The 70,935-nt window shown below is 40.8% G+C and overlaps 7 protein-coding genes across 8 annotated transcripts; 3 read left to right on the top strand and 4 right to left on the bottom strand.

Annotated features, from left to right (window-relative positions):
• Nucleotides 1-10,111: 10,111 nt before the first annotated feature.
• ptrh1 (peptidyl-tRNA hydrolase 1 homolog) lies at nt 10,112-13,619 on the bottom strand. Of its 2 annotated transcripts, XM_076078932.1 has the most exons (6): nt 13,197-13,619; nt 12,976-13,101; nt 12,258-12,465; nt 11,957-12,056; nt 11,139-11,184; nt 10,112-10,813 (listed from the first exon to the last, which is right to left on the bottom strand). In XM_076078932.1, exons 2-6 carry the CDS (start codon nt 13,081-13,083, stop codon nt 10,541-10,543), a joined length of 735 nt encoding a protein of 244 aa, XP_075935047.1. In that variant the 5' UTR covers nt 13,084-13,101; nt 13,197-13,619; the 3' UTR covers nt 10,112-10,540. The 2 variants fall into 2 exon arrangements, with proteins under 2 accessions (XP_075935047.1, XP_075935046.1); XM_076078931.1 differs by having other exon boundaries at nt 12,976-13,619.
• A 905-nt stretch (nt 13,620-14,524) lies between these two features.
• On the bottom strand, nt 14,525-16,666 carry LOC142934334 (natterin-3-like). Its single transcript, XM_076078881.1, has 2 exons — nt 16,552-16,666; nt 14,525-15,615 (listed from the first exon to the last, which is right to left on the bottom strand). The coding sequence occupies exons 1-2, from the start codon at nt 16,664-16,666 to the stop codon at nt 14,525-14,527; spliced, it is 1,206 nt and encodes a 401-aa protein (XP_075934996.1).
• A 5,606-nt stretch (nt 16,667-22,272) lies between these two features.
• On the bottom strand, nt 22,273-23,620 carry LOC142934329 (natterin-3-like). The gene is made up of 2 exons (XM_076078877.1): nt 23,527-23,620; nt 22,273-23,360 (listed from the first exon to the last, which is right to left on the bottom strand). Exons 1-2 carry the CDS (start codon nt 23,618-23,620, stop codon nt 22,273-22,275), a joined length of 1,182 nt encoding a protein of 393 aa, XP_075934992.1.
• Nucleotides 23,621-29,939: 6,319 nt separating this feature from the next.
• LOC142934346 (natterin-3-like) lies at nt 29,940-34,608 on the top strand. The gene is made up of 3 exons (XM_076078894.1): nt 29,940-29,945; nt 30,334-30,424; nt 33,488-34,608. Exons 1-3 carry the CDS (start codon nt 29,940-29,942, stop codon nt 34,606-34,608), a joined length of 1,218 nt encoding a protein of 405 aa, XP_075935009.1.
• A 948-nt stretch (nt 34,609-35,556) lies between these two features.
• On the bottom strand, nt 35,557-38,909 carry LOC142934345 (natterin-3-like). The gene is made up of 3 exons (XM_076078893.1): nt 38,865-38,909; nt 38,381-38,459; nt 35,557-36,647 (listed from the first exon to the last, which is right to left on the bottom strand). The coding sequence occupies exons 1-3, from the start codon at nt 38,907-38,909 to the stop codon at nt 35,557-35,559; spliced, it is 1,215 nt and encodes a 404-aa protein (XP_075935008.1).
• Nucleotides 38,910-43,269: 4,360 nt separating this feature from the next.
• Nucleotides 43,270-45,966, top strand: LOC142934337 (natterin-3-like). The gene is made up of 2 exons (XM_076078885.1): nt 43,270-43,324; nt 44,876-45,966. The coding sequence occupies exons 1-2, from the start codon at nt 43,270-43,272 to the stop codon at nt 45,964-45,966; spliced, it is 1,146 nt and encodes a 381-aa protein (XP_075935000.1).
• A 19,918-nt stretch (nt 45,967-65,884) lies between these two features.
• fam163b (family with sequence similarity 163 member B) lies at nt 65,885-67,591 on the top strand. The gene is made up of 2 exons (XM_076078884.1): nt 65,885-66,207; nt 67,142-67,591. Exons 1-2 carry the CDS (start codon nt 66,115-66,117, stop codon nt 67,589-67,591), a joined length of 543 nt encoding a protein of 180 aa, XP_075934999.1. The 5' UTR covers nt 65,885-66,114.
• Nucleotides 67,592-70,935: the final 3,344 nt, after the last annotated feature.

The following is a 70,935-nucleotide window of genomic DNA, read 5'->3' as shown; positions in this document are numbered from 1 at the left end:
CTTCTCTTTTGAGACGATTCCAGGCTGCGGAAACGTTCATAGTCTCGTGATTTCATGAGAAAAGTCAGATTCATAAAGAAGCAGACAATAAAGCGACAGAAGAAGAAGAAGAAGAAGAGGAAGAGGAAGTATGATGTCCACACGTACAAGAAAACTGAAGCTCGCCAGCAGAGGTTAAACGGCCGTAATGATCTCTGTGATCATTACACCGCTCTCTGCTAATTGTTTCCTCAACATATCTTTGTCATCAATATCGCTGCCGATACCGATCGGTTCCTCGCTGAGGCGCTCAGCTGCTGGTGCACCTGAAGAAGAGGCCCCGGTTCAGCATTCTGTTTGTAACACACCAGGACAGGTTCTACGTGAACCCTGGTACGAGCTGATGAAATCATTGGTTCTCTTTTGACAGAAACATTCACATAAAATCATATTTTTTGCTTTTGAAATATACATTTTTGAGTCTTTAAATATCAAATCTTCAAAATAAAAAAGTGTGCAATTGTTTTTTTTTTTTGTATTTCTCTTCATCACAGCAAATGATGAAGACCTCAATGTTTATGAGGCTGAAATAAAGGTTTGAGTGAATGAAAAACTTTCATTAATAAAGATTGTTATGCAATAAGACAGTGGTTCCCAACCTCTGGGTCAGGACCCTCAGAAGGAGACACAGGATACATCTGAGGGGTCGCAAGACGCAGAACAGAAAAACTGTTTCTTCACTAAATTCTGTGTTTTTTCAGACTTTCAGGACATTCCTCTGGTGAGTTACTGAATCATTTTCAACTTTCAGGCCTCTTAAAAAATAAAATGAATGAAAGAACAACGAGTGATGAGCAGATATATTACTTTGTTTAAGTCTTTTCTTTAAAATTTTTGCTGATTTGATATTTGTGCTTTTTTTGCTGCAATATAATAAAGGTTCAATTAATAAAAAATGAAGCCAAAAACCAACCACTCCAATAAGAGATATGAAGCTACAGCCACGTATTCACATTAATATTCGGTCATAATTCCTTAACTTGAAAACTGTGTGTGAAAACTCTTCTTCTCTGCATATGTCTGGACTCAGACAGAGCTGAGTGAAGGACCAGACTTCTGTCCGTATTCTTTTTGGGACAATTTCTTCTTTTGAATTATTGATTCTTTTGTTAAATGAAAACATATTTTTACATTTCCAGCTCTCCTGGTGAACTCAAAGTGATCTGATGGTCTCCTCTCTGGCCCAGTCACGATGAGGCGTTCAGTGACACTCGGTCACCAGACGACCTGTGTGTGTTCCTCTCTCCCCATCTTGGGTGGTGGTGTTTGGAGTGTTTTTAATCCACTGAGCTGCTCTGCTCCTCTGGGCTACACGCTGAGGACGGATTACAGCAGCAAATTAGCCGGAGGAGACCCCGACGCATCCGAGCCGAGGTGATGCTGCGGTGTGAAAATCAAACAGACCCCTGTCTGAAGAACTCAAGGAGGCCAAAGTCAAACTGAGGGTTCGGTTCACTCTGCTGCTGACAGCCGTCACATGTCGCCATCATTCAAACTAAGATACAATACATTTCATATCTTCAGCTAATAGTTTACCTCAAAGCTGAGACTAATTTAAATAAATAAATCTAATTCTAAGAAAACAATCACCAAGAAGTGAATTTGAATATGTGACATTATTGAAATGTTTAAACTCTTTGAAGACATTTTTAAATATTAATCAGATTGTAATTATCAGGTTTTTTTCATTTTCTAGACTGAAATTAATTTGTTCTTAAAACAAACGGAGCAGTTAATTAAAAAGAAATAAAACCAAAAAGATCTCACGTTTTCTGCATCTTTTGATTTCTGATGATTTAATGTCAGAAGTCACGTGACTGAAACTCCAAAACACACTAAACATAAATCCTGTTAGACCACTTATATAAAAAACAAATGCACAATAATTTAGTTATTTTCAAACATTTAATCTTCTTCACTATTAAATAAGATTTAAATAAAAACAATAAACCTTTCAAGACATCTGCATGCACGTGAGATCAAATGAATCAGGAAAGATGAACTTAAAAAAACACAAGGAACAAAAATAAGATGTGATGCCTCCGATGATCATTAATTCTTTATTATTCACCAACAGCAGAATCAGGACAAACGAACTCCTCTTTATTGGCTTGTAACGGCATCTTTCTCTCCATCAAAGGGATAAAAGGCTCGGAGAGAAAGAAAGGTCACGGTTTGTTAAACAAAATTAAAATGATACATTCCTGGAGAATTATGCTAATTATAATCCCCCAAAACGCCAACAAAAGGCGCCAACAAAAGCTCACCAGTGGAGCGACAATAAACCTTCTACTGCAGGAAGAAGTGCGAATAAAGAGAGAAGCTGCGGAGCTGAGCGATATTAGTTTCACTCCAACAACTCGGGAAAAACGTCCCGGCTTGTAAAATACTTAATTATCACTCTTTATTTATTTGTGTTATTTTTGGCCTGCAACGAAATGCGATGAACTCTGCTTCAGTTCATCAGTTAAAGGAGCACAAATAACCCAATGTTATAATTAAAGTTCATGTAACAAGAAGGAAGCCTGCAACATATATGAGAGAAATAAGATGATTATGTGCTTTAAAGAAACGAATAATGAATCGAATGAGCGACGTGCAGAGAATGAAGGCAGCATGTTGTCTCCGGTGAGAGGAGCAGAAGCAGACGAGCGTCCAGCAACAGATGCCCAGGCACAATTCTCGGGTTTGGATTTGAAATTTCACAAGAATTGCGTTTGGACAATCAGCAGCTAGAGCTCAGAGACACACCGCGTCTGTACAGCAGACATGACAAGACATGACTTTAAGATTAAGATATATATATATATATATATATATATATATATAACACGGTGTGTGGTAACAAGTGGATCTCCTCCGTGGCTGAAGTCACAGTTCCCACTCAAACAGCTACACCAGCAGAGGCCATATTATCCAATCACAGCTCATCAGAGCTCTCCTAATTATTAGGAAAAAAACAGCAGCCGAGAAAAAAAGCAACAACACAGAAAATAACTTTGTGGAGAAGAAGAAGAAGAAGAAGAAGAAGAAGAAGAAGAAGAAGAAGAAGAAGAAGAAGAAGAAGAAGAAGAGACATGAGGAATACCGGGAATCAAAGCGGCTTTTTGTTTTTGTCCCAAAAACTCCTCTCCGCCATATCTGCACCTGTTAAGACGCATCTCTCTCCTCCATCCTTCCTTCCCCTTGTAGTCCCCCCCCCCCCCCCTAAAAAAACCTCCAAAAAAAAGAAAAAGAAGCAACTACCATCTAGCAGCTCGTTCTAAGCACAAACCTGCAGGAAAGAAGAAGAATATGTCGGGAAATTGTGTTGCAGGTTGCGTGATGATGCACCTGCTCCTCCGCGTGTAGTTCCAGGAGCAGTGTCTGCTCCTCCAGCGGGAGGAAAAAAGAGGATGACGACGGAGGAGGAAGGGGAAGCGGGCAGGGAGGCTGGAGGCTGCTTCTCCTCCTCCTTGATCCGGGATGGTCGCAGGGGAGGACGGGGTGCGAGCGGACTGCGAGCCGCCGGCACAACCAACCACCAACCGCCGCCGCCGGTGTCCTTCTGTGGCTCCTGGTCTCCTCCTCCTCCTCCTCCTCTTCCTCCCTTCCTCCCTTACTGGCCGATTTTGGGGGGCTTTTTCTGGGGCTCCTCCAACAATAAGCCCCGGTGCGTCCGTGTCACCGACAGAGAGAGAGAGAGAGCTCGCGAGTGGAGCCGGTCCGCTCTTGGTACTGAGATTTGAATAAACACACACACACACACACACACACACACACACACACACACACACCGCGGGGGTTGATGATAAATGCCCATTGTGCCCGGGAGGAGGAGGAGAAGAAGTAATGAATCTGCACTGAGAGAGAGAGAGAGAGAGAGAGAGAGAGACAGAGAGAGAGAGAGACAGAGAGAGAGAGCAGCTGCGAGTGGAGGACCAGCAAACCTCTTAAAGACACAACGGTCTTCTTTTTCCTTCTCTCTCTCTCTTATTTTTTTAATTTTTTTTCTTAATTTCTAATTACAATGAAAACACTGTTAACCCTCCTATAAACGCTGTATTCTAACACACACACACACACACACACACACACACACACACACACACACACACACACACACACACACACACACACACACACACATTGAGTGGTACAGATGACGTGTCCTTTCTGCTGCTGTAGGACAGTTGGAGGCTTCCCTCACTGATGATGTGACGGTGAACAAACAAAAGGAACATTAAGTCCATTTAAAGTCAGACAAACGAGCAGAAGTGTGCGCGTCACGAGCAGCAGACATGAGTCTTATTTAGAGGAAAACAAAAGTTCTTTATGCTTTATTATGCTTATTGTATTGTTCTTTAAGTTATTTCAATCTTGAAAGACTGAACTTCGTTTTATAAAGAAAGGTAGGACTCAAATACAAAATATTTATATATATTTTAAGTTTAGATTTTAATTATTTAGTGGACAATATAATTCGTTACTCGACTTTTCAGAAATTAAAATACAATTTTTTTGAAGATATGATAAAGCTCCAGAACAGCTGGACCTCGAAGTGAGACTGTTTCTAACTAAATTAAAAGAAGATATTTATTTATTGAGCATGTATCAAGTTAAATCAACTAAATTTACATTTTAATTAAAATGTGTATACGATCAAAGACCTTATTTCCTTATGACATGTTTTACAATAAATGACATAATCATTAAACCTAAAGTGAAGTGACCCACAGCACCAATCGAGATCAATCAATCAGCCATATGTAATCAAATGTACATTATTTCTGTAGATAAAGTGAGGACATCAGCTTCTGCAGGACTTTACTCACTAGATCCTATTTTGAAAGTTATAAAAATAACACAATGTTGCTCCAAAATAAAAAATCTAAAATCAGTTCAGAGCAGGAAAAATAACACAATAAAAGGTGCAAATCAAACAGTTAAAGGTTGTTGAAATGTGCATTTGTTTCTCTTTTAATGAAGCTAGGCTAACAGTTCCCCCCTGCTTCCAGGGTTTGTGCTAAGCTAGGCTAATCACGATGTTAACTATAATGTTAACTGGATGTTAACTATAAAAGACAATCAAAAAATGCTTTTTATTGGTTAATTAGATGATCACAAATCCACCGGCCTGATCTATCAATGAAACACAAACCTGGTGAAGACAAAACATCATCAAAGCGATTATCCTTTATTGATTATTAATCAATACTGATAGATGCAGATGAGACAGAAAGCTGTTTGTGACAGCTGAGTTGTCAACTAAGTTATGAACTCTGTCAAGCTGTCCGCGCTACATTACCACGGAGCCCACACTGTCACTAAATGCACTTCCTAAAAAATATCTAATATTTCCGAGGGGCGGGACTGAAAGGTCAATTGTGCACGAATATAACATTGCTTGTGCTACAATAGAAGCAACTCAAAATAGGAAATCTGCCAGCAGATTAAATTGGATAATGAGAACAGCATTAAGCGGCGATAATAAGAGTAAGGGTACTCATGAGGACCAAAGATCACAAGAGCCCATCTCGGTGTGAAAGTAGGTTTAATTTGTTTGTCAAACTACTAAAATACTTCCGTCACTTTTCGTTTGAACAAAACAACATGAAAGTCTTTGACGAGAGACTTTCTCAAAGTGCTGTTTTCCCAATTTATATAATTTATCACGTCTCGCACGAATACATTTTGACTTTTCGTGTCATGTGGCCCTCAGAACGGGCTCAGTTAGGCTTAGACAACACAACTACTTAGTTAGGTTTAGGAAAGGAAACTACTGTAACACAGGCTAATACCAACCACTTAATCATGAACAAGGAAGTATTAAGACTGCAAATATGATATTATATCCAGGACACCGCTGTTTGTTCCCCGTGTAAAACGAAAACTCAACGTTGATTTGTTTGGAACATAACTTGCGTTCTTCAGTAACACCACTTCAGTAGTTATTTTAACCCAAGCGTTGATCTTTTCCTAAACCTAACTAAGTAGTTTCCTGTGAAGACGGAAGTTTATTTTGAAAAGACTGTATTCACATAACGAGCGGAACTTGACACGTGTTGCTGGATTTGCGTAGAAAAAAACGCACAAAAAATGATGAGTAACTAGTAAAGATATCATACATATCGTATGTTATCCTACATAAAGGGCTAACTACTTCCTGCATCGGAGATGGATGGAAAACGTGAGGCGTGGAGATGCTGAGCTACGTTAAAAGCTTAAATAAACACTTGTGATTTTGGGTATGAAACAATGAAACAATGATTAGAATGTGTCTGTGTTGGCTTCTCAAACTGACATCACACGGTGATAACCCAGCATGGGAATCTTTTTGCTGTACAGAACCATCAGCTTAGAGTCGAGTGTAAACAGTTAGACAAGGGTTAAAGGATAAATTACCCAGCAGGCTTTGCCTTCAGGGCGATGGCGGACCCTTCCCTCTGCCCTGCTCGGCTGTGTGCTCGGTGAGCTAACGTTTCCGTTGCTGGGAACACGTTGCACGTTTGGATGCTCATTTGCCTCTTAAAGGGCCCCGCTGCTGCCTTTTCACGGCCCTGTAAGAATAATTTAGTGCAGGAGGCCCGAGATCACTGAGCTTATGGCTGTGAAAGGGGAGAAGGGACGCGTTATTAATGCTTGCTCATCGGGAAGAGACGCATGAGAAGAAGGATCCTGGATTCACTGAAACACACCAGCTCTGCAGTGGGAAACCATGACGGCTCCAGAAAAACATAAAGAGGACAGTGTGGTGATACTGAAGGACACTACAGGTCCCTACGGGGACATTACAGTAATACAGCAGGAGATCAAAGACATTAAGGTCACTGCAAAGGGCTGTTCAGTCCTTGCAGGAATATTAAAGGGACATCATGAGCGTTTATCTGAAGACTAACGGGGATCAAAATAACATGAAGCACGCTCAGGTCACTGTTCTGGGCCGTAGAGACACATGAGTCAATGTGAGGAATATTATATACATGCATGCATTTACATATTACCTTATTTCCACCTGCAAGAGATTACAATCAGAGGACGATATAAATCATTTAAAAGGGACTGAAAGCACAATATGCTGTAAAAACAACACAAATACACTATGAGATCACAATATGCTATTAAAACCACTATTATTAATATATATAGGGACACTTTGTAGTGTTGCACTTCCATAAAGTTGAGGGACTCTGTGGGAGAGAATAACAAAAAAAAATCAAAGCAGAGAAAGCTGAGAGATCCTGACTCATTTTTATATATATATATATCATATATATATATCATATATATATATATGATATATATATCATATATATATATATCATATATATATATATGATATATATATCATATATATATATATCATATATGATATATATATCATATATATATATGATATATATATATATGATATATATATCATATATATATATATCATATATATATATGATATATATATATATGATATATATATCATGTATATATATATCATATATATACATGATATATATATATATGATATATATATCATATATATATATATCATATATATATATATGATATATATATCATATATATATATATGATATATATACATGATATATATATATATATATATATATATATCGACATCATGTGATGTGTGTTTTTGTGATGGTGTTTAAATGTTTAAGCTCTGGCCAGAATTTTAGTGTAAAACGTTAAAAGAATGAAGGTTACCGCGTAGACGTTATGTCTCCTCTGAGAGGACGAAGAAGTAGAGCTGCTGCGATGGCTCGTCACTCAAGCTAAAGGTGCGTTTTATTGGTTCAAACCCAAAGTGACAGAACCAGCCTGTTGAATGGCAGCAACAGAAGGTTTGCTGATCAGAGACCAGGTGCTGGGGTTCTGGGGTTCGTGCCGCCTGAAGGTCCGCCTCCAGGACTCCTTCCATTCTTACCTTTTCGCAATGAAAGCCAGAGACACATAATATTCAAAGTCAAGTATTTTGTATTTTCGTGTTTGTTTATTCGTCACGCCCCCAGTGTCTAAATCATAGACTGTGTATAAGAAGTGGACGTACTCATCGTGACGTCACCCGTTGGTTTGTGGACGGATGTTATGAAACCTACAGTTCAGCGATTTTGCCGTCGCCATGTTGTTTTTGTTGCAACCAATGAACAGAAGTTACCATATCTGGAATGTGGAGGAGTGACGTAGAGATGCTCATAGAGACCTGTCAATCACCGTGTAGCCCCGCCCTAAAGCATCCCCTGCTTTATGGTCTGTTTGACTCTAAATGGACCATAATGTACTAAATGAACATCATGCTGTATTGAAGAAGACTTGAAACTAGAGATTGAGACCATAAACTCATGTTTACAATGTTTACTGAGGTAATAAATCAAGAGAGAAGTAGAGTCATTTTCTCATAGACTTCTATACAACCAGAGGAGTCGCCCCCTGGTGGACACTAGAGAGAATGCAGGTTTAATTGGAGCAGAAGCCAGTAGTATGTTGTCAGTGGGGACCATGAATGTCTGAACCACATTTTGTTTCTTAGATGTTGAGATATTTCAGTCAGAGACCAAAGTGGTGAACTGACCAAGATCACGACATCGAGATCACTGGAGCAGCGCCGCCATCATGGCTCAAAAATACCGATTAGAGCTGTAAGAGTGAGAATGTGTGCCATTAGCTCTTCTTCATCATCCTCCTCAGTCATCAGTGGGCTTGTTTTGTGTTTCTGCAGAGTTAGCTCCACTGTGGGAAGACCCCCCACCAGGCCACTGTTGGCCCAGCTACGCCCGGCCATAGTGCATGGCGGTGGGCGGTGGGGGGGGTCCCATTCCTGAATAAATTTTAGGGTCCAGGTGTCCAGCCCCACTGCTGACCTCTGACCTCCTGCAGAAGAAAAGTTATTGAAAGCCGTCGGTGAAGCTTGCTGACCAGCGAGGAGGAGGGCTGGGAAAGTGGCCCGATGGAGTCTCAACGGGGTGTGTGTGTGTGTGTGTGTGTGTGTGTGCCCCCTCCTCCTCATGTCCACAAGTGTGTCCCTGCAGCCATTGTGACTCTGAGCTGCAGCGGGACAGAAGGCCTCAAACAAACCGGGTCTCAACAATGTTTGGCCTCTTTTGTTTCTCGCCTGCCTTTCTTCCTCAGCCCTCCATCGCAATCTACCGGCCCCCTTTGTATTGATCCCCCTCATTCAGCGGCCTCTTCTCCGCTGTTTTATATGCTCTTTTCTCCCCCCCCCCCCCCCCCCCCCCCCACACACACACACACACACACACACACACACACACCTCCTCCGGCATTCTCTGCTGTGTGAGAGAACGCATTGCGCCTCTTGACTGGATGCAACTCATTAAAGTCGCCTAATTGATGAAGAGTGTAATTAGTGTGACAATCGGGAAAAGGAGGCGGGGGGGGGGGGGGGGAATCAATATGGTTGGTTTTTCTTTTTAGCCAAAAGACTCACAAGATGGAAGAGAGCAGGATGTGAGGGGGCCGTGTGCTCGCCGCCACTTCTCGGTACAAAAGAGGAGAAATTGAGCTTCAAGAAAAGAGCGTTTTGTTGTTTTCCTTCCTGTTTGACTCTCGAGCTGCTTCACTTGAGTCTGTTCACTCAAAGTTCCTCCACTCTCTGTTGTTTCACGCCTCATACGACGCACTCAAATGATTTTAAAATGCTCGATGCCACGATCATGAGAGCTGCTGTTAGACGCGTTTCCTCGAGTAGAGAATCAGGCCAACGGATGTCTGGTCTCTGGCAGTAAAGAGTTGTGCGTGTGCTGATACAGATCACTGCGACTGTAGTTTGCTGCTGATGAATCCTCTGAAAGCAGCTGATCACAGATCAGTATCAGAGCATATGTCGGCCACAGAGTGAAGAACACAGGAACCAATCGTACGCTCGCACTTCCACCTTCTTTTAAACGTAAGTAGTTTCCTGTGAAGACGGAAGTTTATTTTGAAAAGACTGTATTCATGTAACGAGCTGAAACTGACTCGTGTTGCTGGACTTTCATCAGAAAACTCACGAAAAACGAGGAGTAACTTCTCTGTAAGACATCATACGACACGTAACGGTTCCATAAAAAATACATGGAAATGACATTTTTACTTCTTTATTTACAGCAAGGCTGCAGTCCTTTACATTCATGATTTCAATCACAATAAATAATAATCATAATCAGTACGAGCTTCAAAATCCACACAGTGACAAACAACCACAGAGTTAACGGACCGTTCATGAGCGATCTGATATTTAAAAAATGACAAATTAAAAGAGAAAAACTTGTTACAAAACATTTGTTTTCTGAAAGCTGTCTGCATGTTTGAGAGTCATCAATGTCAACCAACACTCAGACAAAAGAAGGAGGTAATAAACACACAGATGTGGTTGCAGCTGTGCTGCTAGAGGAGGTTGGAGCTGATTCTTTGAGGTCAAACCTGGGCTCCGGTTGAAGGATCCTTCGTGTTGATCTGCAGCAACGTCTCCGTCTCAGATCGTCTCTGTGGAGGTTCATGTTCTTGAGCTTCAGCTCTGAGCAGCAGCAGCAGCAGCTGGAGATGAAGATGAAGAGCTCTTCGTCTCCTTCCCCCTCAGCGCCGCCGCTCGCCCGCCCCCTGCTGGTGAGGCGGGGGGCTGGGAGTCCTGCAGGGCGAGCTGGGAGAGGAGGAGGTCCACGCTCTGAGCCAGAACCGAGTCCAGAACCTTCTTCTCCTCCGAGGAGAACCGGCCCAGGACGTAACGCTCCACGGACGTCTTCCCCGCCGGACGGCCGATCCCGACCCGAAGTCTGGACATCACCTGCGTCAGAGACGAGGATTTACTTAAACACGTTCTGCTGTTCAGTGTTTTTACATTTAAAAGGACTAAATCATTTCTTTGTCCTTTTGTCTTTTATTTCAGTGTTTTCAGCAGCAAACAAACGTAAAGTTTCTTGTATTCTACTGTGAATATATATATTTATTTAACTACTGTATGCATGCATGTATCTTTGCTTTATGTACTGAGCATCTTTGGCACAAAGTTCCTTGAGGACCAATAAAGTTTTTATCTTCTATCTTCAAACATCACGACGGACAGAAGAGTTTAAAGTGACTCTCACACACTGAACATCAGAATCACTCACGTCCGTCTGGAGGCAGTCGACACAGGAGCGCACTCCGTTGTGACCTCTGAGGAACCAGAACGATGACGTCACTTTTAAACGCAGCGGAGACATTTCCTTCAACTCTCTCCCACCAAATATTACAATAATCACTAGTTCTTACATTTGTGATCTTATACTTATATTCTTACAGTATGTTGTGATTATAGATACGAGCACTCATGAATATTCATAACGCTTAATTACAATAATTAGACATTTTATTTCGTTTGTGTGTTATAATTCCTATTGTTGTAATACATTATAACCTTTATATAATGTAATATAATCACTATTATGATGCATTATAATATGATTATGAGTTACTATAAGTGGTCGTGGTTTGCTTTAAGGAATAAATATCTTTAAATATATGCAAGGAAATGAATTTTAAGCAAACAAAGACCACTTATAGTAACTTATAACAACATTATAATGCATCATAACTGATTTAATGCATTATAGAAAGACTATAACTATCTGATTAATAAATATGATAACATATAAAATATGATAAATGATACACTATGCTCTTTGCAAGAAGCAAGACAATAATAACTGAAAAAATAAAAAATAAAGATAATAAAGATAATAAAGATAATAAAGATAATAAAGATAATAAAATAAAATCAATAAAATCAATAAAATCAATAAAATCAATAAAATCAATAAAATAGTTGATGACTAATCGATTATTCATTGCAGCTCTACATTATAATATTTATTTAAGTTTCCCAGACGCTTGAACCGCAGCGTGGACGACGACCTGAGACCACAGAAACAGGAAACAGGAAACCCACCGGGCACTTCCTCCGTGTTTGATGACGACCTTCCCCAGAGGTTTGTCCAGCTCGTCGTGGACCAGCACGATGTCTTCAGGCCTGATGCCGAATTTACCAGCTGGAGGACGAACGCACACTTTAGATTTTCTGTCCATCGATGAAATTGATTAAAACAAAATAATTTTCATCAGCTTTGATTAAGATTCAGAGTTCAGGATATTAATACAAAAATTAACTAAATAAACACACACACGATGACCTCACACACACACGATGACCTCACACACACACGATGACCTCACACACACGATGACCTCACCGGCCTTGGCCACCGACACCCCGTTGAGGTTCATGAGCAGCCGTGGGCGGAGCAGCACCACGGGCGACACCACGATGACCTCACCGGACACGTGCTTGTCGCAGCGCCAACGGTCGGCCACGCCGAGGCGGGCGGCGAGCGCGGCGAGCACCGCCATGCCGACGCTGTGTCTGGTACCCTCCATCCCCGGGTTACCCAGCCCCACCACCTGTGACACACACACACACACACACACACACACATTAATATATTATACAGTACAGCTACTGTTGAATTAAGTTTAATCAGATAATCAAGACATATCAAAATAAAAGTTTTAAAAACACACTAAAGGAGAAATGGATTCGTGCTGCTACGATGCCAGATGTTCCTCTAATAGAAGCAGATGTGCAGCCTCGTACTGATGGTACTGGTCCACAGACACTACAGGCCTCTCTGTGTTGGACTCTGTGGCTGCTGACACACGACAGACACTGTGTTGTGTCTCTACACACACACAGCTTCATCTATCTGGCTTCAACGGGACTCAGAGAGTTAACACACAGAGGAGGTCAAATAAGTTAGGAACAGAGGATTCAACTTATATTTAGTCTGTTTTGTGTTTTCTCAGTTTGCATCAAATCTCTCTGTGTCTCTGTCTGTCTGTCTGTCTGTCTCTGTCTGTCTCTCTGATGTGAGCTTTTCATATTATATAAATATAGATTTTATATGTACTTACCAGCCTTCTTCGTCCTTCTGTGTGTATTTCTGCTTCGCCGCACATCGCTGGTGTGAACAGCTTACTCAGCAGAACTCTGTTGATGAGTCTCGTTAAAAGTTTCCTCATTGTGACAAAGTTCAGCAGCTTCTTCAACAACAGCGACAAAACACGACAGAAACGAGTTAAAACTGAGACTTCTGTCGATCGGCTCATGAATAAAGACAGTCAGCTGTTTTCACCTGATGATGAAGCAACGTTTACTATCATTAAACCTTCATGACCATTATTTAAACACACTGATTTATGAATGGGATTCAATAGACTTGAACTTAAGATGTAGCTATGTTTATCTGTATTTTGCTGTGATCTGTATTTTCCCTAATTTAGTTATCTGAAACTCCTTTTTTTACATTGTATTTGTGTTACAACTGTGTGGAAGTAGCTTAGCTTAGCTAGCTTGCTAAGGTTAGCTTCATGTAGCTCGTTGGCTAACTCAAGACAAGCACAACACCAACGGACACACTTTAAGAAACAACCGCTGAATACGTTAAAACCGGAGAGGCTGACAACAAACTGAGAGTTTATGTTCAGTGCTAAGCTGTTCTCGGGTCTCATGTGAGGTCACATTAGCCGGTCGTCCTGTCGAGCCTCTCATGTAAGTCAACGAGAGCTACAAAGACGACTAGCGTCATGGTACTTCCTCCTCTGTTGGCCTACAGCACCCCCTAGCGGGGGGACCGAGAATTACACCATATATATATTTCTTTAGAAGCGACATAAACGTTTTGATGCTTTTAATGGTTTTAAGTGAAGCACTTTGAATTACCTTGTTGTTGAAATGTGCTATACTATATCAGGGTCTGTGTGTTCAACTACAAAGTAAAGTGTCAGTGTGGCAGCAACACCACACCTGTGATGTTCTTGGTGAAACACACCTGCAGCTAATCAGCAGTTCATCAAATCCCCTGCTGTAGATCACTTTGGGACTTTGAAAAGAACATTGCCAGAGTTTAGTCTGTTATTAGCAACTCATTTGCAATTAATTGGGCCTTGGTGGTGGTCTGGTCCAAATATGCAAATATATGTATTTACTGTCTAAGTATTACTTATCCTGTCACTGAAGTGATGTATAGTATATCAAAATAAACCACTTTTCACCCCCACTATAATAAAACACAGGTTTGCATGGTTTAATGAGAAATGTTCAGTGACTGATTCAAATAAATATTGTATATAAATAACCAATACTTTATTTAATTTTTTAAATTTAATTTATAATTTCTTTCAGTTCGATATTTCCTTACATATTCGTTACATTGATATTTTCTGGTATTTTATTTCAATGTTATTACAAAATATTGATGCCATATCTTCAGACACGTTTACTTCAAGGGATTTAAAAAATAGTTCAGCGTTGTAACTTGACAAGTAATACATTAAATAACTGAAAAAAATACTTTCAAGGAGCAAGTAGTTGAGTAAAATCTAAAAAAATACAAAGAAACACCTTTACATTCATGATTGTATTTTATTTTGAAAACAGAGTTTTATTTAACTTTTGAAGTCCTCAGTCCTGAGTTGGGGAGCAGGGGACGGCGTCCGTCACCGGCTGACACCTCTCCACCACGGCGTTGATCTCGCCGACGCTCACGCCGTCGTAGATGCCCGTGATGTACGTCCAGTGGGTGTCTCCGTTGTGGTTGGTCCTGCTCAGCCTGCCGGTGAACGGGATGTCGGCCGTCATCTTCCTGCCGTCCATCCTCACGGCGCACGAGTGGTTGGGCGGGACCAGCAGCTCCACGGAGACGGAGTGACCGATGGACTCTACCACGCTGGTCCCCTCCGAGAAGGTCACCTTCTGCTCCTTGGTGAAGTCCACGGTCCCCGGGCCGAGGATGGGCACCTTGGCCTTCATGGTGGAGACGGAGCCGTTGCGGGTCTCTCTGCCGATGTCCCAGGTCTTCCCCACCGAGCTGGTCTTCTCCAGTGTCACCGTCTTCGCCACAGCTCTGCACTCCAGGTTGGTGACTTTGGCGAGCTGCAGGGCCTCGGGAGGATGGTGGAAGAGCTCCATCTGGTCGATGCCGTACACCACGTGAGAGATGTGCTGGCTGTAGCCGTCCCTGTTGATGGCGAGAACCTGGTAGCTCTTGTACCAGTACTCATCGCCCTCCCAGGGGAGGAAGAAGGCCTCGTGTTGGCTCACCACTTTGCCGAGACCGTACTTGTTTTTGCCCACAAAGATGTCCGAGTCCCGGCAGGTTTTGACGGCGTAACCCGGGACCGACCCGTACGAGTCTTCAACCCACTCCAGGAACTCAAAGTGGTCCACGTTGACCAGCATTTCAAACTTGGAGGCCGCGTACTCCTTGTCGGCGTACGGGTACCGGCAGAAGTTCCCTTTGCTGGGCGAGTAGAAACCGGCCTCGCAGTTGACTTTGCACACGTAGTCGGTGCGTTCGGTGTAGCCGTTGAAGATGGCGACGGCGCCGTTTGGGAGTTGGCCGCTCCACGTCACCCACTTGAGGTTGGCGTGTTCACCGAACATGGGGGAGGAGTGAGAGGTCGACTCGGTTTCTGGGATCTCTCTGATTTTAGGAGGTTGGATGACTTCCCGGGAAGGGACAACATCTTCCAGCGTGGGGTTCAGCCATGGCTCTGGAAAGACGGGAAGAAGCTGGTTTTAGTATAAAACTGATTTTTTTCAGGAGACTACATTGACCAAAATCCTACAATATAAACAATTCTAAATAAAAACAGTATCTCGTCTTAATCAAAGGCTGTAATCCAAGAAACATTCATGTGCTTGAGGCGGCAAATTTTTCCTGTCCGTCTCTAGAATATCTTCTTTGAAATCTTGAGATTTTTGCGAACACCGATACCTGCTTCTTGCGGATGTCTAGCGTAGATTTTCAAGGATGCACACGACTGACAGTTTGAGAGAATGCCAGATGCACGACATGCAGATGAAAGCAGGTATATCGTGAGTCAAAATGTCATGTTTTGGTCAGCCACTGTCATAAAGTGGCCTGTGTGTTGGCATTACACCGGCCAAGGAGGTAATGTTCTCAGTTCGGGTCGTTTGTTTGACAGCAGGATTACATGTTCTCATGAACCGTGATGGAAAGGTGCAGGCTGGTCTCCTCCAGCATTCGGAGCTATTCCTACGAAAAACAATGCGTCGTAATTCGTAGATGGGTCCAACAAAAAGCGATCTTTCAGCCTGTTTGTTCCCGCGAGACGTCAACGTTGATTTCTTTGTCACGAAACTTGCATACTTTTCTTTAACTAAGTATATTTGTTGCCTAAACTTAACTGAGTTGTTTCCTGTGAGAACTGAAGATTATTTTGAAAAGTCTGCGTTCATGCAACGAAGAGAAATGATCACGTGTTGCTGGACCTTTGCAGGAACATGATTGGTAAGATGTCAGAGTCGTTGCATGAGGCTACGTTGACAGGTGAAGAACCCTTTACATTTTGGAGAGGGTCCGACTCACCGGGCGGATACACTTTGGTGAACATTGCGAGAGAGGACACTTGTTCCCTCTAGTTGTAAATATATCATGTTTCTAATTCGTGCTAATGAAGACTCACTGTTGGGTTGTTCTCTCCCGTCCTGCAGCTGGGCCACGTAGAGCAGCGGGTCAGACTGCAGCGCTGGGCTGCAAAGCTGCAGCACCACCGAGACAACAGCCACACACCACCTCATCTGGACAACAACAACAACAACAACAACAGCACAACATGTCAGCATCCTGGGGATTCAGTTTGACACAAATCTCATCAAATGTACCAAAGTAATGAAACACAGGGCGAGGGTTGAGTGGTCGCCTCCTCCTTTGGAAGCTGATCGACTAATTATTTACAACAATATTTTGTGAAAAGATTAACGAAATGGAGAAAAGTTAAAGTGTTTTGTATTCTTGAGAAACTAAGAAGAGGAGGATATAAAACCTGAGCCCAGTGTTTCTAACTCTTCTCCAATGAAAGTAGAGAACAGCATTAGCTGCAAATGTTGCTAACTCTTCAGGCCTCCAGAAGACACAAGAACTTCTACTTTCTGACCAAATGAAAGTCTGCAGCAGCTACAGTCAGAGCATTTGATTCATTGATTGCTGTTGGGATGTAATGTAATGTAATACCTACCCTAGCTTTGAGCTGTATTGTAATAACCTGCATGTTTCTCATACATTTCTGGTTTGATATTAAATTTAAAAGAGATTAAAACTGCCTAACTTTTCAGACACTAATCAGTCCACCTTCTACTTGTTGTTTTTAGCTTTCTGAATAAATCCTGCTGAGTCTCAACAGTTATTGCAATGCAACAATTAATAAAGTTACTTTACTTAGTTGTTTTGAAACTGTTTAACTTGAGGAACTGTTGAAACCTTTGAATACTTCTTAACACGGACGGCTGGCTTTTGGCACCAAAATACTTCATTAAGTTTAAGAGTTTAAGGGCAGTGCATTTTTGTGAAAATATGATTTTGTTTTTTTATGTGAACACCAATGGAGTTGAAAAAACCCTTTGAGTTTGTGTTTTAATAGCAGGTGAAAAACGTGTTGAAAAATGTGTTTTATGTCAAACAATGTAATTTATGGTTGAGAGGTATCCTCCAAATCTTTCATAAAGTTTGACTCCAGTAATAATCAAATGTTAAAATGAGAATCATCTCAGTTACCAACATGCAGAATCATACAGTAAATTACAGAAAGAAAGAAATCTGAGCGGATATAAATGAAATTAAATCTGTGACATCAACAATACATAAATAAGTTTGTATCTTTACATGAAAGTAATATCTAGTATGAAGTTGCATTTTGTTCAAAACACAAGTTTAGTTGTTTTAACGACTAGTTTTACTTAAACTACATAATGATATGATGCAGAACGTTGCATATATTTTGTTAATTAGATCATGCAGGATATGCGTGATAACTGTGATACTATAAAACACATAATGCAAAGAATACATGTTTAATAAAAATGACACATTGTATCACTTTTACATTTACATTTACATTTTGAATAACTGGATGCCCATTCATGTATTATTACTTCAATACAATATTCAAATATTACTGGAAACCTTTTCTAGCAACAACAAATAGTAACAAGAAGGATTTTAATGTTTCAGATTTGAATATCTTAGATTATTGTTAAATCTGATCGTCAATCAATTTCATGCACCGTAGGAAACAATCAGACAGAGAAATGTTGTCAATCAGACAGAGAAGCGGTTTTTACCTCGACAGCTTCCTCCTGCAGTGACGCCGCCGGCAGCAGGAGGAGAGTTTTAAAACCTCTCTGCAGAATTATTGCCGCAATAAAGCGGAGGGAGAGTTCAGTCGCTGCTGTTAGTGTCACAGACTCACGGGAGCTTCATGAAACATAATATTCCCAGTTAACTTCAGTTTAAACTACTTAACGGTGTTTGGTTATTCTCAATGAGAGCTGAGGTTTAATGCCTTGCTCAAGGACACAGAAGAAACAGAAACCTTCATACAATCCTCATCAATGTGTCCTAATAGATCATATGTTCAGACAGCTGAGGGGCTCAACAGTAATGATTAGATGCCACCAGGAAGTGAACAACATTTAGAGCTGATTCTTCATGTTTTTAGATGATTTAAAAGAATATTTGTTCCTTTATGGGTTTAAAGAAAACTGTCCCTTCTCAGGCTCATAATAAAACTCAGATTTTAAAATAAGCCTGCTGTTCTTAATTCATAATTTATTTATTTGTTACACTCTATTTGTTACTTTGTAGTTACAGTAGTTACCTCTCAGACATCAAAACAACAAGTATCTTTATAATATCTATTGTACATCCCTCCCACAATCCCAACATCTAAAAAAGCTAAATAAATTAAAAAGATAATAATGTTAGTAGTAGTAGCTATAACTTTGTAGATATAAATATAACATTAGGGAATATCTTAAACTGTACAGTTTTAATTTAACTTGTTTATTTAAATCCTGAAATTAATTGTTTTTCAAAATTCCAGTTTCTGAGCAAGTTTATTCCACTTCAGTGGTACAAGAACAATACTTACAAATATTTATGTTTGTGTGTTTTTTATTTGTATTTATGTATTTAGTGTCTGAGTCTGATTGTTTATGGTTAGCCGTTATGTTATGTACTTTTCTTTCTGAGGGTAACATATAGCGTGTAACATAAACTGAAAATAAAATGATTGAAAGAAAGAACAACGTTTACACATCTTTAGTGTATCTGAGGCTTGTTTGTGATTTCTTAACTCTAAACAATCAGTGTCATGAATAAATTAAAATTGGATGAATAAAATCGTTTGAGAGGCTGAACTTTGTATCAAAAATAAATAGATAGTGGAGGCCCCCCCCCCTACCAAAAGGAGCAACATGGTTCAGTCGGCCCGCTGCAGTAGGATTCATCTCTAACAGAGAACCATGAATCTACAGGAGCCAGAACAAGCCTAGATATTAATTGTACATCTAACAATTATGATTTATAAATGACTCTCTGCACCCGTTCAGCTACAACTATACTGGAGATTGTTGATTTCGAGGCACCAAATAGAGAAGCAAGACTCTAACCTTCATCTACAGGAGCTGAACATGACACATGATTGTGTTTAGTCTTATTTTTGTCGTGTTAGCCGGAACCAGAACCAGTTACCTTGTAGACCTCTGACCTACTTTGTCCTTGGCTAGAAAACATCCTGGAGGCCTGTAAAGAAGACTTTTCGTGCTGATAATGATAACAGGATTCTTTATTGATCCCTGCTTAGAACAACAGCACTCCTCCCTCCTCCTGCTTGTGAATTTACTCTTTGATTTCGTTAAAAGTGCTTCATAAATAAATTGGCCTGGATTTAACGTCCCGTATCTGACTGCACGAAGGTCCAAAGTGCTGCGGCGCTCTTTGTCCACTGATGGCGAGATACTGTCGGTTTAGATAAGCTCGGGCTGGGAACACGGAGATCTGATCCCCTCCTCGTAATAGTGGCTCATTGATTAAGAAGGTCCCCGTTATGTAACGTCCAGGGGAGAAGCCGCTCGACACGGACATTGTTCTGCACGCTCGGCCCCATATCATTGAGATGTCACGGCCATCCGCGAGCGTCCTTGAGACAAGGAGTGATTATCAATCTATTCGAGTCTGAATGAGGGCAGTGTGAAGGTCATTCACATTGACAAAACCCGCCCTGTCACGGCCTTCAGCTGCTGCAGCATTCAGCCCAGCGTGTGAGGAAACTTGTGTGAATTATTCTGTTCACGACGTGACGATCAGCGATGTTCTTGTTCATCTAATCTTCACACGATTGAAGCTGAAACGACACATTTCTCACAAGGAAAGAGTTTCATTTGCAGCGTTGAAGGAAAATAATTACTGTATTCAACGTCAACGCTGGATGTTGAATGTCTTCCTTCTTAAAGCTGCTGCTGCAGCGTTTTGTCTCATAGGTAGTGAACTAAAAGAACTAAACTGTAGAGCTACTGTACTCAGAGTGTGGCTCTGCGAGGCTGTACTTAGACACGGCTGTGCTCTGAGATAAATGCTGAGTTCGGCATGCTAACATGCTCACAATGGTAATGCTAACATAGTGATGGTAAGCTGGTATATTTCACTTTTACAGTTTGTAATCAATTAAGACGAACAGAAGTACGGCGACAGCTTGTCAAACTATGTAACGACAATAACCACCAAAGATGGAGAATGCAAACTTAGATCTGATTTCTATCAGAGAGGAGAAGACATCAGCTGGTGGTCCAGTATTTAGAGTCCAGATATAAACATGTATCTGTGTCACGTTCCACCAGAGAGACATCAGGAGCTACAAGTCACCAGATGATCAACTCTGTTCTCTGTGTTCATGAACAGAACGTCAGACTCCATGAAGACACTCAGAGCTTTCACTTGATTCACTGTGAAAATACAGTCCAATAAAGCTGTAGACGCTGCCGGTGTGGCGGTTTAACCAGTGGCCGTGTTAACTGGTGACTCCAAGCAGAATGAGTCGTGGTTGCTTGTAGTAATGACAGTCGTAAAAGCCTTTAATCGGTATTAAATATCTGTGTTTATTATCTATCGACCATTTACATAACGAGCAACCACGGAGGCTTTCGTCTGAGAGTCACCAGTTAACACGGTCGCTTGTTAAACTGAAACACCTGTTGATCTGAAACGGTCGTGATCTTGTCTGAACTCTGGAGAACTTGAGCCCGCTGTTGGACATTTTTGAAAGAATACCAATAGAAAATTATCAATAAATATCTCTATATGTAAAAATAACTATTTGCATGTTATTTTGGTGATTTGTTTTCTCATAAATATTGTTTTGACTGCAAAAGTTTGAGCAAATCCCTGAAGATTGGAGACATGCAAATTTGCTGAATATTCTTTTAGTTATGGAAAGCAAATTCATAACTGCACACTGGCTTTGTGAGGATTAAACTTCAGGAGAATATTGACCAGAATTTACAAGGAAGTGTATAAATATACATAAGAACCTTTGCAACAAGAGTTATTAGGCCTATTAAATGGAGTAAAACTGAATAATGACATTTGTATGCTCAGTCATGAAACTTCAACCTATTGTGAAGCCATCCACATTTTTTAAAAATGTATTCACATTGCATTTCTTTTGTATCTTGAATTTATGTTCTTATCATCTCCATTTTCTTTTGTCATGTTTTTAACATTTTTAAGCATTATCTCTTGTGCAAACGCCTGTGGGCAATTAAAACCCTACGTCTGTTTGAGTGTCTTTTATTGCACTCTAATTATCTCAGTGTTCCATGAAATTGCTTAATATGTAATACAGTGTATAAATAATGAACTAATAGCTTAAATTTAAAGTAAAAGTCCAACACTCAAAATTCCATTTATCAAAACAAGTAGTATTAAACTAATAATTTAGCATGTATTCATTATTTTGTATAGAAAATGTTTATTTGATAAACTAGTAACTCCAGCTGTCAGATAGATAAAATATTTCCCCCTGAATGATAGAAGAAGTGAAATCAGCAGAAAATCAAAACTGTAGTAAAAAATGTACCTTCTTTGATGTTTGTGTAGATGTGAATCTAAAGTCATAGATAGTAAAAATGTCATCATTTTCATTGGGAAGAGTATTAAAGTGGACAAAAAGATAAAGTGCCATATGATTTTTATTGTTTTTATGCATTTCCAACATGTTAAAAACCAGCTGACAAAATATATTTTAGTTGCACACACAACATGTCTTTGGCATTATGTTTTTTTATTGTGACACATCATTTGCTTTCAGATGTTCAGAAGATATATTTTGGTGTGTTTTTCCATCAGTCTTTCAGGGGCATGGCAGCGCATCGGGTACGGGTTCGCAGCGGTCCACCACGGCCCGGACTTCTCCGATCTGGACTCCGTCGTACGTCCCAGAGATGGAGGTCCACTGGGTCTCTCCGTTGCGGTAGGTGCGGCTGAGGCGAGCGGTGTAAGGGATGTCGGCTGTGATCTTGCGCCCCTCCATGCGGACTCTGCAGGAGTGGTTTGGTGGGACGGTGAGCTCCACGGACACGGAGTGGCTGAGCGACTCCACCACAGTGGTTCCCCTGGAGAACTGCAGCGTCTTCTCGCCGCTCAGCTCGATGCCCCCGGAGCCGATGAAGGGGATTTTAGCCGAGATGCTGCCGGTGATACCCAGCATGGTGGCTCGGCCGATGCTCCAGGTGGTCTCCACCTCTGTGGTCTTTGAGATGGTGACCGTCTTCACCACCGTCTGGCACTCGTTGTTGGTGACCCCGGAGATGCGCATTGTCTCGGGAGGATACTGGAAGATGGCGACATCGTCGATGGCGTACTTGACGTCGGTGATGTGCTGGCTGTAGGCATCCCTGTTGATGGTCAGAACCTGGTACTTCTTGTACCAGTACTCATCGCCTTCCCAAGGCAGGAAGAAGGCTTCGAACTGAGGAACAACCTTCCCGAGGCCGTACTTGTTCTTCCCAACGTAAATACCAACACCTGGGCAGGTCCTGACTGAGTATTGGGGCACTGAACCGTAGGAATCTTCCTTCCACTCAAGGAACTCAAAGTTGTCTTTGTTGGCCAGGATCTCGAACTCGGGGGCGTAGTACTCTGCGTCTCCGTAGGGGTAGCGGCAGTAGGGGCCCAGGCTCGGGTTGTAGAAGCCGGCCTCGCACTTGTACTTGCAGACGTAGTCGGTGCGCTCGGTGTAGCCGTTGTAGATCGCAACAGCGCCGTTGGGCACGGAGCCGCCCCAGGTCAACCACTCCAGGTTCACGTTATTGCCGAAAATGAAGGAGGAAGGTAGATCCTGCTGCTGCTCCAGGTCAGCGGGAGTCAGAGGACCCGACACCACTTGGTTACCCGTCGGTTCAGGCACCATACCCTCCAGCTCGGGGTTCAGTAAGGAAGCTGTGCAAAAAGAGACAAACGGAGATTTTACATATGTAACCACACAGCAGTCTGGAGAATATCTACTTCAGAACATATTTAGCCTGCGCAGTTATACTACAGGTGTAACGCAGCTACTATCTGTATCGATTAGTTTCACACAATATGAAAAATATGAAATGTTTACCTTTTCTGTGCTGTGCGCTCTTCTTCACGATGTCCTGCAGACTGGCTGAGGACAGAGCCAGCAGGGCCGGCAGCAACAACACTGACAGCTTCATCTGCAGATGAAACACAAAAACAGACTTTCTTTAAACTCAACATGTGAAATAATCTTCTGCCAAACACGTCTTCCATTTTGCCCTGAAAAGAGATCTGAATTGAAGACATTAAAGTGGCATCATTGGTTTTGGATGAACATTTAAACCATCTTCATGTTAAATACAGAATGAGACACAATCAATATTTTGAAGTTGCAATAATGATCTCCCTGTTTCAACATGTTACAAGTTATCTGCGACCTCTAACCATAAACATTTGTAATCTTTTTTATCTTCAATTTTAATTTTTTGTCATCCTGAGTCCACTTGTGTTTTTCGTAAAAGCTTTGCATTCTACCACAGATGCTACTAATATACAGTTTGATTATTGGAGATTATTGCCAATCATCATAATCAAGTCTGATTGACTCAAGGGGAAAGGAGACTGAACAGCACTCACCCTTACAGTCGCTCCCCACTGAGTCCACTCAGCCAGTCACCTCCCAGGTTATATGTACTGGTTTATGGTTGAACCATAAAGCAGACAGTGCACTTTCACTCTGCCTGACGTTGATCCATAAACATAAACTGGTGCAGCGGGTTTTGCTAACAGCTGTCAGTGTCTTTCTCAAACTAAGATGGGATTCATGTTCCCTAAAACTTTTCGTCTCTGTTTGTTTGTATATAACTGCAAATATATAGACTTTCATATCATTTTGTGCATTGATTATACTTTGGCCAATGAAGATGAGATATTTGGCAAATCTGAATCTATGATTTCTGTCAAAAGACAATTATTGTCTGAGTCTGTCCACCATCAACTATTAAACTTACAGACTGGATTCCATTCCATTATGGTAATCTAGCGCTTCGGTCTAAATGTACTTACAATAAGTACATTCAACCTCCGTAGAATCAAGAGCAAGGCAGCGTCAAACTTGTAGGAGCATCTCTTCCAAAGAGACAAAGTTGGCACCACCTTGTTATTTTAAATGGTGATGGACACAAACCTGAAAACCCTCCAAGATGCCGTCATTAGAAACTGTTTGGAAAAAGGTAGGCACTTTCAAAAAGTACTTGGCAAGTGATTTGGATGAACCATCTGTCCATCAAACAAAGCCAATCGGACAAAATAACAAAAAACATCTTTTCCAATTGAGAAAAGTTCTTTGCTCTTCTTTAAACAAATAAATACTTTCCACTTTTGATGCAATTGGAGCATCTACACTAACCTCTCTTTAGGAGCCGCCATTGATGTTGAGAACGAACAGTCAACCTCCTAAGCCGAGCTACCAGTAGCTCCTCACAGGACACTGATTGGTCTGGACACAAACGCATAACTTCAAGCCTGACAAGATGGATTTTTGTTTGATATGTGATCCAACTGCCATTCAAAGTAATGGAAAGTCTAAGTGGAGCATAATTTCCTCTTCTCCAGGTGGAATCTTTAGTTGGTGCGTTGACATCCATTACAGATATAGTTACATACCTTAAGTGTCAGATGGGGGGAAATGACAGAATAGCAGGGTATCGTCAGCAAAGCAGTGGAGAATTTCAGAATTTATGGGGACATGTTTCTGTTGAAAACAACAGAACTTTGGAGAATGATGGCACTGAAGGTTCAGAGGGGATAATATGGAATTATCACCTACTGCAGCTCCATACTTGCCAACCTTGTGACCTCAAAAATAGGGAGGTTTTGGAAACCAACGTGGGGGGTTGGAGGGTCCTCTCCTAGCACAATTTGAGTTTCAGAGACTTTGTCTCCAGTACTTTGGTGACTTTAGAAAATGAAAATAATGAAAATAATAAGTACACTGCAATAGCATTATCATGTTAAATAGGCCTTAGGAGATAACAAAAAAGTTTCGAAACTCATGCGAGATGGTTGAGGTTAGACACCTTGAAATGTTAAGGTGTCAATGAGCAAGACATTTTACTGCTCCTGTTGAGCTGAGAGCAAATTAAGGCTCTATATTGCAGAAAAAGAAGAACACCCCTCCATATTGATATCACTGACCAGCTCAGGTGGTTATGTCTGTAGTTGTATGAATGTGGAGCTTCAATGTGCTTCACGGTCAGTGGACAGGGTCAAAAATAGAACGAACAGATATCACCATGAAACGTATGCAGCTCATTACTGACATTAAGACATTACATTAACATTAACATTTTCGGATTACAGGTTTTCTGAAAATGTATGTTTAAATGCATAAAATAGGCATTATCTTATTCAATTTGTGCTATTTTGCAGACATTTCCAGAATATAAATTCTGAACTTTGGATAAAGCCAGGTTCCAAATTATTATTTCATTTTGTTGAAACAATCATAGTTTTGGCTGTAGTGTCTTGCCTTAACAAGACGAAGGTGCTGAAAGTAAAATCTGAAGAAGTCTATTATCTATAATTTACAGCAACCGTGCCGTTGTGTTCGCGCTGATCTCAACACCCATTATGAAACAATTGCAGGATAAGATTCAGGATTATTAACGAGTAAAACACACTGATAAGACAGTAAGTTATCAGTTACCTCTGTCCTCCAATCTATCAATGGCCTTCAGCGTATCATGAACTCACTACAGTGTTCAAATGTCCTCCGTCCTTCCAAACATCTGATGAACTTTGAGAAATCCAAAATCTCCTCATACGACCATAATACAGATAGAATCACCTTGATCACGCTTTACATTCAGAGACACAACACATGTTGGTGATCAAACAGAAACCCAAAACACTTTAGTAACTCTAGTCACCAAATTCAACATTGGCTGTTCTGTCAGAAAAAGTCAGGGGGTTGAGTTTGCTCCGTCGTCATGGAGATGGCTCACTTGTTTTCATGTGACCCAACATGAAACTTATTCATTGATTTCTTAGAAAAAATTAGATTTAACTTGATCGTCAAGAAACACAAATATCATAACACAGGTTTAAGTAGAAGAAGAGCATTTGTTAGTATTTCTACATTCAAATTGACGTGTGTGGATGTTATGCAATGTAATATATGATATAATATCATGTTTGAGCGTCACTGCACTGCTGTGTGAGATACTGAGCTGGGGACTGGCACACCAGCGACAATGTCTGGTGAGGAATTAGTGATCTTTCACTTCCACCTGCTGGATATCTGAGATATTTCAGCTTTTTAAGAATATGAATAAATCTCTTTGAACTTCCTCTCTAGGGACTACTTCTTCTGCAGAACGGATTCATGGCTCAAAAGAAACAAATGGAGAAAGATTGTATTTGCCACAGGATTGTTTTTGTGTCCCAACATTTACAAAAGACACATAGAAGACATAGTAAAGTTCTATTGAACATTGAAATCACAACATATTTGTTATTATTTTGTCATCCAGGATTGACTTCTTGCAGCATAAAAAGCAAATTCCGTAAGAATAACTTTATTAAAACTTAACAAAAAGACTACAAATAATTTACAGTATTTTCTTTGTTGCTGTTGCCGGGAAGAAAAAAACGTGCAAGAAAAAACTCAGTTGGTTGATGATGCCTTTATTCGCGGTTTGAAAGCTCCAAAAAGAAGATTAATTCACACGTCAACAATTTATTTGTAACTGCGGTTTTAGTCACCGTTGTTTAGCATGTTAGCATGCTATCAATTGCTAACAAGCTGTGAGCACAGCACTGTACAGCTGAGGCTGATTGCATTAATATTGCAGGTTTTTAATGGTTGTGGAAAAAAACGTAAACGTTGACCTGATGTTTGCGTTAGATTTAAAGTCACAGGATCATTTAAGTTAATCCGATTCATCCTGAAGGGAAGAGAAACAGATTTCATGGCGATTCAATAGTTGTCATGACTTTTCAATCAAAACCCAAATTTGTCAACATCATGGTGGTAATAGAAGAGAAGTCAGGGGACCATCAACATCTGTAGGATTCATCCTCTAGGGAACATGAATCCACGTACAAAATTCCATCTTCATCCATAGTTGAGCTATTTCTGTCTCGACCAAAGTGGGGGACCAACCTACCTACAGACAGACAGACAGACAGACAGACATCGCCCTCTGAAGAACCTTGAGGTTACTTCAAACATTGTTGTCTTTGATCCTCGTATAGTGTCTGACATAATGCAGCTGAATGTTTGATGCTTTTTTCTTGTGCTTTTATTCTCTCAACCTTTGATGAAATCTAGTTCTCCTTCCTGTTGGATTTGAACGTAATATTTGTAATCCACTTTTTATTTCTGCTGAAATAAATGAATTGTTTTGTCCAAAATAAAATCACATGGGATTTAAAAGTAGCACAAACAAGTCTAGTGACTTGTTCAGCAGTGTCAACAATGATTTTAATTAGGTGAGTGGTTGTTAATTGCTTGCACAAAATTAACTTCGTACTACCAAGCTACGATTAAAAGACCAAGAACAAGTCGATAAAAGTGCTTTACATTTAGAGAAGCTTTAAAAATGTGTTATTACCATCAGATATTAAAATGTTTTTGTAAGGTGTGGTATGATGGATCTGGTGAAAGACAAGCTAAATCACCTTGGTCTGACGATACAGTTGTTCTCCATTCCACAAGAGTTGCTGAGGTTTTATTTCTTCAGACTTCTCCATGCACTCGAATTAGCTGAAACTGACAAATAAATAAACTGTAGGGTATATTACCTTATTGAATAAAACGGAAATGAAGAGAAGCTCTGTGCGTCTAAACTAGTAAATCAGTGAATTATTGACCTGTTTTCTACATAGTTTATTCACAAGTTAATCTCTGCCTACATGGTCAGTGGTGTTAGAGGTAGCGATGGCGGAATAAAAAGACTCTTGTCTACTTGAAAAACAGGAACAAAAGCAAACTTCATGAGGCCACAAGCCACCTTTAATACGACAAGGCCAGATAGAATCACGTTCATGGATGATTAACCTATAAAAGAAAACAGTGACACAAGGAAGTATCACACAGACACTGTGATACTAATGATTTACTGGATCTTTCCACTATCACACTGACAACCCTCCTGTTTACGAACAAGCATCCAGTTATATGAACCCTTTTCTTCCCATGGCTTCTATTTAAAACATTCAATCCCTTCTACTGATAATTCACAGGTTAGTGTCACCAAGACAATATTCATTGTTAACTATCTCATTTTATACAAGTTCAACTAATGCAGTTAAGTTTCAAGCCTTTCGATTACGTTTCCAATAAACATATTTCATCCACACAAAGTAGGAAAACAGTTGGCAAACGTCCTTCCACAGAGGTTAAAATAAAGATACTACGATCCAGAGCCACACTGAGGCTTAACAAACCTGCTCACAGGTGTGCTACAGGTAAACAGTCTGTTTGAATCACAGCATCACTGATGCATATGTTGAATATAAACCAGTGTGGTATGGAGGTTGTTGTTTCAGTGTAACAGGTTGAAGGATGAATCAGGTGTCACCCAGCTACTCTCTGTTGTTGATGTACCAAACTGTGAACCTGAATCCAGGTTTCAGACTGAATTATGAATTTGTGTGTACCGTTTCAGTATACTTTGACAAAAAATATTGTTAATTGTATTTATTTTAGACTAATAACATATTAATATACTCAAGGTACAAAAGCACAATTCTTTAAGAAAGTCCACATGGAACCGTAACAGTAACAATAAGTTATCCTTTTACTTTAATATGACGAGGCCAGAATCACACTTTGGGATAATTAACCTACGAAGAAAACAGACGCACAAGGAAGTATCAGATTAGATTAGATTGGAAAAACTTTATTAATCCAATTAACTCATACAGACAACAATAGACACAGTCCACAGTGCACAGCAGCCAAAAAACACATTACAAAGAATAGATAACAAAGAATAGATAACACCAGGAAATGCCATATGAAACATGGTAGACATCAGAAAGATGCTAAATCTAAAAACCACATCTAAAGGTGTTCATTAAAGAATCTAAGTGCTGCTGGAAGGAAAGACCTTCTGAGTGGTTCAGTAGAACACTGAGGCCTCCTGAGTCTCACTCAATGAGCTTCTGAGTCCATTAAAGACAGCGTGTAGTGGACGGCCTTCAACAGAAACAATCGTTTTTAACTTGGCCCTTGTTCTCTTTACTACAGTGACCTCTAGTGAGTCTGGGGTAAGGCCAATCACTGAGCCAGCCTTTCTGATCATCTTATTGATCCTGTTTTTATCATCCGCAGTGATGCCCCCCCACCAGAGAGCTTGATCCAAACCCATGAGAAACATCTGGCACGTTACTTTTTTGGCAGGTAACCAATATACTCTTTTTTTATCAAGCAGAGCAAAGACACTCGGCCATTATGCAGCTACAGTATAAAGGAGGTGGATACTGCAGGTGCATTCAGTGAAGGACAATATGATGGTGAGTACTTCTCCTAGAGTTCACTAAGGGTTAAATATGTCAAATTCTAAAGATTATGACTATATTTCAGAGAATTCAATAGATCAAATATATGATGGTGACATGGGAAATGTCTTGAAAAAAAATCTTGAAATACAAAAAATGTAACAAAATGTTATACCTGTGAAAAAACAAATGAATTTATTATTATTGCTTTTATTTGTATTTTCTTCTGTATTTCCAAAATCTATTCCAATCTATTATTCTTACAAAAACAGATTTACCATGTACAGACAATCGTGACTCGGTGGCTAAACACCGAGGGGACTTCTTCACCAAGCTTGTGTCGGTTTAATGCTGTTTTGTGAAAGAACGTTTCTAAAGATTTGGTTCCGTGTTTCATCTCCAGATGAAGCTGTCAGTGCTGCTGCTGCTGGTCTTGCAGACTTCAGCCAGTCCTCTGGACATCAGGAGCAACAGTAAACGCAAACCGGAAAACGGTAAACACAAACTGGCTTCAGAAATTTGGGGAAATGGGGAAAATAACTGGGATATGTTTATTATAAATGGATTATAGAGCAACAAAGAATCTTGAGACAAAACTCTGAAGTGCGTTGGTTTTGCAGCTCTGTTTATCGTTCCAAGTCACAAACTAAATGTGTTTTCCAACCTCCCCCCGTGTGTAACTAGTGGTTTAGATGCTTGGGCTTTGGTTTTATATGCTGAGATTTTGTTTTGAGACTTCTGCCACACCCCAATACAATGTGTTGTATAAACGATATAAACTCTGCCTCTTTTGGACACAGTGAATTAAGAACTATATATTTTTCTACATACTAATCCTGTCCTAGTGTCACTTGTTTTAAAATCCCTCTCATTTCTCTGAGCGTTGACGTGAATGTATCCAATGAAATGTAAGCAGAGTATACCCAATACAATACACTAGACCAGAGGTCTTCAACAGGGGGTCCGCGACATTTTTGGTTGATTAGACAATTAAAAAAAAAGAAAAAGAAAAAATTTAATTTCTTTTTTTTTTCAAACATGAATCTGTCCATTATTTTTAATAATTCAGTATTGTATGCAAGATATGTTTATGCATGGCAGTGGCACTAATGGCACTCATTTTCGTTTCCACATTTATGTTTAAAATGAAAACATCAATGTGAATAGCTCGTGTGAATGATTATCATGTAATTGACAGACAATGTTGATATTGACATTGGTATCAGCTGACAAGGTGTGTTTATAAATGGCAGTGGCACGGCCTCCCTACTCACTGTACCTTCACATGTTTAACATAAAGACATGAATATATGAACCTGTGTATTATTTGAAAAGCTTAGTATTGAATGCACAATAAAGAGGTATGTTTATACATGGTACTAGGCCCATTTAATATAAAACACTATTTTATACAATATATATAGTCGGGGGTCCCTGCTCCATCTCTCTGTCAGTTTGGGGTCCTTGGCCTGAAAAACGTTGAAGACCCCTGCACTAGACAACACCATTGTCATGTTTAGCATCTTAATCGAACGTGTTAGCATGCTAACATTTGCTAACTAGCACTAAACTCAAAGTACAGCTGAGGCTGATGGGAACGCCGTTTTGCTAGTGTGTGACCATAGACCAAGGAAAAAGATGAAATTGTAACCCATCATGGTACTGGAGGAAAATCCAGTGGGTTTTTGTCAAAGTTAGAACACTTTGGGGGCTTAGCCCGGACCACTCGAAGGGAATTTTGATAAACGAGCTCTATTTTGTTGCTTTTTTATGCATTCTGGCTCCTTATTTACATACAAAGTACATGTTTTAATCATTGAAAAACTGTGTGTACTGCAAAAACTGTTTACTTACCAGATTAATTATGAATTGTGATGTTGAAAATATAAGTGGTTGTTATTTAATACTAGCATATTGAGTAGAAGTAGAATACTTAACTGCTTTTATTGCCTAAGAGTTGGAAAATATTGAAATATTGAGCTCTTTTCTCCACTACATTTATTTGACAGCATTAGCAACTCTGCAGATTAAGAATAATAATGATAATAAAAACTAATAAATCATGACGTATTATCATAGTTTAGGCTGCCCAGCAGTATATAAAGTAATTAAAATGAGCTCCACCTTTACCAGCTGCAAAAGTAAAGTGATGAATACGTTATATTATTATTAGTGCTGGGCAACGATTACAATTTTTAATCGCGATTAATCGCATGATTTTTTTCCGATTAATCACATTGTTATGCGCAAAATTCAATAATGAATTCAAAAGTAGTGTATTGCGCACTTTTCTTTTAAAAGTACTGCTATATGAACAAAAGTGCAATAACATTTGGTTTGCAAACACTTTAAACACATCAGGTTATTTTAAACAGCAGTATTCCCTTTACACAGTAGCAGTTATAACAGTTATAATGATTCTGATAATAAATATTCAGCCGGTGTTCACAACTTTATCTTCGTGTGTAAGAGATGCAATTTGAAATATACACCTTGAAAACTGCAAACCTATTTACGTCATGTTTTTTCTTTTTTTGTTTGTTAAATTCTCAGTAGTGATAACTAAATGATGCTTATTATACATATTCCCAACAAAACAACTTTAAAAACTCAAAAAAATGATTTAAATTAATCATTTCTTTTTTGCTTTTTTTGGTATTTTGGTCAGACACATATGCAACGCTGATTACCGTAATATGTGTGGTATTTGTTATAAATGTATGTTGGTACATAGAGGGTGATAAGAAGCTGTACATGGAGGGACTTAGGACCCAGGGGAATGTAGGTGAAGGAAACAGGAAGAGACGGAAGAGACGCCACACAAACAGCTGCGTTAACGCGCGATACAATAATTGTCGGCATTAATTAACGCGATAATAACTTGTTAACTTGCCCATCACTAATTATAATGCAATGATATAATATATGTTAATCTACATAATGAGTACTTTTTGTTTTTCATGTATATTTGATAATCATTTTGTACTTTTACTTGAGTAACATCTTCAACGCTTTTTTCTTCCACCTGGACCTGTCTGTTATGTTACGAAGACTTTGCGCATTCACACACATTATGCTTTTTGACAATCTTCACAGGCTTAAATTTAAAGTTATATTCAGGGCTAACTCAAAACATACAAAGCTTTAGCGCCTACAAAATGACCTGTCAATGCAAATGTTGTCCTGTAGGAAACATTGAATGTATCACTTAAATTTCAATACAATTATTGTCACTAAAAACCAAAATTGTCAGCCTCGTGGAGGCACTAAAGAAGAAGTCACCAGCATCATTAGGATCCATCCTCTGGGGATAATGAATGCAAAAATGGCTATCCATCCAATAATTGTTGAGACATTTCAGTGAGGACAAAAGTAGAAGACCAACTGATAGGAAACAAACTGTAAGTTAAGGGAGAGGTCAGTTACTGTCTTCATAAATCAGAAAGCTGCTTTGTTTTTCATTTCAAAGGTAACGTTACACTCTTCACTCTGTTTGTGCTTTGTGTTTCATATTAAAGCAAACATTGTTTGTGCCTTTTTCCCTTTTCTTTTTCTAGGATACATCATGAACTTGGATGTAAATGGCACCCCTGAAATGCTACCGGATCACATTATTGTGACTGATCAGTCCTCCCTCGTGTCTGCCGATGGCTCTAACCTGGCCTCCTCCCTCGTGTCTGCCGATGGCTCTAACCTGGCCTCCTCCTTCTTGTCTGGCAGTGGCTCTAACCTGGAGTGGGTGACCTGGAACAACTCTCTCCCAGACAATGCAGTTTCAATTTATGTTGATTACTTTGAACGCATTGATTATGTCTGCAAATACAAGTGTGAGGCTGGCTTTTATACTCCCAGCATGGGTTCTTATTGCCACTATGCCAATGCAAAAAAAGTAGATGCTGGTTCCCCGTTTGAGATCCTGGTGAACAAAAACAACTTTGAGATCCTGGAGTGGAAAGAGGGTTCGCAAGGTTCAGTGCCCCAGAGTTCAGTCACAACCTGCTCAAGGGGAAATATATATGTAGGGAAGAACCAACATGGACTTGGGCAGGTTGTGACTGAAGAGAAGCACTTGTACATATCATGGAAGAGTTCTCTATTTTCGTACAGCTCCTACCAGGTCCTGACCACCAGTGAGGCTATAATCAGCCAGCAGGTCTACAATGTCAGGTACATCACTGATGAGTCTAAATTCATCCAATATCCTCCGGAGGTCATGCGGAAAACATCTGTCAGCAACTACGAATGCCGCTCAGTGGTGAAAACAGACTCCCTTTCAAAAACGTACCAGGTGGAGCACAGGTGGGACAACAGCGATTCTATCAAAGCAGGTGTTGAAATGACCTTCACAGGCAGCATCCCTTTCATCGTCTCCAACAGTATTAAATTGGGCATCGAAGTGTCGTTCCAGTACTCTTGGGGAAAGACGGTGACCGAGGCCATCACCAGTACTGATTCTGTGGAGGTCACGGCCCCGCCAAACAGCTACTGCGTGGTTAATATGGAGCAACATAAGATCACAGTTAACATCCCGTACACGGCGAGCCTCAAACGCACCTACGCTAACGGGGAGATCCACACCACGTCCATCACCGGGACGTATGACAGCGTTCAGGTTGGAGAAGTCCGGGCCGTGGCGGACCGATGTGAACTTCTCAAAGATGCCAAGTCTTGCAAATAAAATGCAAAAAGCCCCGTATAGTTTATAGTTTATAGTTTATAGTCCAAACACGCTGGTTGTTGGTTTGTTGGTTGGAAGATTTTGAACTTAAACAATCAGAGTGTCTCGGATGTTTTTAGACCGTAAACTAACACCAGGGGTTTCCTTCAAACACAAGCTGTCATTGTTTTTATCTGTTATCCCCGTATAGTGTCTGACATAAAGCAACTGAATGTTTGATGCTTTTTTCTTTGTACTTCCACCTTTTGATGAAATCGAACTCTTGTTGAATTTGATCGTTATTATTATAAGCCACTTTTTTATGCTCATATAAATTGTTTTGCACATAATAAAAATCACACGGCATTTTAAAGTCCCCCACCACTCCAAAGTGTGTCCTTCTTATTTCTACTTCACTTGAATGTTTTCAGCCAAACTGTGCAGAGTTGAAGAGGGAAAGTTCCCCTGAGCTCACCTTTAGTCTCATTATGTCATGGGTTAGTATTAGTGTTGTTTTGTGACACTGTGACTACTTTGGAAGCCAATCACGGTGCAGTATGTAGTAATGTAGAGACGTTTCAGTGAAGATGGAGAAACCTTGAGACCAGTAGTTTGACCTCTGAAATTAGTAGTCCACAAATGTATAATCTTAAGATTTTGACATCTCACTTCAATATAACTGAAAAAAAAAAAAAAATCATCCTGATTTATGACTTTAATTCATGAATGAACTAAACTGACGAGCCTAACATAGTTTAAATGTTGTCACTGACTACGTTTACATGCACACTCATATTCCACTATTAAAAAGAAGAAACAGTTAATGCCAAGTATTTTTATTGTCTTATAAGATTTATTAAGACAAACAAAACATAAAAGCAGGTTAATGTTTTAGCTTGATTACATTGTTAAGGGTATCCAACATACAATTTATCAGGTATTGAATCTCATTGAGCCTCCATCATTCTTTCAGGGGCAGGGTGTGGGATCAGGTACAGGTTCACAGGGTTCCACCACACTCCTTACTTCTCCTATTTGGACGCCTTTGTAGGTCCCAGAGATGGACGTCCATGTGGTCTCCCTGTTGCTGTAGGTGCGGCTGAGGCGTGCAGTGTAAGGGATGTCTGCCTCGTACTTATGTCCCACCATACTGACACTGCAGGATTGGTTTGGTGGGACATCGTGCTGAACAGAAACACGGAACTCTTTCAGCTCGGTATAAGTTGTCCCCTCACTTAACTGGAGGGTCGTCTCCGCGCCAATCTCAATGCTTACAGAGGCAATGTCGGGGATTCCAGCAGTGATGGTAGTCTTGATTCCCACTGTAGTAGAAGAGCTGGTGTCCCACCTTTGCTCCTCTTGGATTGTCTTTGAGAGGGTAGCTGTCTGTGTCACCATCTGGCAGCCCTTGTTGGTGATGGAAGCTTTGTCCATGGTCTCTGGAGGAGAAGTGATGATTTGAACCCCATCAGTCTTGTACTTGACATCAGAGATGTGCTCACTGTTAATATCTTTGCTAAAGGTCAGGACCTGGTAGTCCTTGTACCAATACTCAGAACCGTCCCGGGGAAGGAAGAAGGCCTGATTTTTAACATCCACCTTTCCAAGACCATACTTGTTCTTCCCAACATAAATGCCTCTGGAGCAGGTACTGACTGAATTCTGAGGCACTGAACCATAGGAGTCTTCCTTCCATTCCAAAAACTCAAAGTTGTTTTTGTTCACCAGGATCTCAAATGGGGAGCCAAGATAAGCTTTACCGCCATAGGGGTAGTGGCAGGAAGGAGTTGAATCCATGCCAGGGTTGTAGAAGCCGGCAATACAGTTATATTGGCAAACATAGTCGATGCGTCCAACATATCCGTTGTAGATTGAAACTGTTCCATTGGGGAGAGAGCCGTCAAAGACCTGCCATTCCAGGTTGGTTTGATCGGAGTTGGACAATGAATACCGGACCAACGTGGTCTCGATCTCCACAGGAGTTGGAAGAGCTTGATCTGTCGTTTCGTTATAAGTGATATTAGGAACCCTTTCACCCAGATTTGGGTCCAGCAACAGGACTGTATAAAAGCAGGGGAAAAGGAACAGATAGGAACAAAGTTTAAGTATAAACCACATGACATCAGTACTCAATCAAATCTCTCCTAATCCTTTTTAAACTAAGTTTTGAAGAATTCTTTATCGGGCAAAATAAAATCTGGCCGATGGAGAGCAATAAGCAAAACGTTTACCTTGATATGATTTTTAAATCACAATTAAAGGGACGTCACTGACTGTAATTTCCAGAGAACTTGGATATGTGAGGCAAGAAAAGCCTGCAGTGACTCAACAAAGGGACAAATATTTTGGCCTCTCGTCCACACGCAAACACAGTTTTAAGTCACTAAAATGGACATTTTTTGAAAACGCCTTTTAAGGTGTACATTTAAAAATACTCTGTATACTTTGTATCTGTGTGGACACATAAAACTGAGTGTTTTGGGAAACAATGACTTCTGAAAACAACAGATGGTTTCAAGTCAACAACAACCAGCAAAGATCAGTCAAACGGACCTGAAGTAAACCTTCACAGAGCTTGAGGCAAAGCACCACCACTCTACCGTGTCCCATTCAGCATCCAGTGTCAACTGTCCCACAGAACTTTGACCGGACGGTCTGGTTGATATGACATTAATGTTTATCATGTCTTTTGCTTGAGGAAACTGGTTCCCCACCTTCTCAGAGTTTCCCTGAGCAGGACTTAAACCACTGAGATGTCTGAATGTTTCATATAACTTCCCAAATCAACGTTTTCTTGTAAAGTGACGCTAAGCAGGAACTCCACCTCATCGTTCCTCCACATGAGTTAAATTTAGTTTTTACCGTGAAACCAAACATCAAGTATGCATAAATAAATACATAATTAGCTGTTGCTTCACTATGGTTTAGTATTTGTTAATATCGCCAAAGGAGAGTAAGCTCACGGAGCATGCTCAGAATATGCTTTTATGGTATTTGAGGTATTGTTGACGTAACCTTTATCACCACCTATATTCTGACGTGACTCAAGAAGAAAGCCAACATAGAGGGCTATCATGTCAGTTAGTCTATGAATTACCTCTTTGTGATATAGTAGCAACTGGATTTACACAGTATTGTTATTTCACACATTGTAGTCTTCTGCTGCTGAGTTTTTAAATGTGATATAATGATGCTTCACGCACCATAAATATAATCACCACTGAGATTCTTTAAATCGTCAAAACAACAAACCCAACAATTTGCGTGGCACCAAAAAACATGATCTCTGTGAACTGACCACAAAACCAAAAAGCACATTTGTAATACTAGGGATTTAGATCAATTTAAATAATAATAATAATACTAAACAAACAGCTTTTTTTGTTTTCTCAAAATATTAAAAATAATTCCTCCTTTCCCGTCTATGTTCATGTCTTTTTTGCTTCCTACATTTGTGCTTACACAGTTCATATCCTCATCAAGTTATGAACAAATGATGAAACTTGGAAAAGGAGGCGTTTTAATTCTCAAATCAGATTTAGCGACGCTTAACACACCACAGATTTAATCATCGCTGAAATCTTAAATAGTCAACACATCAAACCAGAATGATTTGCATGTCTTGGCTCCACAGAGAATGAAACACTTGCAACTTAAATCAATTGAATTTAAATCAGTTTTCTCACAAGATTTTTTGCTCTTCTGTCTTTATCCCATTTGAAGTGATGCATACATGAGAACAAAAGAAACAGCATCATGTAAGATTCACACTGTGATGTCAGCTTCAGTTTACCTGGTTCTTCGTACGTGTTGTTTAGGCCGGCTGAGGACAGAGCCGGCAGCACCAACATCAGCAACACAGACAGCTTCATCTGCAGGAGAAACACAGAACAGGATCACTGTTACACTCACCAGCAGTTTGTAGCACTAAACCAACATTAAAGCAGTGTTTGGTTTATTATATTATTTGTCATTCATATTATTTAAAAAAAAGAATGAAGATAGAAATGTGAAAGCAGCAGAATCACTTTGGTGGATTTATGGAGAAGTTGCAAAAACTTACAGTCACGACGTTCAAAAGTCCAGCAGAGGGTCAGGCAGGCAGGTACGCAACAGTTTGGTTCAAGCAAACAGGTCACAGATGCTGGAAAACAAAGAGGTGATGCACACTGAAGCTTTGTCAGTGACTGCGGTGAAGAGGCTGCTATATAGTGTGCTGATATGGAGATGGGCGGGGAAAGCTCAGGTGATTTTAGTTTAATACTCAAACATGTTGCTCCAGTTTGTTTGTAGTTCTCCCTGGGGCTGGGGGTGGCATTCATGTTCATGCATGGTGTATTCGTTCTTGAGGACTTCTTTAAAACTCTTCTCTTAAACAATAATGCAAACTTGAAAAATGAATTCTGCAATAGCATTGTAGTTTTCTACAAATGTGTGTGTTATTTGAGTTAAGATGAAAATGAAAAGACAAGGTAATGCCTTCAGATAATGCCTCATTTGGATATTTAAGCATAACATTTCAGAAAACTTGTGTTGAAGAAAATCATCATATAATTTAGGATTGAACTGACCACATTTGAATTCACAAGTAAACAGTTTATATAATTTGTTATGTTGAACACACTGAGTTTCATAAAAACATTCTTAGTAAGAGATTAAAGCACCAGACACATTGTAATCGATCACCCCTATTTGTATCAAAACATTTCCTGTAAACGAATCGTGTGTTCTGCCAAAAAGTTGTCCTGAGTCAGGAGAGCATCATAGTGAAGAAATCAGATGTGCTCTGTTTGTGGTTCAACCCACTTGTTTGATTGGTGGAAAGTGATGTAAGGGGGGTAAAGTTTGACTATAAAAGTAATCTGTGAAAAGTAATACGTGGGATTTTATTGGAATTTGTATTAGGATTTGTTGAACTTGTAATATGTTGGCAAGTTTGCATTAAAAGACTCCCCGCTGGTTGCAACGTCAGTTCGCCGTCTCTTCTCGTCATTTTGCCACAACACTTGTAATCCAAAAAATGAATTGCCTTAATGTCAGTAATCAACTGGGGAAGTTTCATGGTGATATCTATTAGTTCTTTTTGTTTTGTTTTTGATAAAAGAATTGAGACGTTTTCTCTAAATGAGTTTGTTCTCAGACTCTGATGATAAATCTCCACTTCAGCAGCTCCAAACTTTACTCTTTCACTCCTCTCTGTGTGCTGAAGGTTTCCACATCACTCACACAGTCATTTATACTACATTTAATAATAAAAACATGGAGAACATGTATTTATTCATGGCTGTTGACAGACCTGAGTTGATCTCTAAATGTGATATATTAAGTGTTTTGGTTGCTTCACTACATTTTGAACATTAGATGAAATGTGCTGAGCTGACTGTCAATAAAGAGACATGTCATGATCTGTTTTTAGTGATTTGATCTCATTCTAGAGAAATGTGAGTCACTAAAACCTGTTTGTGATTCTTTCCTTTCTGTGGATTTGATGTATGAAATATCTGCAGGCGTGTACGCCGTCAGCTGTCAGGCAGTGTGAGAAAAACAAAGAGTTGGACATTTTTCCACAGAAGCATGAAGACATAGAAACAAGTCTGTTTATGTAGGACAGGGTCACTAATAGGTGGAGCGCGGTCCGGTTCCGGACCCAGACGCCGTTGTATCTGGACCTGGACTTATAACCGGGAAGATCATTGAGAATTATTACATTTTCATGGAGCGCATTCATTCAGTGCCCAACAATGCTGTAAAGGAGGAGAAGAGAGCTGAAACAAGTGTTTCACTAACCACAGATAAAGTGCCTGCACACAAAGGTCTCTTTTTAGAGGATGAGAATATAATAGTGTTTATTTTATTGACATCACTTCACACCTGAGTGAACTGAATCTAAAGCTGCAGGGCAAAGACAAGACCGTTTATATATATTCCAGCCACTTTAAACACTTGTTCTTCAGTAGTCGTCCTTTTTCTTAGAAGGTTCGTCTTAAAAAAGTGAATTTATGCAGCTAATTAAAAAGCAATCATTTCCACAGCTTCAAATGAGAATGTTCATGAACAGACAAGATACAGATGCTCCTCTTTCACATGATCAAAGTCTTGTTGTTCTGTGCACATTATCTTTAAAACAGTTTCTTTCTTCACATTTGATGTTCTGTTGTTTTCACCAAGGCTGGATATTAAAGTTGGTCTGATGGTACAAACTGGTGGCAGGTAACAGTGATCCTGTTCTGTGTTTCACCTGCAGATGAAGCCGTCAGTGTTGCTGCTGTTGGTGCTGCCGGCTCTGTACGCTGAGTCAGGTAGACTGAACCATTAGTTTGAATTCTCCATGTTTCTGTTCCAAGTGTCCTCGTTTAAGTGAGACCTAAAGTTGGATCAGGATAGAACGTACTTTACACAAAATGTAGAGGGACAAAGAAACGAAAGTACGAGTGCAAAAGAGGAATTCACTTCAATATTATGAGGAAACACAAAAATAACTGTAAATGATATGATTTAAATTGATTTAAGCTCCTCGTGTGACAGCTGTGCTGTTTCTTTTTCTTAAGGGTCAGTTTACTGAAATCACCTCTGTGGAGCCACGACATTCAAATACTATGAGTATGAGTGGTGAACTGGTGAGAAGAATGAGTATTCTCTTGAGTTTGGGTGTTGTAATCGCCAAATATCGCCAAGACCAAAATCACTGTTTTATCGTGTCTGTGGATTGCCAGGTACGCTTATTATTTGGATTTTTAGATCTGTCTACAGATGGGTCGATAACTGTGTTGAAATCACCTCCTATTATGACTGGGCAGTTACAAATGTTTGAGAAGGATGAAAAAAAATTATGAAAAAAGGATGGGTCATCAGTGTTTGGGCCATAAACATTACAGATTGTGACTGGACTGGATTGTTGATGGATATGTTTATAATGATAAAACGGCCTTCAGGATCGGTGATGGTGGAGTTATGGACAAAAGAAACTTTTTTGTTAATTAAAATACATACCCCTCTTTGTTTTGTGTTATAGTGAGCCGAGAATGAGTGAGTGAATTGTGGTGATTTAAATTTGTTGTGGTCTGATTCTGAGAGGTGTGTTTCTTGTATTAAGCATATATCTGCTTGCAGTTTAGCCAGATGATTCAAAACTTTAATTTTTTTTGCCTGAGAACCAATTCCACGGATATTCCAGGTTAAGAATTTGATAGATGATATGTTGACTGGGTTAATATAGACTGAACATTAATGTTGATAAGTGTGTGTGTGTGAGAGAGAGTGAGTGTGTAAATGTCACAGCAGGACCTGCAGACACTGAATCAGGGAGAAACAAACACATATAGGAACATGAACACAACAAAGTAAGTAAAACAATACACAAAACAAAAATACAAAGGAGTGTGTGGTCCAGATAGGGTTTCATACTGTCTGGCACATTGAGATGTAGGTGCAATACTATACAGTATAATAATCGAAACAGTGCAAATGCAGAGAAAAGAGAAGGGGCATACCTAAACTACGGAGGGGGGTTATCATGTGTGGATGTGTGTGCGTGTATGCGGAGCCGTAGGGGCGCGAGAGAGAGAAAGAGAGAGAGAGAGAGAGAGTGTGGGGGGGTCCTTATCGCGGTACAATTGTCCATCTATGTATAGTTTGTCCAGTGATATTATTGCTTTCTTTCCTTCTTTCATCATGTGTTTACGGATTGGAAACAAAACTTTCCATCGTTGCATGATTTCTTTGGGATATTGATCGTTGAGTCCATAGTCCGTTCCTTTGAGCTGCCTGCCTTGTTGTCTGACCTGATCTTTTTGTTTGTAGTGTTCAAACTTAGCGATGATTGGCCGTGGTCGGTTATTGTTGTTCCTTGCAGTCAGACGACTGGGACTACAAACGGAAACCAGAACGCTGACGATGCTAAAATCTTATCCGTTTGCCTCCAGATTCTACACGTGAATGCAGAATCTGTTTATAGACATAACTGAAACACCAAAAGGCATTTTCTTTTTGTGAACCTGCTTTACAGACGCCTTTAGAAACAATGATATAATAATAATATTAAATATGATGCAGGCAGACACCTGTAATCTGTAGTTTACATGAATAAAAACAAACTACAACAAATATAATTATAGAGTTATAAAAGAAAGATGAATATCCAGACAGACAGACATTAACATAAGAACCTTTGTTTTTGTTAACATCCTATTGATTTCTACTTCTATCCCAATATTTAATGGTCAAAGTCAAAGCCCAGACAAAGTGAGAGTGCATGTTTGTTTTTGATCAGCAGTAAGGCAGTTACATAAGCCTGGACACGTTGGACTGGTTTTACATCTGATGGTGAGTGCTTCTCATATACTCCAACCACTTTAAACACTTGTTGTTCGGTAGTTGTCCTTTTTTTAGAAGGTTAGTCGTCAAAAAGTGAATTCATACGAGAAATTTACAACCGCTCACTTAATTAAAAAGCAATTATTTCCACACAGCTTGAAATGAGAATGTTCATGAACAGACAAGATACAGATGCTCCTCTTTCACATGATCAAAGTCTTGTTGTTCTGTGCACATTATCTTTAAGACAGTTTCTTTCTTCACATTTGATGTTCTGTTGTTTTCACCAAGGCTGGATATTAAAGTTGGTCTGATGGTACAAACTGGTGGCAGGTAACAGAATGATCCTGTTCTGTGTTTCACCTGCAGATGAAGCTGTCAGTGTTGCTGCTGTTGGTGCTGCCGGCTCTGTACGCTGAGTCAGGTAAACTGAACCATTAGTTTGAATTCTCCATGTTTCTGTTCCAAGTGTCCTCGTTTAAGTGAGACCTAAAGTTGGATCAGGATAGAACGTACTTTACACAAAATGTAGAGGGACAAAGAAACGAAAGTACGAGTCTCTAAACGTCGAACATCTCTAAATAAATGAGACATCATATTTTTGGTTTAATATTGAATGACTTTTCCTAATTTATTGGGGACAACTGGGTAAACATAAACTCAGCATGTTGATATGTAAAGTGATATGTAAAGCCATTAAAACACCCAAAAAATATCTCTTTACAATTTTAGGTCAATCAGTGAGATTTGATGGTGATCTGCATATTTCTCCATAGTCCCGTAACAGGGATTCTGGATGTATACGGGTTTGGGTGTCGGGGGGGTTGTTTTATTTAAAGGGCTATTTAGGTAGTCAACAAAAAACTAAGTACCCGACACATAAACTTGGGTAGCAATTTTAATTATAATAATGTTCTGCAGGTTCAAATTGCTGGGGTCAAAAATGACCCCAGGATAACTGGTGTTAGTACATTTGAAGGTAACAGGAGGTTAAATGTTGCAGAAATGAATGTTGACATGTTTTATATGTCAGGTAATGACTTGGAATAAAGTTGACTAAGGAGTTGAAACACAGAGGTGGGTGATAATTTATACTGTATGCTTTATAAACAGTCAAACCTGACGGGGTCATTTTTGGCAGACATATTCATATTAAAAAATGAAACATAAGGGAACATCGTCCAGCACATTTCACTATGTTTAAGATCAAAGCATCCTTGATGAAAACACGGGTCCACCTTCTCTCGTCCCATTAGAGAGAATTCACCTTTTTGACACAGCTGCTGCAGTTTGGGAGTGCTGTGAGTCAGAGAGATGGTGACTCGAGTTTGTGACTTGGTCTATAGTTGCACAGTACAGTGACTCGACAATTGACTTGAGACTCGACTCGAACAGACGACTTGGGTCGATCTTGTGTACGATCTTTATTCAATTTTTTTTTGTTTTTGTTTGGTGCAAAAACATTACTAATAATGTCTGACAAACTGAATGTTATTCCCCTTATTATCATGTGTAACCTTACGCATCTGGTGGGCATGTCACTGCATCAACAACACCATGGCCAGCACAGCTCTGCGGTGCTATTTGTCATAACCTTTGGCGATAATAACAAGGCCCAGACGAAAGAAGTACTTGATGCAAAATGAAGGGTACTGGATCGGACACATCAAACTTCATCAGGCACCTAAAAACGCACCGGGGTACGAGGGTCACTTAATATGTGAACGTAAACGTTAGCACCTATGGATGGTTAGCAAACATGTTTAGCTTAGCATAAGGGATATAACGTTAGCTTGCTACAAGCTAGGGAGGTTAACTTGATCTGCGTTGGCTGAATATTTGATGAATGTTTGTTTGTTCGCTGACTATACAATCTATTCCAAATGTGTCTGCTTTCAACAGGCAGGAGGGATAAACAATTGTTTACTGATGTTATTTAGTTTATACTTAAACTTTCTTTCCTGCTTTTTCACAGTCCTGTTCCTGGGCCCAGGTCTGGGGGACAGGGTTCCCAATATCACTGCTAACGGATCGACAAGTCAAGCTCTTCCAACTCCTGTGGAGATGAAGACCAAGCTGGACCGGTATTCATCGTTCAACATTTATCAAACCAACCTGGAATGGCAAATCTTTAACCGCTCTCTCCCAAAAGGAGCAATCTCAATCCACAACCAATATGTTGGACGCATCGACTATGTTTGCCAATTCTTGTGCAACGCCGGCTTCTACAGCCCTGGCATCGATCCTTACTGCCACTACTCCTATAAAGGGAAAGAGTACAATAGCTTTTTATGGCCATTTCAAATCCTGGTGAACAAAGACAACTTTGAGATTATGGAATGGAAGGACGGCTCCTACGGATCAGTGCCTCAGAATTCAGTCAGCACCTGCTCCAAAGGAGTATATGTTGGGATGAACGAGTATGGTCTTGGAAAAGTGGATGTTAAAGATAAGGTCTTCTACCTTCCCTGGGAAGGTTCTGAGTATTGGTACAATACCTACCAGGTCCTGACCTTTAGCAAAGATATTTACAGTGAGCACTTGTCTGATGTCAAGTATAAGACTGATGGGGTCAAACCCATTGACTATCCTCCAGAGACCATGCGCAAGTCTTCCGTCACCAACTACCAGTGCCAGACAGTGACAGCGACAGCAACAATCTCAAAGACATACCAAGTGGAGGAAAGGTGGGACACCAGCTTTTCTATCACGGTGGGCGTCCAGACTAGCATCACTGCTGGAATCCCCGTTATTGGCTCCGCAGGTATTGAGTTTAGCGAGGAGACGACCCTCCAGTTCACCACGGGGACAACTTATATTGAGTCGACCACCCACACTGTTGCTGTTGAGTGCAAAGTCCCATCAAACTACTCCTGTGGTGTCAATATGGTGGGGTATAAGTACGGGGCAGACATCCCTTACACTGCACGCCTCACCCGCACCTACAGCAACGGGGACACCACATGGACGTCCATCTCTGGGACCTACAAAGGCGTCCAAATGGGAGAAGTCCAGGCTGTGGTGGATCCCTGTGAGCCTGTACCTGATCCCACGCCCTGTCCCTGAAAGAATGATGGAGGCTCAATGAGATTCAATACCTAATAAATTGTATGTTGGATACACGTAACAATGTAATGATAAGAAAAAAGTAAGTCTCCTGTTATGTTTTATATGCCTTGATATATTTCATAAGACAATAAAAGTACTTGGCTTTTAACTAATTGTTTCTGCTTATATTTAACTAATTGTTTTCCAGGCAACAAATGGAATTCATGAAAAATGAGATATTAAATATTCAATCAAGTAGAGCGTGTCGTCCTCAAATCAGATGATCCGTGGTTCGATCCCCGGCTCGTCCACATGTCAAAGTGTCCTCGGGCAAGATACCGAACCTCAAATTGCACCTGAAGGCTGTGCCGTTGGTGTGCAAGTTTCCTTGAATGTACATTAGTTTACATCCTGATTTGCAGAGTTAAAATATCTTCAAAGTGTCACTTGCAGTGTTGCATAGTTACAGGTTACTGTTGCTGTCAAAGGTTTTCGTTTGGGGGGACTGTGCTCGTGTCTCGGCCAGGACGGCCTCGGAAAAGAGATTTTATATCTCAATTGGACTTTCCTGGACAGATAAATGTTAGATAAAAATATATTAAAATAAAAATGCACTTTCTATATGAACAAGAATGAGACAGTGATCATTCTTCACGTTGGGGAAAAAGGTCAAAAGTCAGCTTTTTGGGGTTGAATCTTGGTCCCTAAATTCTATTATTTTGTTCTTACAATGAATGATCTGTGAAGACACTTAGTGGCATGAAGGAGCTCCATACATGGAAAGCTGTTATGAGGACACCCTTTACATCGGCAGGCAGCAGAGGGCAGCAACACACTGACCGAGGAATGAAGCTCTAGAACCAGGTTTGGTTCTAAAATGTTGGATTCAGTCTTTTCACCGGCATTGAGTATGAATCCTTTATAGATGTTTGTACACGTTTGTATTGTTTTCTTTAATGGTCACAGGGTAGAGTTTTGTTGTTAGTTTTTATGAATGATCATTTTAATTGAAATAAATAAATATCAATGAATGATTCAATCATGGTGGTTTTATGTGATTAGTAAGCAGGTTATTGATTCATTACAGGATTTGAATGGTATTGCACTAAAGCTCAACATTCTTGGTATAGGAGTTTGAATGCGTGTCGGCCATGTTGGAGGGAACATAGTGAGGTTAACGGGACGCTCTGGTGGTCCAGTGAAATGGTTTCATCCTGCAGCTTTACTGCAGCTCTCAATGGCACTTAACCAGAGATGAATAAAACATAGTCTCTCTCTCTCTCTCTCTCTCTCTCTCTATCAGCATGTGTTAATATTAACGTGTTAATAATCTGAGCGGGATGAAGAAAAACAAAGCAAGAGTCAATAATACAACACATCAGAGGTGGAATGACACTCAGTACATTTACTCAAGTACTGTACACAAGTACAAAGTCAAGGTACATGTACTTTACTTGCTACTTCTCAGAGGTACATATTGTACTTTATACTGTACTACATCTCAGCGGTTAAAATAAATGTTGTACTTGTATTTTGAATACAGGACGTTAACTTGTAGTGGAGTATATTCAGTACTTTTACTGCAGTAAACGATCAGAATACTTCCATAAATCAGTCACTGATCAATTCAAAGAGGCTTTACCGGCATGAAAGATGGTCAAATGCCACAGAGATCTGAGATGCAGCGAATAAACACAGGAACGAAAACAATTGTGTAAAAAGGTCAAAAGGTCACAGGTCACGCTCTGTGCGGAGCAGATTCTGCAGTCTACGTCCATCAGAAGGTCAGAGGGAGGGAGGTTTAGGCCAGCCTGCACTTTGCTGTGCCCTTGAAGGTCCCGTCGGGCTTCATTTCGGCTGAGTGAGCTGTTCCGCTCCAGGGACGGACGCCTGTGCTTCAGGGTGACAGCGATCGGGGCACACTGCTCATTAAAGGCAGCTGGACTACACGGCCGTGCATGTTTTAATGAGGTACCGACAGTAACGAGGAGCTCCGTGCCTGAAGCTCACTGAGGTTAAGTTCGTATCTGTCTCTCACACGCAGATATAAAGTACTACATGGTTTGTATGTTTGTATGTGTACATGCTTCAAGCACTTCCAATAGATTAATGATATGATGCAATGTGGTCTTAATGTGCTTCAGTACATGTTTCTTTGTTCGTCTGTTTCTTCTTTATTTACTCGTATGGAGGCAGCTGTAATGACAATATGTCATGTGTCTAAGACAATAAAGTATATCATATCCTATTTCATGTCTTCAACAGTGTTTTAAATACCAGTAGTAAAAACATTCTCTTTAGGTTTATACATGTTTAATGCTATTTTATTATCTTTAGTCTTAATGCTTTTGACAATATTAGGAGTTAACTGCACACCTCACTAACTGAGCTGTTATATTATAGAGCACAAAAAGACACAAAGACGCACCGCTGTCGTCTGCCAAGTGAGGCTGTGCGTGTTGTACCGACTCAAACTTCTTTCTGCAAAGTTGTGCACGAAAATTTCAGATAATTTGGATTATGACCCCGCTGCATGCAGTAACAATCCAGCAATGACAAAAGAAATCAACGTTAATGTCGATATCTTTATTTTCAAGTGATATAACACAATGAATCCTCTTCTGTATAACAAGTGCATTATGTTTCCTGCGGTGCAGAGCTGAATCGGTTCCAGCGAGCGAGGTGCGGATTGCATTAGCGCCCGTGGTCGCACGCCCGGCTGAGCACATGGGACGATAAGCGCTCATTGTCATATCAGAGGAGCAAAGCTGCCGTGTTCGTAATGAAAGATGCATGGCCTTTATCTCGGAATCGCATTTGCATTCCGGAGCCTCATCTCACCTGGCATCTCACGGCAGCATGACGGCATCGGCCTCGCTGTGCGGCTGGAACTGGAGGGTCACAAGCACTTTCCACTTATCAAGCAATGAGTCCATTAGGTGCCATTAGTCCTGTCTACGTGATGGAAAGACGAACCTTTCCCTTTCTTTAACGTTCTGTTTTTGTTCTGCACACAGCTCTGGATTGGTTGAAGGTAAGTTCACATGGCCTCTGTCCGTTCAGCAGAACATTGGGAAGATCTGGAGATCGAGCTGTAACTAGAAATCAGTGGGAACTGCCGAATGACTATAGTTTAATGAAAAGAAAGCCAATCTGGTTAAAGTTATTGATAAATACTGTTACTCTCAAAGTCTAGCCTCCTCTTGCTGCTCCTCGGTCAAAGTATGTTACATTGAGGAACTGAGTGAGAATGCTGTCCACTCTCACAGATGGAGCGTAATTAGCCAGGTTAGTTTTGCTAATGTGACGTATTTGAGACACTCTTTGGCAGACGGAAACCTCCAGTTCTGCTGAGTGAAGTCAAAGCTTCATGTGTTAAAGCTGCATTCTCTCTAGTGTCCACCAGGGGGCGACTCCTCTGGTTGTATAGAAGTCTATGAGAAAATGACTCTACTTCTCTCTTGATTTATTACCTCAGTAAACATTGTAAACATGAGTTTATGGTCTCAATCTCTAGTTTCAAGTCTTCTTCAATACAGCATGATGTTCATTTAGTACATTATGGTCCATTTAGAGTCAAACAGACCATAAAGCAGGGGATGCTTTAGGGCGGGGCTACACAGTGATTGACAGGTCTCTACCAGAGACGTATACGGCGTCTTCACCACGGCGCCATTCGCGGAGGTTGCCGTCTGGTCCAATCTGCTGCAACGAGAGTTAATTAAAAGTAATTATCTTGTCAACACAAAACAAGAAAGATACCATTTTGGGACATTAGCGCTTCATACATTTCAAGCAGATGGCTAAAACTAGTCGTGTTGTGGGTCGACTCCTTTGCTGCTACCGCTCCCTGTTAGGCCCTCCTGTGTCTTCTGTGACTCGTCTTTCTTGAAGGTAATGAATGCTGACCCGCTGTCTCCTCCGGGCCTCGGTCTGCCCACTGGTTCTCTGCGTGCCCTCTGATTCATCCGCTCCCCTCACGCTGATGTTTGTGTCACTGGCTATGCTAATATCCTGAACAATATGCTAATAAAGGCCCGATGAATATTCATTGACCTATTGGAATACATTCAGGATGACAGTTGGGGAGCTGAGACTCGATGTCATTGGAGGAAATAAGGTAGGACTAAACTTTGTTACAGCTCAGCCTAAAGTTCCCCTCAGGATGACTCAGCAGGTGGCCTGCAGGTGGATAACGAGGTTGCTGGTTTGATTTCCAGAGAGAGTTGGCAGAAAGACCTCTGACCATTAACAAGTAAACTCAAGACTCATCCAAGGTTTCATATTTATACCACCTGTACTTGTGTAGCGCTTTTCTAGTTCTCCGACTCAAAGCCCTTTAACTCTACACGTTCATTCAACCATCACGCCATTCATACACTGATGGCTACCAGACAAGGTGCCACCTGCCCATCAGGACTCTACATAACACTCATACTCATTCACACACCACAGGAACAGCCTGCGGGGGGCAAAGGACACGGACACATCGCACGACAACGTTGATTTATTGGTGACGTAACTCTTCTGTGGTTACTTTGACCCAAACGACAATCTTTTCCGAAACCTAACTAACTATATCGCGATCTATTTCTAAACCGAACTAAGTAGTTTCCTGTGAAGACGGAAGTTTATTTTGAAAAGACTGTATGCATGTAGCAAGTTGAGATTTAAACGTGTTGCTGGACTTTTCAAAAGAAAACGCATGAAAAATGAGTAACTCTTTGTATGATATCATACGAACCGTTGTGTGAGGAAACATTGCCCGGTTTGAGAAAGGCCCTTTAACTGAACGTGAAACACAGAGTTTGCTGTTCAGAAAGTGTCTGTTGTTTCTTTGACCTTCACTTTGTTAAAGTGATCGGACAATTAATTTCCTTTTTTTTTTTACCTGGAACCTCATCTGCATATCTTAATAGCCTGACCTTAACTGTGACAAAGCTTTTAACCTTCATCTATTCACAGAACACTTTTTCCGAGCATGGTGGGAGCTTCCCAGTACAGCCTGTCTGCTCCTGCTGGTCTGTGTGGAGCTCCACCGCAGCAGCTGAAGGAGTGCCTTGCTAAAGGGCACAGTGATAGTGTTCACTTTCCACGCGTTTCCCCAACATGTCATATTTGGAATATATTGACCTCAACTAGAAACGGATGGAAGTTTCTCAGGATATTAAAAAAGTTTACGTTTACTGTCATCAGCTCACAGACCAAGAGGGGGAAAATAAACCACTTTGCAGGTCATATATATATATATATATATTGATATATATATATATATATATTGATATATAGATATATATATATATATATATATATATAAATATACCTGCAGGGGTAAGGATTAACCAGGTGTGGACACTTAAGTCTTTAAGTTCAACATAGAAATACTACATCTACAATCACATCAAAGACATACAAAACTAGAAGGGCACTCGGAGAGCACAAACCTACGCCATGAGGCCGTTTCCATAACTGAAAGAAATACTGCTTGTTTCCGCTCTGTGATTCGGATCCACTCCAAAATATAATGGGTTCTTCTTTGGCTCATGCTACAACCTTCCACCAAGTTTCATGAAAATCGAGGCAGTAGTTCCTCTGCAATCCTGCAGACAGACAGACAGACAAACCAAACCGAAAACATAACCTCCTTGGTGGAGGTAACAGGTTTTTTTTTGTGGACCTGGTAGTCTACCAGGTTAGTCTACCAGGTTACCACCATATTTAGTTTTCTTCTGTTCTTTAGGGTTATTGATTGAATTAAACAATCTGAGATGGTCAAATCCTTATTTGCTCGAAGTGCTCACAGCCGTCATGAGTTGAATTTCTTTAGTGTGTCCTCACCTGTGCTCGTTACTCCTGCAGGTGCACATGATGACATCTATGCTTGTTGAGATGCTTTTTTAATCCTAATGAATAAATAAAATGCATCAGAGCAAAGTTCGGTTCATCCTGTTAGATTGTTGCATAACATGGCACCTCATCATCTTTTTACCACCACCTTTTCTCCAAAAACAAATGAACCTGAAGAGATTCCGTTGGCACAGAAGAAGCCATCGTCCCGGCCTCTGATACCTGAATGTGTCTCCAGCAGCGTTTGGTGGGACGGAGGCGGCTGAGATGTCGTCGGGAGATCGAGGACGGTCAGGTGCTCTCACGTCCAATAAAAGCCTCTTCGAACAGAGATGCTCTCCACGCGCTTCAGTGGAGACGAGCGAGAATATTCTTTAAAAAAGCCTTTTTTCTTTTTCTCAAAGTGGGGTCAGAGCGTCAGAGAGAGGACCAAAGCATCAAATAGAGATCTTTGTGATTCATTATTAATAACGCTGTTGGCACTGCAGGAGGGGGATTTGTGATGTGTTGTTCTGGCCTGGACGGAGAGAATTACACGACATGTGATGTTCCTGTGATACTTCCAGTAAAAAGAAAAATGTACTAATAGATATCACCATGAAGCTTCACCGGTTCATTACTGACGTTAAGATGATTATTTATTGTACAAGTTGTCTGAAATGTTATGTTTAAATTTATGCAAAATGAGGCATTGTGTAACGATAACTTCTGGTGGATTTAGGAGAAATCTACAGACGCAGCAGACAAAGCAATAAAATATATGTTTCCTTTCCACGAGTCTGAAAGAAGACGAGTTATGGAGGCAAAATAGGGAGAGAGAGAGAGAGAGAGAGAGAGAGAGAGAGAGAGAGAGAGAGAGAGAGCATGCACACCAGTGTTGGAGAGGTGGTCGTCATACTTCCTGCTTCATGATTTCGTGGATTGCACACAATTTGCTTCTGTGGAATATCTAAAAATCACAATGCATTCATTTTTCTTAGGTTATAAATAAAATGACTTTGGTATTTTAGTGAAGAGAATCAGTATTTCTATGGTGCTATATCTTTAGCAATACCAAATGAATGTATAAAGAGTCAGCTTTAATATGAAATGATCTCAAGATTTGACAAGAACTTTACAAAAAACTTGTTGAACTGCTCCAAAGCTGAATGCCGACAGAGCCGACAGCCTGGAGAGAAGGTTCATGAGTCTTTTTAAAATCACATTACACACCTTAAACCACTGGAGACAAAAGTCAAACAAAGTAAGAACAGAAGATTGTGTCTGAAGAGGAAAACAGGTCCTTTCCTGTGTTTTGTCTGCAGACCAGGGCCTGTTTGTGCAGCGATTGGGATCAGGATCAGGTTTGAATGGATCCAGACTGCGACCTCTGCTGCCCAGCCCGGCCGATGACGCAAAGAGACACCACGGGTCGGTAACATGAGGACAACTCTACATGTTTTATAAACATTGGGGTTTTGGTGGGAGGGCTAATTCGGCGGATCACGCCAACACGGTATTTCTCCTCACCCCGCAGCGCTTTAAGGAGATCCAGCTAAGCCTCGTAGCTCACCACAACACCGAGGGCCTTCACGCCGCAGCCAGACGCCGTCCGGGAGTCTGACCTTTCACAGACAACCTGCAGGCTGATGAAAGGATAATAAAGCTGCCTCCCCTCTCACGCTGGAATCCCTAGACTAAATAAGAGGTGAAACAGTAGACACCTGTAAGCTGACAGCCTGCTCTGACGTGCACACAGCTGGACGAGACACTCAGAGAAGTTCAGACGACATCTGCGGTCGCCGAGAGCTGCTGCATCAGTTTGTCCAATCTGGACTTTAGCAGCTTCCCGATATCGACTCCAGACTGAGGCGTTAACCCTCCGAACCCCAAAGCAGCTTCTGAGCGTCTTTTCGCTCATTTCACATTTTTCTCTCTGTGGCCTCGTTTTTCACTGAGATATATAAGTCCTGCACCTCGAACCACGAACTATAAATGTGAAAACTAAAGAAAAAAAACACTTTACCGGAATAATAAAGACGAGTTTCTGTCACAGTTTCACTGAGAATCCAACACGACTTTGTTCCCATGATTTACAGGGACAGACAGTGCAGCTGTGATTCAGTGTGTCAGGACTGACTTCACTGAGACTCGATGCTAGAAGCTGGAGAAGTCATTTCTGCTAAAGTCAGTTTTAATGAGACTGTTTTACTTTATGCTTCATGTCCCTCTGATTCACTGAAACGCTGCGTATGAATCTGTTTGTTCTGTCCTGTGCTTCACCATCAGGCTGAACGGACCGCATTTCAAAACATTTGTTGTCGCGTTTTCATCTATTTCTGAACTGATTCTGTGCGTCTTGTATAGAAACGTATCTTTTCAACAAATAGTAACTGAACAGAGAAAGAGATTTCTGCCACTCTGAAGCTTAGTTAATACTCGCCGTAGTGAAGCCGGCACCATACAATGACTTTATCACTTTTTGTCTTAAAGGAGGCCTTAAAAATCTACATTTGAGTGAATATTTTGCATCCAAATCAAATACTTTACAGGATATTTAACATTTGTTTCTTTGTTGTGTAAAGGGAATAAAGTAGTCCATGAATATGAGATATCAGTCTACAGATGATTACAATCCCTTCTTCTCGTTTTGGAGGTTGGTTTATGGTGTTTTGCTGGTTCCACCTACGGTTCCACTCACTGTCTTTTTGGTTCCTCACAGTTCGTCTTGTTTGTACTTCCCCTGTTAGCTGAATTATTCTCTGAAACACCAGAGTATAAACAAAGCTTTAGGCTTTCATTTAAATATGATGCTTTAATCAGCCCTGATCTTTTCTTCTTCTTACTACATATGTGTGACAATATTTCAGTTTGATATCATGTGATTGTGTAATGATTTCATTGTTATCTTGGGGAAACTAATGGATGCCTTTTGGAGTCTTAAGCTGCAGCTGCGTCTGAAATGATCCGATGAACGTGAACTCTTCATTGAAATCACAGTAAACTTCAGTAAACTTCAGTGAAATACACAAACAGGCCGAGTGAAGGGAAGGGAAGTTTAGATTCCAGCAGTGATGCTCTTTATGCGTTTGAAGGAGTCTGGCAGCTCATCAGCTTCTGAATCTCTCTGATTGAAGTGAAGTCTCCTCAAAGAGTTTTAATGCTCCCCAGCGTCCAGGACTTCAGCCCTACGAATCAATAGAGTTTAGTGGTCTATCAAAGCGTATCGAGCCGCAGTTTCTATCCTCGACTATCTCTTCTGATGGATCAAGCACAAACGGTTATTGCTGTAATTACGGGAGAGAACCCCGGTCTCTGCGGCGGTGCCTCCCTGCAGCAACAGACACAAAATATCGGTCTCATATATCAGAAGAGTTTTCCTAAAAACAAATCATTTCCCACCGTCCAAGTGTTGATCTTCCAATAAAATCTGATTTGGGAAATTGTCACAAAATGCAATCTATTGGTTTCATGTACAGGGACACCAATTGTCCATATTTTTTGTTTCGCTCGGAGCAACTTTTTTTTTCAGGATGACATTACGTCAAAACAAAAGTTAGGTTAAGAAAAAAAGATCATGGTTGGGCTCAAAATAACTACTAACACTTATGTTTAGTAACAAAACCAATAAGCAACAGTTAGGTTGAGGAAACTAAACCAACAGTTTTGTCCTCAGCGACACAGAAAACAACTCAGAATTGTGTCCCTGTACACCAAACCAGTTCAATCAGGAGAGACAAGTCAGATGAGGAAAAGATAATCGTTTATTATTAACAGATGATATGTGATGATAAAGTCTTGACAGACTCTTTGGCGCTTGGACTCTACAGGGAGATTTGTAATGGAGCGGCGTCTGCCCTGAGCAGCAGCAACATCCCCCCCCCCCCCCTGTGGAGTCCACACACTGGTGGTGTGGTGGCTGATAGAATGATGAGTTGATGGATCTGATGGATCTGTGAAGATAGGCCAACGATGTCATCGTTTTATTGTGCTATTGGATAGAAGAGACCAGCTGATCTAAACAGCTGATATCATGATTGACGGCCTCCAACAATGAGAGCAATGAAATAGAGTGTGTGAGGAGTGACTGGCAGATGTATGAGAAATAACCTACAAGCATACAAGAGTATATTCTGACTGACTGAAGCTACGCTAGAGCTTCATTAGATTGCATTACTTGACTATTCCACGAACAGTCAGCAGCACATCAGACTTTGACAGCAACACCAGCTCTCAGCTGTCAGTCAGCCGCTGTCATGGGGATCAGGGTTTAGACAAATATAGCATCCACAAACGGAATCATCCTCTTAGTTGTGAGGAGGATTTAAAGTTTACAATACTTCAAGTATAAGAGGATTTATTGTAATATATAGTACTAGTGTACTGCTTTATCCAGGTTAAACTCTTACCTTATTAAACACTGTTGAGCTTTCTGTTGCTTTTGCTGCTTCGTCTGTCAAAGCACTTTGTAAACTCTGTTTTTAAATGTGCTATATAAATAAAGTTATTATTATCATATATATAAGTGTAAATATACTCTTTTTATTCTTTCCTTTTGTTTTGCTTGCTTGAATAAAAGTATAGAAACCCTAATAATTAAAACTTTACATTTCCAACTGTCTCGTGATCAGTCAGGTTTCTCGGTTGTATAAATGTTTCAGTGATGCTTCAGCTTGTTGTGCTGGCGCTGCAGCTGTAAACAGCCGGAGGGCGGTGGAAACATCCCGTCGGCCCGCCGGCGGCCGTGTTCTGGTTGATGTTCTGACTGAGAGAACAAGAGCTCAGATCAGTCAGAGCGAGGCGCTGCGCTGAACACGGGGCTCGTCAGGATGTGAGCGATACACAAGGAGGAACGATGGCATCTGCTGGGTATCATGACGACGTGTCACATTAAGGATTCTGCGGCTCCTCGGTGCCAGTCAGGCTGATGAAGCGGAGCGGAACAAATGCTGGAGGATGCAGATCCTCGTCTGCTTGAGAGGGAAGAGGAAGCAAAGCAGAAAGGAAAGGAGACTAAAGACCGCGTGCTGCTGAAACTGACCTCCAACGGTTCAGCCGGGCGAATAAATTAGGCCTCGTTCGGCTCCGACTGATGAATTCAGTTTTGATTCAAACCCCTGTAGAATTTAAACCCAGACTTTATTCAAGTCTCTGCTTTTTCAAGACAAATTCAGTAGCCGACCAGCAGACTACAGCTTTTTAATTTGAACAGATTTTCAGCTCAGCGTCATGGCAGGTCCTGAAATAGTCCGGAAATGGACACAACGGGGAAAACGACAAAAATATTGGCAATGGAAAATCAATTAGGATTCTTTGTCCTAGTGGACACTCAAATAAAATGCATCTAAACCCAACTGTTGGTGGTTTTGTTTTCTAAACCTAACATTTGTTTTTATGTAATGTCATCTGAAAAAGAAAAAAGTTGAAGGACACAAAACCAATAGATTGCATTTCGTGACCTTTTCACAAGTATTTAGTTATGTATGGAAAATGCGATCTTTTCCTGAACCTAACTAAGTATTTTACCATCTTTAATTCAACCTAACTAAGTTGTTTCCTGTGAAGATGGAAGTTTATTTTGAAAAGACTGTATTCATGTAACGAGCAGAACGTGTTGCTGGACTTTCATAGGGAAACGCACAAGAGATGAGGAGTAACTTGTTTTCAGATATATGAACTGTTGTATGGCGACACATTGTTCAGATACATCATCCAACATTTCAGAAGTTCATGTTTGTTTGTGTTAGCCTTGCTGCTAGTTCTGCTAGCTCTTTTGATGGTGCATCTGTGAGGTCATGTTGTCCGTATTCATATTGAGCTTCTCATTTTACTGCTGGACAGAAGTTGTTTTTGAAGTAAACTGCACATGCAGCTGAAAACTCTGTCGACCTTTTTCTACTAAAGACTCTCCTTGAGTTTCTGTTGGAGAAGAGTGTGTCGCTCCTCGCTGTAGAAGCTCCGTCTGACAGTGAATGCATCGTCTGCCTCGCCCGTGCTGACCTGTTATCTGACCTTGCCAGGTGTCGACAGTGCTCACTGTAAGCTAATCCATCGGCCTGAAGTGGGAATCAATGCTCAGTGGATGACTTACACTGAGACCCTGTTTGTCTCATTGAGCGATGTCATTGGACGGGCAGAGAGAGGAAGAGGAAGAGGAGGAGGAGGAGGGGTGATGAAGAGAACACAGAGCTGCCGATTCATCTGTATATCCATTTATCACTTGAATAATACGCAAACCACAGCCTCCACTCTTTGAACTTACATTTAAAATGGAACTAACGGTCTTGATTTTATTATTTGAGATGAAAAGTTTGAAATCACATCACATCCCAGAATATCCCATGTATCTGGTTCTGCTGCGTCGGTTGTTGATACTTTTTAAAATAAATAAAGCAGTTCGTCATGAGTGTGACATGCTACAGGAGGTGGATTTCTCTTTTAACAGCTGGAGGACCACAGCTGCTCTTCGTCCGATATTGTCTGTTCCAGACTTCTGTCAGACGTGCGGAGCGAGGTGAACTTTCTCCAGCAGTGAAGCTCACTCTTATCTTCTCGCTAAGATCTAATTAAAGTCGCAGCGTTCAAACGTTTCGGTGAAGTTCTGCTGTTTTGACCTAAAAAATATCAGCTTTTTGCAACTCGGAGCAGCAGCTTGGTGTGGGAGCGGCTGGAAGCCAAAGAGCTGAAGCGTAGCAGGAAAAAAAAATAAGAGGAGAAATAACCTCTAACGTCTCCTCTCATTAATATTACACGCTCCTGTCGGTACAATACGCTGGAATCTCAGCCTGCTCCTTTCAATTATTCACTCAGTAAAATCTTTTCTTTCTCGGCCTCCCTTTAAACTTTTCTCTTTTCTGGGTGCTGCTCAAAGTGGAGCGACGGAGGAGACGGAGGGACTCAGTCAGCCAGCACTCAGTTCATTGATTCAGAGTTTGTCCAGTCAGACGTTTCTTCTTAACAGCAGATACAGAAAAAGAGTCTGGAAAGTCTGACGTGAAATATTCCACGATTTAATTCAAATTCCTCACATTAAAATGTGTGTCTGTGATGCATTTGCAATAGGAACATGTGTGCCCACTACTGCAGAGACCTGAGGCTTGATCAGCAGTAACCTCCAGCTTTTCATTACGACAAATATAGTTTGCTGTTTGACTTTGGGAAGCCAGTGAGCGATCATGCGCTTGCTTTAGTGCACTAGCCACTTGTTCTGGCCTGATTTAGCCTCGCAGCTTCTATTGTGACTGTCTACATCTCAAGCTACAACAGATGGTGGTGTCCAGCTCCTGATCAGATCCTCAATAACGCTGATTAATGATGAGTTACAACATGTTGAATCTCCCTTTGATGCACAAGAAGATGCATACAGCTTGGGATCCCAGATCAGATCTTTTGAACATGGTTCTCTGGTCTGAAGGAGAGCTGCTGAAGGTGACAGATGATGAAGAAGGTGACGAAGAAGAATCTAGGGCTGAAATGTTAATTTTCATAAACGTGAAAAACGGTCCATAAATTGATAATTTCTTTCAGTGTAGTCAAACTTTTTTTTAAGCTTTTACCGCTGAAAGCCAGATTGATGCCGCCACCATCAGGATTCTGTCTCTTTGTTCAATAAAAGGGTCAAACTAAAAGCATTTGAAGCGACCTGGGTGCATCCTTTTTTTTTGCAGCGCGCTGCTGTGACGCACGGTCACATCCACTCGGGTCAGCATCTGAAATGAACAGACAGGATGAGACCGGATCCGGTGTGCAGAACATACATCCGACAATTAATTAGAAGCGGACCAGAGCTTTCCCCCCAAACAACTCGTCCTCATGCGCAAACCCTGTGTGTCTGTTTGCTCATTTCAACGTTTTGTTGGGACCAAAGCCAAAAAAGAACCCGAGGACCTGGACGGGAAATATTTCAGAATTTTGTATTTGAATGATTTGGACTGGTCTGCAATGCGCTCTGAATCAGACGGCTGATGGAAGATGAATAGAGGAAACAAAGAAGGAAACTGTTCCTCATTCAGTTAAAGTTTTCTCTCAACAACAAACCCGCCGCACTTCAAACGTCTCGCGCTGTGGAACAAAGCGCAGCTTGTGAAATCACAGAAGACATGTGGAGATAACTCTGCCTCTCAGGACGCACCGAGACAAGTCGCTGCTGCTCGTTCTCACAGGTCGGATGTGTGTGTGGATGTAAAACGCTGCTGTCAGCAGAGAGCCCTGGGTTCCCCCCCACCTCCCCAGTTGTAACTCAAACCTCCGACCCGTCACCTCTGCACGCAAACCGGGGCGCCCCGAGCTGGAGGTGCCGCGGAGGACGCCATGGGACGATCCAAACGCTAATGTGATGGGTAAGATAGTCAGCTGTTTGTGTGGAAGTGTCCGTGGTTGAGAAGCAAAGTGGGTGTAACTGTACAAAGTGCCAGAAATCGGGTCGTTCAGAGGTTTGTTCCATGGAATAACCTGGAAGGCGCTGGAAGGCTCTGCGTAAAGCCCGCACAAGAGTCTTTCAACCACTCTAGAGATTTTTAAAGTAAATGTCTTAATATTGTAGAGTATGTTGTATTTATTAGACTGATTGTTGCGGTTTCCTTAATGTGTAGGTCATTCTGTCTATAGTCAAAACTGATTTTACGCACGCAAATCCAGAATTGTATTGGAAATAATTTCAGAATTTAATCGCTGATAGAAACGCATAATTTAGACTATAACAGTCGTGCACTTAAATCTGTGTGTGTGTGTGTGTGTGTGTGTGTGTGAGAAACCTGCGGGAAGGAGGCTGAAGGAATTTATTGAACAAAAAGAATAAACCTGATCAGTTTCAAACAGCAACATGTGGCGTCAAAGTCGCACCACACTCCACTGTAATTGCCCGGTTATATCCAGATTGCAGACAAAAATCAAAACAATGTATTGATGTTCTACAGTAATGACATCACATCTGTAATCCTGCTCATGGGTTAGAGAAGATGTATTATTGTACATTTACTCATTACAAAGCTTTGTCTCAAAATGTTGGCATTGCGTGAAATTAAAGGTTTCATTTGTGATTAATTAATTAACTGTTCATTTGTCTGTATTTCCCCATATGGCGGGTTGAAGTAGTCTCCACATTGTCAGCAATACAACTGGTGAAGACATACTAGTTTAATTATTTATTGACCTTCAAGTAGCCATATTATTCCAATTTGACAAATTTCATATGACCTCAGTTTTCTTAATGGTTGCTCTGGCCCTGACTCAATATATAATCTATAGTCAGCTCATATATAATATAATGCTCTGCTGACTGAGGACGTTTGGAGTGATATACTGCCACATGTTTTGGATAAGAGGCGTTAGGGCTGCAATTATTAAAGGACAAAACTTACATTCATCTAGATAACAATGGCATGAAATGCATAAATGCATGACCATGAATGCATGGTCAATGGATGGATAGATGTATAATGGATGGATGGTGGATGGATGACGGCTACATGGTTGATGGATGATGGACACATGCTCGATGGATGGATACACAGTATGTATAATGGATGGATGGATTTTGGATGGATGGATGATGGACACATGGTCGATGTACGAATGGATGGATGATGATTTGATGGATGGATGGTCGATGGCTGAATGGGTGGATGGATAGATGGATGGATTGATAGATGAATGGTGGATGGATGGATTAACTGATAATGGATGAATGGTGGCTGGATGGATCATGCATGGATGACGGATGGATGGATGCATGGTCGATGGATGGCTGGATGGTGGATGAATGTATAATGGTTGGTGGATGGATGAATGGTCAATGGGTGGATTTATGGAGGGATGAATGATGGTTGGATGCTGACCTTTGAGTGAGTGTGTGTGTGGTGCTGACTGGCTGTGTCGGTGTAATCGACTCTCCGACCTTCGAGTTTGCTGATTCCCAGGGCTCCGTCTCTATGGAAACCCATTGCAATAGCCAGTGATGAGTTGACTGTCGGGGTGCTGATGAGAGGGGCGACTCGCCGCAGTGATGCTGAGAGTTCAGGTGGATCATTGTGACTGAACGTGATTTCTAATATGAGAGTTTGGTGGCATTCAGCTCTGTGGAGGTTTTCTTTGACTTCAGTCTGGCTTCAGGCTTGTGGAGACAACGAGAAGGAGCCGGCACCTGTTGGTGGAGGTGTAAGCAGGGGCAACCATATAAATGTGTTATTATATATATTATATAATATACATGTGTGTTTTTATGAAAATAATTACTATAGATGATAATAACAAAGTAAAAGGATAACATTGACGATTTTGAACAGCAAACACTAACCTCAAGTTATTGTTCAGGACGGTAGTGAATAGATAGAATATAAGTAATTATAATAATAATTTTAAAAAAATGTATATTTATATATATTGGGTGTGTGTATTGGCAAACACCTAACGATGCGATACGTATCGTTAGGTGTTTAAAGTGTTTGCAAACCAAATGTTAGACCTTTTGTTCATATAGCAGTACTTTTAAAATAAAAGTGCACAATACACTACTTTTGAATTCATCATTGAACTTTGCCATAACAATGCGATTAATCACAATTAATAATTGTAATCGTTGCCCAGCACTAATATATATATATATATATATATATATATATATATATATATATATATATATATATATATATATATATATATATATATATATATATATATATATATATATATACTCTGTATCAATACACAAGTCAAAATCATTATGTTTATTTCTACACACATTAAGTTTCACTTTAACGCATTTTTGCTGCATTCATGTGGTGTCTGAATAATTGGAATACTCAGATATTGCTCAACGTATGTTTGTTATAACAAGGATCTGTTTGTGTAATTATACATATCCTTTTTTTTCACAAGACTCTTTCTTTATTTCACAAAACCAACATACGTTAGATTGTTATCTGTTCCGCTCGTCTCCTCTCGGCTGAAGCTCCTCCTGCATCACACGCTCCTTAACGCACTGCTGCCGACCCTCGTCACAGGAAGCAGAGTAAACGAGATGATGATGATGATGATGATGATGATGATGATGACTTCACTTCAGTCACATCTCTTCACATCTGCCTGCTGCTGTTTCTACTATTCATCAGTGCGCATTGTTTTAAATGCTGCCCTGGTTCCTGGTTCATTGTATAAAACATGAGGGAAAGCAGAATATTTTAGCGATTCATAATTTAAATTCATAATCCTGCTCTAACATCAGGGATGAGTGATTTCCCTGGAGGGGGAACTGGTTTCCATCTGTCGCCACATTAAAGGTGGAGGAACTTTGCTGCCGTTCCTTCAGTGTTTGGATTCTCTTTCCACCTGCTAATGGACACTTAATACCAGATTTATTGCATAAATCATGAAGGGAAAGTGACTTTTAAAATGCATATTCTCTCTCTCTCTCTCTCTCTCTCTCCAGCTAGTGTCATTTCAAATAGATTATAAAAAGACTTCTTGACCTGTTCACAGTAATTGCTTGTGTCACCTTTTCCCTAAGTTATGTCTCCTTCTGTTTTACACTTAAAAAAATGAATTCTGATGTTTTTTGGAAACTCCTTATTTATTACCTTTTAATCTAGAAAGTCTTTTTGTTTTCCCCGTCCGTCTGTCTTTTTGTCGTAGTCACGTCTCTCTTTTCCCACACTGGGGAGGATGTGGAGTAAAGCTTGCAGCCACCAGACTATTATCATGTTCTGTATCCATAATGTGCAGCAAGACGAACAACGAGGCGTCGTTAACGCTCCTGCGGTGCTTCGGTGTTGGTGGAGGTTTGCGCTCTGTCTGCTTATTGTCTAATTGTCAGGTTGCTCTGGGAGCACTCAGCTCAACGCCTTCGACTCCAACATGTTTAATGGAATGCAGTGCGCCCATGAAATGCTCACCATAAACTAGAGGCTTATGTAGTTGTTCATCTCGTTACATAACCGTCTGAACCTGGAGGCCAGGCTGGACTTTTTCTCTTTGTTTATAACTTTGAACCACATTAACACAAACTCATGCACATCTAAACACACAGATACCAATCAGTGCACTGCACACTATCCAGGGAGATCAATATTGCTGATGTTCATAGCGGGGAAGAATCCATAAATCTGCTTAGAAGTAATTAAAGAAATGGAAGCTGCCTCATAATCTGCAGGTTTGTAAAACTAATGCAATGATTTCTGTTTGATTCATCCACTCTGATGAGTAGAATACAAGCCGTGCTGAGACACACGTAGAGACATCAGCAACAAAGTTCAAAGTTTGAGATTCTTGTGTGCAGCCAAAGATAGAAGCTCTTTGTGGTTGTTTGTCTCTGTCTTTCTCTTTGTAGCTACTTTGGTCTCTTAGTCTTTTGTGTTTTGTGTTTCTTTGCGGTCTTTTGTGTCTTTTTGAAGTTCTTCTGAGTCACTTATTAATTGTTTTGAGTGTTTTTTTTGCCCTTTCTTTGTGGTGGTTTTGCGTCCCTTTGTTTAGTGTCTCTCTGTAGTTCCTTAGTGTCTCTCTGTAGTTCCCTAGTGTCTCTCTGTAGTTCCCTAGTGTCTCTCTGTAGTTCCCTAGTGTCTCTCTGTAGTTCCCTAGTGTCTCTCTGTAGTTCCCTAGTGTCTCTCTGTAGTTCCCTAGTGTCTCTCTGTAGTTCCTTAGTGTCTCTCTGTAGTTCCTTAGTGTCTCTCTGTAGTTCCCTAGTGTCTCTCTGTAGTTCCTTAGTGTCTCTCTGTAGTTCCCTAGTGTCTCTCTGTAGTTCCCTAGTGTCTCTCTGTAGTTCCCTAGTGTCTCTCTGTAGTTCCTTAGTGTCTCTCTGTAGTTCCTTAGTGTCTCTCTGTAGTTCCCTAGTGTCTCTCTGTAGTTCCTTAGTGTCTCTCTGTAGTTCCCTAGTGTCTCTCTGTAGTTCCCTAGTGTCTCTCTGTAGTTCCCTAGTGTCTCTCTGTAGTTCCTTAGTGTCTCTCTGTAGTTCCCTAGTGTCTCTCTGTAGTTCCCTAGTGTCTCTCTGTAGTTCCCTAGTGTCTCTCTGTAGTTCCTTAGTGTCTCTCTGTAGTTCCTTAGTGTCTCTTTCTGGTTGTTTTGCCTCTTTTAATAGTCGCTATGAGTCTCTTTGTAGCTATTTTGATCTCTCTAGTCTTTGGTGTCTCTTTGTAGTTGTTTTATGTCTCTTTCTGGTCGGTACGTGTCTCTTTGAGTGTTTTTTGTAGGTGAAGGCCTACACGCTTCATCCGACGTCATCGTTTCCATATTGATACACAGAATCAGGAGTTTGGAAATCTCTGCACCTTAGAAGTTCTAAAACTAAGTTTGCATGAGGACGAGAGGAAAATTGGAGTTTTCAAAACCATCCGTATACTGTAGGTGTGGAAAAGCAGGGACTGGTTGGCAAACTACAACCTCAACAATTACCATAAACTTAAAAAAAGAATGGCACTTTGGTTTTTGTACTGATTGAACAAACGAGATCCGACATGTTGATCAGTGAGCTTTAGGTGCTGTGTAGAACCAGGCTAGCTGTTTCCTGCTGTTTCTAGTCTTTGTGCTAAGCTAAGCTACCTGCCTCCTGGGTGTAGCTTTATATTTACCGCACGCACAAAGAGTGGTATCGATCTTCTCATCGAACTCTCAGCTAGAAAGTAAAATAGGGGATTTTTCCAGGCAACACATTTAGTTATTCAACCATCGGTAATAATGTGTTTCCTGCTGCTGACGCCACACATGTGGTCACTACTGAGAGTATCACTCACATTCTCCTCCATCACAGTCAGACCTGCTAATATTTGCACTTGGCCGACTGTAACTTCATTCTTGTGACTCGGCTTGATTTACCGTAATAAAAGTCGTAATAAAAGTCCATCAGCAGTATTCTCAGTAATTGCTGCTGGCAACAGAAAACTGTTTAAACATTGTGGAGCTCGTAAAATTTTATAGCAACATTATTATCTCTCCTCACTTTTCCTCCACCTCCGTCTTTCTCCACCTTTCATTTTCCTCTTTCTTCTTGTTTCTTATCTTCTCCTCACATCCTTCCTCCTCTTGATCTACTCTCACCTCCTCACCAACTCTCTTCCTCTCTCTGTTCTCCTCTTCATCCTCTTCTCTCCTCGTCCCCTTTCCATCTGTACTTCCTCTTTGGTTTTCCCTCTTTTCTTCTATTTTCTCGTAACTGACCTGTGCCTCGCACCCTCCTCCTCACTCCTTCTTTATTCTCCTTCTCATCCTCTTAACTCCTCACTTTCTCCCTTGTTTTTTTTGTCTCCTTCCACTTTCATCTCATTCCACCTTCCTCCTCTTTTCTTGTTCTCTTCCTTCTTGGTCCCTCTCCTCCTCTTCCTCCTCCCTGCAGGCTGTTGATGGAGAGGATTTCGAATGTCAGCCGGGACAGTGGTCATCGCAGGAGGAATTCTGGCTACAGTCATCTTACTGACCATCGTCGGTGTACTGTGTTTATGTAGGTTACAGGTAGGACTGTTTTCATTTTTGCATTAATCAATGTTCTAAAAGACACCCGACTGAAATAAGAAATAATCCAAGTACAATGAAACCTTAACAGGACTCAGAGTCTACAGTGATGCTACGTAGACCCAGCGGAGCTAAATGCTAATGTGCTGATGTTAAGCATGTGTCATGTTACCCTCCTAGTTCAATGTGTTAGCATGCTAACATTTGGTAATTAGCCCTAAACACAAAGCAGAGCTGAGGCTGATGGGAATGTCATCGGTTTTTAAGGTATTTGGTCGAAAATCAAAGTATTGGACACATTCAAATGTGTGATCTGATGGTGGCACTAGAGGAGAAGTTAATACAGTTCATCCTGAATGTGTGAACGTGAATTCATCTAAATCGACAGATCCTCATACAACTGTTCGTATGACATCTTTAGAAAAGCTACTCCTCATTTTTTGTGTGTTTTCCTACAAACGTCCAGCAACACGAGTCACTTTCCGCTCGTTACATGAACACAGTCTTTTCGAAATAAACTGCTGTCTTCGTAGGAAACAACTCAGTTAGTTTTAGGAAACAAAAGTACTTGGTTAGGTTTAGGAACAGATTCACGTTTGGGTTAAAAATGCTGGGGAACATTGACTTCTCGTTTTCACACGGGGAACAGCAGTTTCCTGCCTGAAAGATCTGTTTGTTGGACCCGTCTACATCCCCCCCTGCCTCCACCACGAAGACAAATAATTGGGTTCAGGCAACAAAGCTAGTTGGTTAGGTTTAGAGAAGGAAAGACATGGTTTAGATTAGATGAACTGAAGCCACCTACGTAAGTTCAGATAAGTCACGGTGACCTTTGGTTATACACGGGACACGAACACCAGTGTTCTGGGTGAAAGTCAAGTGTTTGCCATATCGTAACCATTATAGCTCTCTTCCTGTTATTTTACCGCTCCAGTACTACTGCTGTAAGAGGGAGGAGTCTGAGAAGGGGGCAGAGGAGGAACCAGAGCTCGACACCATGTCTCCGTCCCGGCCCCTGGCTCTGTCCGCTCCACCTAGCCCTCCGACGCCGCAGCGCTACTTCGAGGAACCGGACAACTACCCCCCCACCTTCCTCACCGAGGCCAACGGGCCTGCCAGCTACTCCTCCACGCCACCACCGCCGCCGCGCAGGTGCCAGCGCTCGCACGCCTTCTGCCCGTCCTGCGCCCGCTGCTCGCTGCCTTTCTACCTGCAGCACCCGGAGAGGCTGTGCAACGGCGGCCGCAGGATCAGCTACAGGACTGTGCAGCAGCAGGACCTGGAGCTGCCCGTGGACCTGGCCAGCTTCTACGAGAAGCTCAACCTCATCCGCTCCGTCACCATGAAGCAGGTGGTCACCCACAGCATCAGCACCGACGTCTAGGAGCCGACAGGGTGGAGGGAAAGGTGCACTGTTGCACTAAATCAACATGCTGTGGGTGCAGCATTGATACTGTGTCCTGATGCACTACAACACCGAGGGCTTGTGGGTAATGCAACACATCTTCTGGCAGCCATATTGGAGGTCTGCAGCTCAGGAGCTTTGTTTCTGACAGATTTGAACAGATTTACTCTTTTGTCAGTTTTGACATAAAACGGATCATTTTGTCTGATTTTGTGTTTAGAAAAGTAGCTTCTTAGCTACATAGCTAGTATGTACGTGCATCAAAGTATAAACAAGACAATTTACAATGTGTGATTATGTCAGTAAATTAAACAGATTTTGTTTGTTTGACTTCACCACAAAACGAGACAGAAGTGGAGGTAAAATAAGGTGAAATAAGTCTGCTTTCATGAGGCTAATGGCTGGTTAGGAAGCTTACTCTGGAATCGCTTTTAAAGGATGAGTCTGGTTCTGTTGTCAGTTAACCCCATGTGTTATTGACAGACATCTAAACAGTAATCACTGGATTACTAGAAGACACACAGCAGAGGACACGTCTGTCTCTTGAGTCAGGAGCTTCAGTTTAGGGACAGATTCATTTGGAGACTGTTCACATTGACTTCACCTACAGCCACGTTACTTTGTTCCTAGAGATCCAGTATTTGTGCACAACCCATTCTCCAACAGGTGGTCATCTGCTCCAGTGCTGAACATACAGTGTATATGTGTACCTTTGCTGTGTGCTTATAACACCACTTGACTGTGATTCATTTTTGCACGGACAAATATCCAAGTGGATGTTCACACGGACAATTTGCATTATTTGTGTTTGAAGCAACAACTGTACAGTGTTGATATTCTGCTGAGCGTGCTGGAGCTTCACAGCTGTTCCCACTTGATGAGTCAGCCAAACTCAATCACCTGTGACGGGTGAGCTGCTTTCAAGGTTTAACATCAATGCAGAGACTAAAGGAAGCAACTTTTTACTTTTATCAACAATTCCCCTGGCAGGTGTTATGGGGTAAAAACCTTTTTGTGCACATTAATTATCGATCTGAGAGCATAAATTATGAATTTGCACACAACAGTAAGATTTTAAAGAGGGATTCCTGCACTTAAAGTATCAGAGGGCAGAGTATTGTAATATTTTTCACGTTAACTTTGTTTTTGCCGAGCTCTGTGCGATAAATCAGGATTTACCTTCAATTGTTAAAATCTACAAATTGAATCTGCAAAATCAAGAATTATGGCTAAATGTCAATTGTTCATAAGAATTTAAACAACCGGGAGTTTGATTTTGAATCGGATACAATTTTATTATTGCTTTCATAAATAACATTTTTGATTAGTGACATTTAAAAAAGAACATTCTTGATGTGAAAATAACTTAATTAATCACCTTCACTTTTTAAATTACCTGTTGAAAGCAGAGATTCCGCTCTTGAGCGAGACAAAGATCAAAGATTTGTTTAATACCAATAATTGAATTGATATCACCCAAAATTGAATTGAAAAAAGACTGAAAACTAAACCATTGCAGACGTTACGCGGAGCTTCTGTTGGTGTTCACTTGTGTAGATTTGTCAGCGCAGCACTGTGTTTGTATCGTCTGTATTTGGTTGAAACAGCAGAGAGCAGCTGGTCGTACTGTCAGCGTGTGAGTGTTTCAGTGTGTGAGTGTTTCAGTGTGTGAGTGTTTCAGTGTGTGAGTTCCTGTTTGTCTGCAGAGCGCCGCGGTGCAGAAAACAAATCGCATTTCAAAAGGGCTTTTCTGAAGCATTCAATGATCCAATGACTGTGACCTCTGGAAGACGCTTACTTCCTGTTAAACACATCGTACTGTAGAGAGACGCTGTGCTGTCGGCCGGAGTTCTGCACCAACATGACGTATCGAGCATTTAAAACTGATTCTTAAGCTTCTCATTGATAGCACAGTAGAGTGTTTGGTACTTCACGTCACATCAGTAGAGAAAACAGCTGAAGCTGCACATCATTCCTTTCTTTATCTCAAAATAAACCTTCAGATGGAATAAAACAAAGCAGATTTACACTGTAACATGAGGGCAACATGTGAGATGAAATAGTACGCTGCTAATAAAATAAATGCGGTTTATTCTGGTAGGCTTCCCTCACAAAACAAGTCAGAGTGTGTTCTTTGTCGCTGTGTGCTGTTGTCCATGTGGGTTTCTCATGAAAGTGAAAGTGTTAACACATGATGGTCTTTTTACAGATTGTGAGTCTGGATTCAAGTGCAGAACCTGCAGAGTTTAAAACACTGTTTGTTAGGATGAATGGGTGTTGGATGTGTACGTTTCTAAAAACGTTTCCATTGAATGACAACGTTTTTGCTTTCTGTCACAGCTTATATATGATATATATATATATATATATATATCATATATATATATATCATATACTATATATTATGTCACAGCCCGGCTCAGAGACTGGAACAAAACAGGGAGACAATGAGCTGGCGGCCAAAGGTAGTAGTTTATTTGTCTCGCCAAACACACTTAACCCAACGTTAACAGCACTTTCACAAAGACAGCAACAGCTGTGGTGAGCCCGTCAGCAAAAGTCTTCCTTCCCGAGAGCCCGGCTGCCAACTGAGGAGGATCCGTAAGGCCGAGCCACACCGGCTCAGGTGTGGCTCATTCAGCTGACGACCCACTAATCAGCACCTGCAACACATCAGCAACCACACATGGACACCTGGTATATGGGAGGAGGAGGGCCGTCACAATATATATATATATATATATATATATATATAGCAACTTATTTTGTAAATTATGTTGTATAATGACAAGCATAAGAAGCAAGAAAGTCCACTAAGAATGGGCGGGTCTCACTAACACAGGACTTTCATTCAGGAGACCGGTGTTTGTGTTCTGTGTTGACTTCATGCTTGTTGCATTACGTTATGTTACGTTATGTTACATTGTTATGTTACATTGTAACATTACGTTGTTACAATGCTATATTACATTGTTATTTATGAACTGACATAATTAATAAATACCCTCAGAGATATGATCAATATTAGAACTGGGTAGAACTATTTAATGGAAATAAGCAGTGATTTAAAAAACAATATTTTAACGTTTGGCATTTACTCAAGTCACATCACGCATTACGCATCTTTTGCTTTTTCGTGTGTCATTTCACGCCACAGCAACATCAGACACTCAGAACAAGTGCTCGTGGTATAAAGAGTGAGACAATCCTCGTACGAAGGGGGCAGGGTTGGATGGACAGGTAAAACAAAAACACAGGACTTTAACACAGGAGACCAGAGTTATTGTCCCGTGTGAAATAAATGACACGCAAAGCGACCTTAA

The sequence above is a fragment of the Anarhichas minor genome, unplaced genomic scaffold (genome assembly GCF_050575085.1).
Source record: "Anarhichas minor isolate MPS153535 unplaced genomic scaffold, ASM5057508v1 ptg000068l, whole genome shotgun sequence".
Classification (NCBI taxonomy): Eukaryota; Metazoa; Chordata; class Actinopteri; order Perciformes; family Anarhichadidae; genus Anarhichas; species Anarhichas minor.
Note: the sequence above shows the minus strand (reverse complement) of the source record. Positions and strands in the feature narration are given on the sequence as shown.

Excerpts from the sequence above, each read along its gene's own strand:
- LOC142934334 (XM_076078881.1), bottom strand. The coding sequence starts at position 16,666 with ATGAGGTGGTGTGTGGCTGTTGTCTCGGTGGTGCTGCAGCTTTGCAGC. Across the intron at positions 15,616-16,551 it reads CGGGAGAGAACAACCCAACA|AGCCATGGCTGAACCCCACG; the intron begins GTGAGTCTTCAT and ends CCGTCTTTCCAG.
- fam163b (XM_076078884.1), top strand. The coding sequence starts at position 66,115 with ATGTCAGCCGGGACAGTGGTCATCGCAGGAGGAATTCTGGCTACAGTC. Across the intron at positions 66,208-67,141 it reads TGTGTTTATGTAGGTTACAG|TACTACTGCTGTAAGAGGGA; the intron begins GTAGGACTGTTT and ends TTACCGCTCCAG.
- LOC142934346 (XM_076078894.1), top strand. Across the intron at positions 30,425-33,487 it reads TAAACGCAAACCGGAAAACG|GATACATCATGAACTTGGAT; the intron begins GTAAACACAAAC and ends TTCTTTTTCTAG.
- LOC142934345 (XM_076078893.1), bottom strand. The coding sequence starts at position 38,909 with ATGAATGCCACCCCCAGCCCCAGGGAGAACTACAAACAAACTGGA. Across the intron at positions 38,460-38,864 it reads AGAACTACAAACAAACTGGA|ATGAAGCTGTCTGTGTTGCT; the intron begins GCAACATGTTTG and ends TTTCTCCTGCAG. Across the intron at positions 36,648-38,380 it reads CAACACGTACGAAGAACCAG|TCCTGTTGCTGGACCCAAAT; the intron begins GTAAACTGAAGC and ends GCTTTTATACAG.
- LOC142934337 (XM_076078885.1), top strand. The coding sequence starts at position 43,270 with ATGAAGCTGTCAGTGTTGCTGCTGTTGGTGCTGCCGGCTCTGTACGCT. Across the intron at positions 43,325-44,875 it reads GGCTCTGTACGCTGAGTCAG|TCCTGTTCCTGGGCCCAGGT; the intron begins GTAAACTGAACC and ends GCTTTTTCACAG.
- ptrh1 (XM_076078931.1), bottom strand. The coding sequence starts at position 13,170 with ATGAGCCGATCGACAGAAGTCTCAGTTTTAACTCGTTTCTGTCGTGTT. Across the intron at positions 12,057-12,257 it reads GGTGTCGGTGGCCAAGGCCG|CTGGTAAATTCGGCATCAGG; the intron begins GTGAGGTCATCG and ends TTCGTCCTCCAG. Across the intron at positions 10,814-11,138 it reads TCGACTGCCTCCAGACGGAC|GTGATGTCCAGACTTCGGGT; the intron begins GTGAGTGATTCT and ends TCTCTGACGCAG.
- LOC142934329 (XM_076078877.1), bottom strand. The coding sequence starts at position 23,620 with ATGAAGCTGTCAGTGTTGTTGCTGCCGGCCCTGCTGGCTCTGTCCTCA. Across the intron at positions 23,361-23,526 it reads GAGCGCACAGCACAGAAAAG|CTTCCTTACTGAACCCCGAG; the intron begins GTAAACATTTCA and ends CTTTTTGCACAG.